The sequence below is a fragment of the Microtus pennsylvanicus genome, chromosome 17 (genome assembly GCF_037038515.1).
Source record: "Microtus pennsylvanicus isolate mMicPen1 chromosome 17, mMicPen1.hap1, whole genome shotgun sequence".
NCBI classification, from domain to species: Eukaryota; Metazoa; Chordata; class Mammalia; order Rodentia; family Cricetidae; genus Microtus; species Microtus pennsylvanicus.
The window spans coordinates 1771517-1843605 of NC_134595.1; the positions used below are offsets into that span (position 1 = coordinate 1771517).

The following is a 72089-nucleotide window of genomic DNA, read 5'->3' on the forward strand; positions in this document are numbered from 1 at the left end:
GGCCTTAGGTGAGTGTCGGGATCACAGGCCTTGGGATGAGGGGGTGAATTACAGGCCTTGGGATGAGTGAGTGAGTGGATCACAGACCTTGGGATGAGTGAGTGAGTGGATCACAGGCCTTGGGATGAGGGAGTGGATTACAGGCCTTGGGATGAGTGAGTGGATTACAGGCCTTGGGATGAGGGACTGGATCACAGGCCTTGGGATGAGTGTCGAGATCACAGACCTTGGGATGAGGGAGTGGATTACAGGCCTTGGGATGAGGGAGTGAGTAGATCACAGGCCTTGGGATGAGGAAGTGAGTAGATCACAGACCTTGGGATGAGTGTCAAGATCACAGACCTTGGGATGAGGGAGTGGATCACAGGCCTTGGGATGAGGGAGTAAGTAGATCATAGGCCTTGGGATGAGGGAGTGGATCACAGGCCTTGGGATGAGGGAGTAAGTAGATCACAGGCCTTGGGATGAGGGAGTGAGTAGATCACAGGCCTTGGGATGAGTGTTGAGATCACAGACCTTGGGATGAGGGAGTAAGTAGATCAGGCCTTGGGATGAGGGAGTGAGTAGATCAGGCCTTGGGATGAGGGACTGGATCACAGGCCTTGGGATGAGGGACTGGATCACAGGCCTTGGGAGAGTGACTGGATCACAGGTTTTAATATGAGTGGCCCCTTCTGCTTAGTTAAGACGGGCACCTTGGGAACTAGACTCTTCAAATGCCAGCACAGACACTTACTACAGGACTTGGACCAGGTCAGGTACTTTACTTCTCTGTGCCTCAATTTCCCCTATTTGTGAGATGGAAAAAATAATGGCCCCAATACCTAGGGTGATTAATAGGAACAAGTATCTTACTACATCTATAATAACATGATTACCTATAAAAATCCATGTAAAAGAATGTAAATATAATATTAGCCATATTTATAGTATGGTATATTTGCACATAGAAAGCATGTATGTAATAAAAAGCAACAAAATTTAGGTGTCCATATATAAATTATGTGTCTTATTGCTGTTGCTCGGGTCTCCTTTATCTTTTTGCGGGGACAGGGGCATTTGTAAGGATTTTTAGCATTCTGTTTTCATCTGCACCTGTTCCTGCAGATAAATTCCTGAGTGTCTGCAGATGGCTGTAACATAGAGCAGGGATTAAATTGATGTAAACCTGGTCCTATCATTTATAAAACTATAATCTACAATGAATATCATGTAAATATCATTTCTCGGCTTCCTGGAGCATTCCTCTTTCAGATGTTTGAAAACTTCAATTTCTTCAATGGCTTCATTTATTTTTCTATTCTACTCCAAAGGATTTTTTATTCCTGGAACAAATATCCCAGACAGGAATGTGTGAAAATATGTTTATTTGTCCAGTGGGTTGGATCCTGCAGTCCCCAGTAGCTATTAATCCAGGGAGATTTCTGAGTGAATGAGCTTCTGGAAACTATAGATTTTTTTTAATTTATTTATTTATTAAGGATTTCTGCCTCCTCCCCGCAACCGCCTCCCATTTCCCTCCCCCTCCCCCGATCAAGTCACCCTCCCTCATCTGCTCGAAGAGCAATCCGGGTTCCCTGACCTGTGGGAAGCCCAAGGACCGCCCACCTCTATCCAGGTCTCCTAAGGTGAGCATCCAAGCTGCCTAACTCCCCCAAAGCCAGTACGTGCAGTAGGATCAAAAACCCACTGAGACTGTTCTTGAGTTCTCAGTATTCCTCATTGTCCTCTATGTTCAGCTAGTCCGGATTTATCCCATGCTTTTTCAGAGCCAGGCCAGCTGGCCTTGGTGAGTTCCCGATAGAACATCCCCATTGTCTCAGTGTGTGGGTGCACCCCTCGTGGTCCTGAGTTCCTTGCTCGTGCTCCGTCTCCTTCTGCTCCTGATAATATTACCTAAGTAAACAAGAAATCCAAAGCTCTAGAAATGACAGAGACATCTCGCTGCCTGTACAGTCTCCCAAAGTTCCTCTGTACCGTTGGGGCATCCATCTTCAGCCTTCAGGCCCATAGTATCCAGCAGACATTTCCATGAAGCAGGCAATTTCAAAGACAGTTCAGTCACTATCTGCTTGTCCTGAAGAATGTCTCGCAGACTCTTTCATGAGTCATGAACCCCAAAAGACCGTCTCACCTTTAAGGAAGTTCAGCAGTCCTCTCTCTCTGTGGGTTCTCTGTGTCCATTTTATGCAACAGTCCAGGCAAGAGCAGTTTCTTGCCCAAATGGCTATCAAACTCCATAAGGATCCTCTTCGATGCCCATCTTCCTCTCGAAGTAGATTGGTGCCACCAGGAGCAGATATGTCTCATTGTCATGAAAAGTCCTAAGTTATTAAAATATTTTAAATGCCATATTCTGCAGTCTTTGAGAGATATGAAGAATGCTTATCTGAAATATATCTCTATATATCTAGAAAATCTAACTAACATGACTACAAACTTGACTATTATTTATGATTATCCATCAACAACCTATATTTCCTAATTATACATTACATTTTAAAAATGAACTACACAATCACAATACCGTATTCAAGATCAGAAATACATATACATATAACAAAATTGACCTTAAAATCCATACCAATGCAAATTATTCATACCTATATCATTTCCCCCTTTAATGTTTAAAAGAACATTTACAAACAATATTTTGGGAACATGGGCACAGTTTTTTCTCTCCAAACTGCTTCCTGCTGAATCGGGGCGTTGTTAATTAGGTCTTTCATGGTATAACCTGTGTTGCTAGTTTCATCTCAGTTGGCAGTTGAGCAAAGCAATTTTCTGAAGATGTTCACAACAACCTTTCAGGAGGGTGTGGTCTATCATACCAAATTGGAATAGAAGAAATCCACAGGGTCTGGTCCTCTGTGAAAACAAAAGAAGACCCTCTCCAAAGCATCATATCCTTAGACCCAAATTCTGAAATCGTAATACCCTTATATCCATTCTGGTTTAGCTTGGCAGCCCATGTAATGAAATGTCTCTCTGTACTTAGCTCCTTCACAGTCAAAAATTTTAAAGAAAGCACAATGTACATAATCCAGACTTTCTGTGAATTTTTCATTTTTACGTGGCTTATTTTTCTTTATTTCTTTTAATCTCTTAACTATCTGTACTCTGTCTGTTTAAAGACTTTACCTTTTTTTTTAACCATTAACTTTATTCTCTATATTTTTTTTCTTCTCTCTCCCAAGCCTACATACATTCATCCAACAGTGTGACTCATTTAGTGGTCTGAATCTGTTCTATTGTGCATCTGCAATTTTTCACTATCCAGGAGCACTTTTGATAGCCAGAACCTGGAAACAACCTAGATGCCCTTCAACGGAAGAATGGATGAAGAAAGTATGGAATATATACATATTAGAGTATTACTCAGCAGTAAAAAACAAGGACTTCTTGAATTTTGCATACAAATGGATGGAAATAGAAAACACTATCCTGAGTGAGGAAAGCCAGACCCAAAAAGAGGAACATGGGATGTACTCACTCATATTTGGTTTCTAGCCATAAATAAAGGACATTGAGCTTATAACGCATGTTCCTAGAGAAGCTAAATAAGAAGGTGAACCCAAAGACAAACACATAGGCATCCTCATGAATATTAACCTTCATCAGGCGATGAAAGGAGACAGAGACAGAGGAGCATGGAAACTATAGATTTTGTCTCAACCAGAATGAGGGCAGCATTTCCTCCTGTCTTCCTGGTCAACAAGAATCTGTGAGTTAAATATCCACCACATAAACGATAGTGATTCCTACCCAGCCCCGCTATCAATGGCCGTGACGCCCTCACCACACACACACACACACACACACACACACACACACACACACGTGCACACACAAATAGCTTTGAGAATAAAATTCGCTCACTCACTCATCCATCCATTCATGAGGCGCTGGGCTCTTGTCATGCAGGAGGCGCTGTGTGTGTGAAGTTGTCCTTGTAGAATCTTCAGCTGGGTGGCAAATGTGACATTGTGTCAGCCTCCACAAACCCACTTCCTTTCCAGAAAACAGAAACCAACCGAGAACATGAATTCACTGCCACACTTGAGCACCGACGGGAGGACTGCGGCTGCTCCTGCAGACATGAAGACTTACTTCTGGTGTGCCCTGGCTCTCAGTTTCCTGATCGGAGCTTTAACAGGTGAGTGGCTTCTGATTAATTGTAACTTCTTATTAAGTTATAATTCTAGTGAACATTAAGAAAAACTCTAAAGTAGAAACATGTGGTGCAAATCGGTTATTTTTTGAAGGTGCAGACAATTTCAGAAGCCCTCCAGCCCATGGCTCAAGCCTCCACATGGCGCTGTCAATGTGGAAGGCACTGAGTTTACATTGCTTCTTTTGATACTTTGTTTTAACATGAAAAAGCATGTTTCAACAGACCATTAAATTTTTAAATTACTTGCTCAAAGTTACCTGTCAGTGGGTGAAGTAGAAGACTCACTTCATTGTTTTCAGAGAGAGATAAAAGGCAAGACAACCTGCACCAGCAGAATGAGAATTAAATAGCCTCAGCCCTTGGGCTGGGGATCCTTCTATGGAAGAGAATAGAGTGGATGGACCACAGAAGAAGTTTGGCTTTCATCTTACCTGGATGCTTCTCTGTCTTAAATGCATAACTGGCCATAGGGTGTTGCCTTTCTTGTCTTTTTTTTTCTTGTTTATTTTGTTTTTGTTTGTTTGCTTGCTTTTTGAGACAACGCCAAACCAATCCTGGATGCTCTTGTAAGGTTTTTAAACACTAAATATGAGGGTCATCCTGAAATTAATCAAAAAGGGGGCGGGGGAGAGAGTGGATGACTAAAAGCATTCACTAGCCCCTGTAGACCTTAAATGGACTGGTGTCCTTATTTTTTTTTGTGGGTTGCATTCCTCAGCCTGCATGTGAGCAGATTAAATGGGGGCCATATGCGATGTAAATTATTACACATTTTTGTTGCTTTTTATTACATACACGTATATATTATTTTTCCTTTTTCTTCTTTTACTAAGGGTCCTGTTCTTGAACTTGAGATAAGTGGAGTGAAACATTATGTAGGGGAAAATGCCTTTAATAGGAGAAGAAAACGCAGAATATCCGGTGTATTAAGTCCATCCAGAAATGCATTTTCAGTGATACAAAGAAATAGACATTACTTTTCTCTCCAAAAAAAAAATGTCAAAGCTAAAACTGGGATAATTTAACTTTGGTTTTGTGCTATCTCCCTTAAGAAGAATGAGGGATGAGCAAAGAGGGCTATCCCTCATTGGTTTGCCTGGAATAAATAGCGAGAACAGCTCTGGGCCACTTGCCTTTTCCGTTCCACACCCCTCCCTTCAAACCTCCTGAAACTCTGAGCAGCATAAATGACCCAAGAACATCCATGGCGTGGAATCGAGTTGTTTACTCACCCACTCATCTGATCATCAGCATTCCTGGACGCTTGACATGCAGAAGGTGTTGTGCTGGCTATTGTCTGAACAGTAGTGAGGAAAGCCAGGTATGCCCACCCTACCGAGACTAGCTGAACACAGGTGAAAGACATCAATCAAATAATCCTTTAAACTTATGACAAGTACAGAAAAAAAAACCCCTCATTTCCAAGAGAGTGTACCAAAGAGTTGGGGCAGATAGGGAAGCTGTGTATATAGCTGGAGCCACACATTTTTTTTAGCAATGGCACTTGAGTTGAAATTAGAAATACAAATGGGAATCAGTAGGGATCAGTGTCAAGGTAGGAAAGAAAACTCTACGAAAAGTCAATGCAAAGTATCCATGGTGTTCAAAAGAAGGTTAGAGGGCTGGACCAGGGAAGACGCAACTGAGCACAGGAGGAAGAAGTTGGGGACAATGCCAGATGAGGCTGGAAAGGAGGTTAGGGGTCAGACTACAAGGACCTTGCTAAAGATTTTTCTTCCAAGAAAATTTACAGAAGTTATTGCATGGTTTGTTTGTACTGTCTCAAAGTTTTCTGTATACCAAACTTCTTTGGGCAATTACGATGGTGGTGTTACAATCAAGAGACTTGTGAGAGCAGTGGTGCTGTTACTGTAGGAGGGTAGATCCAGCCCCAGGATTGCCACAAGGTGACAAACTAAGCTGATCAATAAATTCTTCTGGAATAGTCACCTGAGATCCTAAAGAAATCAGACCAATGTTAATTATTCTTATCACATAGAAAACTGTATTATGTAGAATGCCATTTTCCAGAAACAGGTAAAAACAAACAAACAAACAAACAAAAAACCAGAGGCATGAGCAGCTTAAAGGAAATGATAAACACATAAACAATAATCATATTCAAAGTGACTCCCAGGGTACATATACCCAGGAGTTCCTATTTTCACAGCTAAAAACGTAGAGTCAAACTCAAGTAAACAAAGCACTCATGGGTCCTCTGTAATCCTTGTAATGCTTCCAGCTCTTGGCTTCCCATGTCACAGTTATGTGGGGACGCTCACCCCGGTGTGCCCAGCCCCATTGAAGCAGGAGAGAAAATACCACCCATCTCCAGGAGGCACGGTTCTGACCAACTTCGTTATTTAGTCAATGAAGTAAAAAGGCTGAGTTGTGAACCTTCCCGGCCTCCATTGGATCTCAGTCTAAAATTTAACAAAGTCTTATTCCTTTCATGATGCTGGGATAGTAGGAGGCTCTTCCTTATGGAAGAACCTCAGGAAGAAACTATACATGGAGAGCTTCCTCCCAGGCAATGGAGGTGTTGTGGGCGGCCTGCTGAATTCCAGCTTTAGAGAGAGACTGCTTTGAAGCACTGTGGAGAATGCAGCCAGTGAAAATAATTGCTAGTAGGTGATTTCTAATAAATACATGTCTTCTATGTGTCTCAGGAAGCCAGGAGGGTGACTCTCAGGCTCACTTTATCTGTGACGGTGACTGAAGTTTTAGAATTCTACCATCTTGGGAGAAACAGTCCTTTGGTGTTTTTAGCACCAGGTCCTCCCCACAGAACTTAGAGAGGTCTGGGGAGATGGACTGGCCTCTGAGCCCCTTTCTTTCAGCCCTTGTTTCTCGAATTCATGTTACATTAAAAACTGTGCACTAGCAACCTCTTCTTTGGGTAGATGAAGCTATTTTCAGCATGATAAGCCTTGAAATTATTCCTCCTAGAATGTATGCATTTACCTCTTACTTTTTTGTGTTATTGAATCTTCTCTTTTTTCTTTTATGTTTTGTCAGAGTAGTAACATTTCCTTTTAATATTCTTTGCTTCTGGTGAATTTGGAAGGTTGATGATTCTCTTTTTAAAAATAATTATTTATTTTTGTTCTATGGGATTGGGTGTTTTGCTTCACTTAGGTCTATGTACCACATTTATGCCTGATGCCCATGGAGGCCATAAGAGGGTGTCAGACTCTTCAGACTAGAGTTAGAGATGGTTGTGAGGCAGGATGAGAGTTTAACCCTGAGCCTCTGGAAGAGCAGCAAGTGTTTTTAATCACTGAGTCATCTCTCCAACCCCTGATGATGTTTCTTAATCTATCAGGTCATTACGTTCAGAGGATTACAACTGAATAATCTGTTGAATTGATGTGTTGTTGGGAATTGAACCCAGGATCTTATGCCTGCGGAGCAAGACTCCTACATCTGAGCTGCATCTCCTGTCCCATTAGAAATAAATGTAGCTATGCCCTGGCCTGACCCTCCACTTGCACATTGGCCTGAGAACCTTGAAGTGCCCTCCTTCCCTCAGTCTCCCTTTGGCTCCATCCCTGGCCCATGCATGGATTTTGCTAAACTATTGTCAAGTAGATCATTGCCATGTTCTGTCTTGACAGCGTACCTTTCCTGTCCCCCACATCCTTTCTTTACCCCTCTATCACAGAACTGCCCTTCAATGACAGCACCATGTGGGTGCTGCTGCTGTCTTGTGACCTCTGTTTTGCCAGTGCTCCAAGGCCTTCCATGAGTCCCAGCACAGGGGACGCTGTCCTTTGTCCCTATAAGGTGACTTATATCTTGCCTGTGAGGGCGGGGTGTTCTGGGCTGCAGTCTCTTTTCTCTGGAGATTTTTACCCACTTTTTGTGACCTTCTGGGTTGTGCTAAAGTGCTTTATGTTAGTTTGAGTCTTGTTTTTCTTTACCTTAAAAAAGAGAAAAATCCTTTTAAAATTTAGTACAAAATAATTTTTGAGACAAGGTCTCATGTAGCCTAGACTGGCTTTGAACATCCGATTGTCTTTCCACCACCTCCCAAGTACTGGAATTACAGGTATGTGCCTCCACTGGCCTATGTGGCTGGAGGCTGAACCCAGGACTTCCGGCATGCCAGAATCTATTAACTGACAAACTGCCTTACTTCTAGAATTTTGTGATCTTGAAAATTTTTCATTGGAATATGGAAAGTTATTCATTGTTTAATATTGGAACTCAAGAATTCCTTGCTCATGCGGCTTCTTTTTCATGTATGTTCCTGAATTTTGTATAGGAGCGGATACTTCTTTGCTATTTGTGAACTAAACTTTACTCTTTATTTTAGGTATTTTTTTCTAGTGTTTTTGATGACAGTTTCCTCTTTGTGTCCTTCACCCCATCTTTTTTTCCTAGAAATCTCTGTTCCTCTCATGTAATTTTTTTTCTCACCAAAGTGAACAGAATGAAAAATGTTTTCATTTTTATGCTTATTAACTACAGCTTCTTTAGATTTGACAGACCCTTAGACATTCTAAGTTACCAGTACCTTTTTAGTAACCCACAGGCACGCAGGGTAAAAACCAACTTTTGTCTTAGTTTTGCTCACAACACCTTCTATAATGTTCATTACTTGATGCAAAATGTTCAAATCCATATATGTGGTTAAACTGTAACAAACACCACCGTTTATGCAGAGTAGTGTTTTCCTAGTCTAAGGTCATTCAGTTTGAGACATAAAGTGAATTACCAGGCTTTCCAATTTTTAAAAATATATTTAAGAATCATTGTCATATTTTCTACATTAATGGTGACTCTGTGCTGTTATTCTTCTAACAAACTAAGTCTGTCAAGTGGTAGATTTTAGCCATTTTGAGAAATTTTATAAAAATTCAAAATTATGTTTTGAAAAGTGGTATGTAAGCATATACAGACTAAGAAATATAGATTGAAGCTGTTAGACAAACCATATTTGTTTTACTAGTTTGGTCTCTGAAGTTATCTAAAACAGGCAATGACATGCAAATTTAAAGAAAGTATCAGAAGTCGGGCTGTGGACCTCTGAGAGTGTTGCGTGGTACTGCGGTGCTCACGACTTGTTTTGCGCAAGGAAAAGTAGAGAGGAGATGGCTGTGACTAAGCGAAGTGATAGACTCGTGTGTGTGTGTGTGCTTGACTACTGAGGAGTCAGCTCTTTCTGAGTCATATTGTCATGGGTAGAGCGTGTCCCACAAGCAATTAAAGATTCTTTACAGGTGACTGCATTTGCATTTGAGAAATCAAACTTAAACAGCTAAAGTTTATGTTTTCCTTGGAGAATCCATTCATGCAACAGTAGCAACACAAACACTCCACTACACCCAAATCATTTTGTACCATCTAAGACTAAAGAAAAATTCCCATAGAAATGCTGGCTTGCACTTGTTTAATTACAATCAGAGTTTCTTGTATATATGAATCCATTTCTTCAGGTAGGTAAGTTACTAAGTAGCTGTGAGAAATTTAGACTGATATAAAAAAACAGATTTTTTTTTATGTTCAGATACACAGGGAAGCTTAATATACAATGGGTGATAAATAAATATCTAGATAAATAGAGTATTAAACACATGTAATTGATTATTTGAGAAATTATCTTAATGTTTTTGATACATAATAACCCTTCAGGCACAGAATACATACATGACACCATTGTGAGTATTGAGAATTTGTAATACCAATACATATACCTTAAGGGAAAAAATGCTAACGAGGATTTCCACTTCCAACTTAATGTTTATTTTTCCATAGCAAACCGCTTCAGATGCTATAGCTCTGTTGCTATAGAGTGAGGCTGTAGCCCTAGAGTATCAGACTGGGGAGTGGGGCATTCAAGTGAGTGAGCTCTGAAGTCACATTGTCTAGATTCAATTTATAGCTCCAATACTCACTGCTGATTTTGTTGCCTTGATCCAAACGGTATCGAATATGGTCATTCAAGCCTCATTTTCCTCAGCTGCAAAACAGAGATCAAGAAAGCTGATGTGACTTACAAGTTAGCTTTGAGAAAGAGATGGTTTATTTTATGTAATGCATTTAACAATGTAATCTGGGCAGAGTTAATACAATGGAAGCCCCTGAAAACTACTGGGGTTCAAAACTGGGTGGGCATCAATCAGTTGAGTCTTTGCCTTTGCCTTTGCACCAGGATATAAAGAGATCCCAAATTTCCAGCAAACAGGACGTCTTTCTCCTCTTGTCTTACTCTTCTTGGCCCATGCTCAAGACATTTGCCAATATCATGCTGAATCTTCATGGTCTTATTTTCATTTGTTTGGAAAGTATCATTGAGTTTCTTTTGTGTTCCAGGTCCCAGGAACAATTTAACTCTTATTCTTTTAGGCTTCAGTGATTAAATGAAGAAACAAGACAAGAATAATTAAGATCTAATAACGTATGTGCTAGAAATATTAATAAAGTGGTGTTAAGAACATAGAGTCTTTCGGCATCTCAGAAGGACCCGAAGAGAGGACTTAGAACAATTTTTAAAGAGTGAGAGTATTTCTAGTTGGGTAAAGGGCTGATTAGATGTTCCAGTTTATGGAAACAGAACAAACAATGTGAAAGAATGGTCCACAACTTCAGTGATACTGGAACAGATGGTCTATGGGATTATGGAGGCTTTTATGTCATACCAAGGAGGCTGGGCTTTTCCCTTATAAACAACAGGGGACTAATGAAGACTTTTAAGTTGGGGAATGAAACACAATTTTAGAAACAGATGGAGGAAAGACAGGAGGACAGACTGTCATAGGTGGTGAGGGCAGCCAAGGAGATGCTTCCACAGATAGGAGAAAAAACATGAATAAGGTCTGGATTGGCAATGGTAACGGAAAAGAAAGACTAAGTTCAATAGACATCTATGAGCTAGCGTCAACTGAACTTGGTGACTGTGGATGAAGAGAGTTGGGGGTAGAAAAAGACTGAGTGTCCTGGGCTGATCAGTGATTCACTAAAGAGAGAGTGAATGGGTTCAGCTTTGATATGCTACTCCTGATGAACTGACTGTATCTAGAGACAGATGCTGAAAGGCTTGGGAAACTGGTGTGGAGGGCTGAGCTGGAGATAAATATCAGTATAATATCAGTGTAAATTAACTCACATACAAATGTCCTGTGTATGAGCTTAAAGCACTGTGCATGGCAACAGAGAAATGGGAAGCTCTCTCTCTCTCTCTCTCTCTCTCTCTCTCTCTCTCTCTTTCTCTCTCTCTGTCTCTGTCTCTGTCTCTCTCTCTGTCTCTCTCTGTCTCTCTCTCTGTCTCTCTCTCTCTCTTTCTCTCTCTCTCTCTCTCTCTCTCTCTCTCTCTATATATATATATATATATATATATATATATATATATATATATCACTCTTCCCTCTGTGGAACAGAGACAGTCTCATTTAATCTCATGTGATTTTCATCCTTTGATAATTTCAAACTTGTGAGAGTGAAGTCACTAACAGAGTAGTTTATTTGCAAATTAATTATTTTGTGAATATTGATTCAAAGTTTTATAGCACCTTTGGGTCTTTTTCATTTTCACAAAGAAAATAACTTTTAACTAGAAGAAAATGAATCTTTCATTTTTCTTATTATACTTGCTTCAACAACTGAGGTTTGTTTTTTTTGCCCCCTTCAGAGTTCCTTGGAGAGTAAAAGCAGCTTTTATAGTGTGTATGAAGGTGTGTATGTATGAGAGAGAGAGAGGGGCTTTGGTTTGGTGGTTTGTCTTCATTTTTCTTCACAGCTTGCTTTTCTCTCAATGGGATGGGGTTTATTTTGTCTACATATCCCACTGTGCAATCCATTCACTCTTATTAGCTTTTGGGATGTTTTTGAATTATAGTGTGAGTGTAGGCATGATGCACAGATAAGAGGTTTTTAGCCAGGAATCTAAAAGTTTTAGCTAGTTGATTCATAAGAAATGACATTGTTTTTATTACAGATGAAAGAGTGATAGGGAACACATTTTTTAACACAATGCTAAAACTTATGAATAAAAGACCCAATGTAACCAGACTCCAGTACCAAGCATTTTAACTTTGATAAATGCCTCTCATGGCCACACTCTTGTGCTTCATGGAGCCAACTAAAGCTTATCATTGTTTGACTACAGAAAATATGTTTAATAAGCATTACCAATAATTGCAAGCTCAGGAGATCTTATCTCTCACTCTGAGGCCTGTAAGGAGGTTTGTGGTTTAAAAGGCTGAGTGAAAGAGAATAAAATCGCTTTGCTAGTCTGTGCTCCATCCTCTGGCTGTGTGGGGCTCTACATGTCTCTTTAATGCTTTTCTCTACCAGATCTAATACAACTGTTTACACAATGCTAGTCTGTGCTCCATCCTCTGGCTGTGTGGGGCCTCTACACATCTCTTTAATGCTTTTCTCTACCAGATCTAATACAACTGTTTACAGAATGCTAGTCTGTGCTCCATCTTCTGGCTGTGTGGGGCCTCTACATGTCCCTTTAATGCTTTTCTCTACCAGATCTAATACAATTGTTTACAGAATGCTAGTCTGTGCTCCATCTTCTGGCTGTGTGGGGCCTCTACATGTCTCTTTAATGCTTTTTTCACCAGATCTAATACAACTGTTTACAGAATGCTAGGTCCTAGGTGGACCATCTGATACTTAGAAATAAAATAGCTTGGATATCCCGAGAATCAATTTGAAAGTAGACTTTTCTGATCTGGCATGAATTCTTTGGGGAAGGACTTTTTCTAGATATTTTTTTTCTGTTTCCTCCTCTTCCACTCCCCTCCTCCTCTGCCCAGCTCCTTTTTGTTTATTGCTTGTTTGTTTGCTGAGATAGAATCTCACTCTGTACCCAAATCTGGGCTGGGGCTTGCTACACAGCCCCAGGATGACCTTGATCTTCAGAAATGTGCCAATGTGCCATAACACTGGCTCCAGAGATTTTAATAGCCCTAGAAAAAAAAAGAGACACAAATGCTCTTGTCTTTGGGAAAAACTGAAAATATAAAAACTCACATAAAGAAGAACTCTGATTTTACTTTTGAGAATAGTCTATTGGTAGTAATAGTTATAACTGCCAACAAATATAACAACTATTATTTAAAAAAAAATCACAACAGAAGGTAACAGATTTGAGTCTGGTGACAAGAACATACCCTATAAAATATAGTGTTCTATGTGATTCAGGAAATATAGGCCCCTTTCTCTAGAATGAATATCATCTAGATGAATCGACAGAAGATAAAAAGATATGGGTATCAAAGCAAGTGTTAAACTTAACACTTAGATTTTAAGACATCACCAAGATATAAACAAACAGATTCCCATCTGTGTTTTTAACATAGTGTTGAAATGTGTATCATTAGTGCTTGTATTAAAAATCACTAAAATGTGGTTTTTAATTGACATTTGGGGTGGATTAGCAAAATGGTTGCTCTGGGGTCCCACAGCTTACTTATCCACACACTGGACAAGTTACACTATTACATACTTCAAGGAATTTAAATACTCAGTTAGAAACCCTCTGGCCCTCAGTAATCATGAAATGACCAAGAAAAACACTAATAAGCTAAGCAAAACTTTTTGAACTTGGTAAGTATCTACAGGCAAAGAACTTTTTTCTTTCAATCATTTTCTATTTATTAGAACATTTTCTAGTTATGTGGCATGCAATATTGGGAAAAATAATCACATTTTTCGTTCCAGCTTAACTTGATGTATGCAAATATAAGATAAGAAATAAATGTGAATGCATACATCCATGTGAGTAAATTTTAATCGTAATTTACTATTTATCAGATGCTGTTGTAGATACTTGGGATGGAACTGTAAATTACAAATGAGGCTCTCTATTTAAAGCTTACATCATAGTGGGGGTAGCCAGACAATAAATACCTGTTTATTTTATACAATGGTAAGATTTTCCACTCTCAGGAAATATGTCAGAAAATGACTTAAATATGCACTTTGGATATGTTGACCGGTAGTCTTTGAAGAAACATTAGTTTGAATAATGGAGACAAAGCAGTCATTTATAGAGAAGAGGCTAGATATAAGCAGGCCAGAATGAAAGCCAAAAGTTAAGCAGCTATCTGTGCAGAATATTCTGCACCCTACACAGAAGCAGGGTGGGGAGAGGAGGGAGGAAGATGAAGGATGGAGGAGAGAGATAATTGTAATTTGTGATTAAAATTGGAGTAGAAAGATTTCATTAATCATAGGAAGAAACAGCAAAGCTTTCTTCTTGTTGATATACTTTTAGCAGTGGTCTTAAAAGACTTGGCTCTTAGCAATCACTTTCCTGCTTCCAGTGCCAGCAGCACTTTGAACTGACGCTCTTTCATGAACTCAGGAAGTTGTATGACCAGAGGAAGAAAATTTAATCTGACTGAGCCTTTGTCTGTGCCTAGTAGACTTGCTGCTTGGTATGTAAGCCCAGCAGGTCTGACTGTGTGTGTGTGTGTGTGTGTGTGTGCACATGGTGCTGGGCTATAGATCAAACTACAGGAAACCAGGAGTATGAGACAAGGGTATTGGTAGGATGCTTAGGACATAGACAAACAAGAACTTATTGGGCATTGAGGTGGTATGGGAAGAATGTGACAAACACATTTAAAACAGTAGCGGAGGTCACACTTTGGAGGAAGGTTTTTGTCTTAGTTGGTATGTGAAGAAAACATAAATGATAGAGAAATAAACAAAGGAGTAGGAGGGATACTCAAATCTTTGACTCTTTTTGTGGCAGATGAATTAGCCAAACACCAAACAGAACAGATTCTGGATGTATATGCTGTTGCTATAATGCCAGTAATCCAGACTGAGTATTAGACATGGAGATAAGAATATCCAAAGAGTTGAGGAAGGATTTTGGCTTCTTCTGCAATTGTAAGATACCAGTATGTTCACATTTTCCTTAAACTGCCTATCCATTTGTCCATTAAATGCTTTTCATTGTTACCAGGGATTTCCTTGCTGGTCTTTTTGTCCCTCTCCACTACTGTGTGTGTGTGTGTATTTGAGCCTGTGCACATGTGCATGCATCTTGAGGTTGGAGATTAATGACAGGTGCCTTGCTCTAGTGTTCTTCGTTTTAGTTTTTGAGACATGGTCTCTCACTGAACCTGAAGCTCACTGCTTTGGCTGGATTGGTTATATTTAGCTAGATTGGTTAGTCAATGAGTTCCAAGAACGTCTTCCCCTCCTGCCATCTTGCAATGCTGGGGTTATAGATGCATGCTGGCATATTCAACTTTGTTTATGTGTGCTGGGGGTTTGAACTTGTGTCCTCATTCTTTCTTACAAGGTAAACTCTTAACAAACTGAGCCATCTCCCCAGACCATACTGCTCTGCTTTTTTTTTTTCTGGTAGGATTGTACCAAATTCGGCTAGAGGGTAATAAGAATTTGTGATTTTGTATTTAGCACATCTGTTCTGTAGGTGCAAAGTGATGCTGAGGTAAATATTTAACCGCTGTGGTTGCAAACATTCACATTGCAAGTTTGCAGTTGCCAAATGCTTTTCTAGGCTGAAAAATTACTTAAACATAGGAAATGCAGAAAGAGGAGTCAGCCTTATTACCATGTCCAATAATGAAAAGGTAAGCCAGGCTATGTTTAAGAATGATCCCTGAAATGAATATTTATGAGTGCTTGATGGATGACACTCTGGAGGCCCCAGCTGATTATAGTGACACACAACTTAGTTCTGTTTGAAAGGAAAACAGAACCCTTCCTGACTGTCCCAAATGCTTTCGGTAGGTAGGAAAGATAATTTCACTCACTTTAATAGTTTCCTGACTCCTTGTAATATTCTTTTTTAAGAGACGATTAGGGAGGGACATGGTATCACCTGATAGCTAAGTTGTGTCTCCCTTGGTTGTCTGTGGTCTCTTCTGGATGTATTCTGATCCTCAACCCACAGAAAGTAAGTGTTGGAAAACCCCCCATCTCTCTTTCTTTGTGTGTATGTGTGTGTGCATGGAGTGTGTGTGTGTGTGCATTTGTAGAGGCCATATTCTAGTGTGCATGTACACAGAGTGTGTGAGTACAGGAAGGTGTGTGTGTGTGTGTGTGTGTGTGTGTGTGTGTGTTTGTAGAGGCTGGATTCTAGTGTGCATGTACACAGAGTGCACGAGTACAGGAAGGGGTGTGTGTGTGTGTGTGTGTGTGTGTGCATTTGTAGAGGCCATATTCTAGTGTGCGTGTACACAGAGTGTGTGAGTACAGGAAGGTGTGTGTGTGTGTGTGTGTGTGTGTGTGTGTGTTTGTAGAGGCTGGATTCTAGTGTGCATGTACACAGAGTGCATGAGTACAGGAAGGGGTGTGTGTGTGTGTGTGTGTGTGTGTGCATTTGTAGAGGCCATATTCTAGTGTGCGTGTACACAGAGTGTGTGAGTACAGGAAGGTGTGTGTGTGTGTGTGTGTGTTTGTAGAGGCTGGATTCTAGTGTGCGTGTACACAGAGTGCATGAGTACAGGTAGGTGTGTGTGTGTTGGGGGTGTGCATTTGTAGAGGCCAGAAGTCAACGTCTAGTGACTCCTTAATCACTTTTTACCTTAGTTTTGAGACAGGGTCTCTCAGTAGACCTGAGCTCACCTTTTTTTGGCGAGTCTTTGCCCAGCAAGTCCTTGGACCTTGCCTGTTTCCAATGCACTGGGATTACAGACGCCAGGCTTTGGGTGTCCAAACCCGAGTCTTCATGCTTATACAATAGGTAATTTGCCCTCGAAGCCATCTCCCCAGAAAGAACCATTTAAAGATATTGTTTTCTCTTCTTATTTTACACATGAGAAGAGAGAAGTCCACAGGGTTGCTGGTCATGGGGCAGAACCAGAATGCGCTCTTGAGTTCCTTGAGCAGCACTGCTCAGTACTTACATTGTTATTTTCACCACGTGCCGGCTTGTGGTTCACGAGTGGGCAAAGAATGGGAAACAGACAGACAACACTTTTTATGTTATTTGTGTCTCTAGTGGCTGCAGACAGTTTTGTCCCAGGGTCTCTTCGTGGTTTGCTTTGCTGCCACTCTAAACTCTCCGGGGAATTTTCTCTGTAGCAGTCCACTGATCTTATCTTCTGCAGCAGGTACAAAGCTCACAGACAAGCGTCCTCAAGCAGAACGCCCTCCACTTGAAGCCAATGCAGCTGCACCCATTTGCCTGTCGTCTGTTCCCACCCCTTTGCCTTTAACTCACAGTTTCCTTTGTATTAAATAAAACGAAAGCAGCATTATTTTCCTTCTGCATATGTCTGACTTCTAAACTGTAAGACAAAACATCCATACAGAGACATGGACAACTAGCAAAAAACACTTGAAGAACGATCATATAGGCTACCTCACCCCCACAATTACCACAAGCCAAGACTAAGACACTGTCAGCACACAGACACCTCTCTGCTTTCTATGTTCTTTCCTGACTCAAACTCTCTTCTCCCCTTTAGGCAAGAGCGTTAGGGTGCATTCATTCAGGAAATTTAGAATCACATCTTTTGCACACTTAAAGCAGTCACCTGTCCCCGCCCCCCAGAACACAGCAGGGGGGCAGTGGAACTAGGAGCACCTTCTGACTAGTAAGTGTCCACAAACTGCAGCTCCTGTTATAAGCACCTCTGCTCTCCAAGGTCTTCGCTTTGCAGATTCTGGGAGATAAGGCATCAAACAGAAGTTTGAACACGGGAGAACACTAATGTTCTCAGAGCAAAAGTCCCTCTAAAGTTCTGCTCGCATCCATGGTTCCAGGGTCTCGTTTTATGTTTCACCTGCATTTTCTGCACTCTCTTCAGATCAACTACTTAATCCTTTCAATACTACTTTTGTTTACTATTTCCTGTCGTTTTATTGTTGAATAAGGAATATTGACAAGATAGAAAGCTGGGACACCTGTGTGTGCATGTGTGTTTTTTTTACAGCTAAATGTCTAGTTTGAGAATGTTTCCTGGAAACATGAGAGGTATTCACTAAGGGCTAGAGATGCTAAAACAAATAAACAAACAATAAATAAAATGATTGTGATGAAGCATGAAAGGAGTTAAGGCATCAAGCATAAACAGAGAATTGGCAAATGGATCATTATGTATGATGCCAATCTTAATTTAAGTTGGAGCTCTTCTTTAAGGAAGTAATATGGCAAGACATATTTGGGCAAATGCTATGGTGCTTAGAGAAAATCAGAGTGATGAAAATAATCCTGGTGTCACCTTTGTGCTTAGTTTTAATAAATCATGAAAGATTAACACAAATTGTTCATTACATACTCATTAAAATGATCATATCAAACATGTAAAAAAATTGAATACTTATGGTAGGATATCATATAACTTTAGCAGAGCACAAAATACTATGTTTGCTATATAAAATTATACCACTAAAAAAGTCAAAGTCAAAAAATGGATATACTCCCTGTTTTAGCAAGGATGCCTGTTTTTTTTAAATTAGTTTATACTTGTTTGATATTCTTAAGAAAAAAGAGATTTTACAACTTAAATTAAAGTTACCATTTTCCAAACAATTTTAGTATAGCACTTTTCATTAAAAAATTAAGTCATTTAAAAAAAACCAAAATAAACAGAAGAAAATCTTGAACCTTTAAGTCAAAAGTTCACAATCTGCAACCAGGATAAACCCATTTAGTCCCTTCCTCTTGTGTAGCTCACAAAAGCAACTCTGGTTCCGGGAATCAGAAAACATGAAAAAGGGAGCAAAAGTTTGGGCCTCATCCGGTTTGGTTCCTAGCGAATGGATCCATAGAAGAAATATTACTATTTGAACATAACTGATTTATTTATTTTTCAGTTGGAGGATGTAAAGCTATTAATATATAACCATTCAATTTTAGACCCAGTAAATTTATATACTTAAAAAAAATTTTCATAGCATCTTTCTGCAAGTCTTTTCTTGCTCAGCTAAAAGAAGAGCATGCTTTAAGTTTTAAAGCTCACTACTTCAAAGGGACGTTTCCTGACCCTCCCGTGACTATTACAGTTCACCACCCAAGCAACGTCATTTTCCCTGATAGTACTTTGTTCCTATGGCAGACCTCTCATTTCTCTGTTTACCGTCTAGTCCCCAGTGTGGAACCTGTAAAGGCATGGAGACCCTGTGTTTGAGTCATACTATCTACACATGCTACTTGATACATAACATTCTATAGGGTATTGCATGGAAAGTCCATTCATTCATCGTGCATAGTTTTGCCTTGTCACATTCTGGTTTTGTTTTCTTGGCTATTAAATCTTTCATTTTGGTATAAATAGAGGTGACTTTATAAACAGAAATCACGTTCCCACTTAAATATAATTATTTTGGCAATATGTTCGCAAAACAGCATTCTTACTTCGTTCTCTTTCTTTTGACCCAGGAGAAATCAATGATACAGCCAATCGTAAGATGTTTTCATTTCATCATGGAGGCATACAGATTTCTTGTCAATACCCTGAGATTGTCAAACAGCTAAAAATGCAGCTGTTGAAGGGTGCAGAAGTTCTCTGTGATCTCACCAAGACCAAGGAAAAGGGAAACGTGGTCTCCATTAAGAATCAGAAGTTCTGTCCGTATCAGCTGTCCAACAACAGTGTCTCCTTTTACTTAAACAACTTGGACAGTTCTCACGGGAGCTATTACTCCTGTAGCCTGTCAATTTTTGATCCACCTCCTTTTCGAGAAAAGATCCTTAACAAAGAATATTTGCATATTTACGGTAAGACATTGGTTGCTTTTTATCGTTGGGGCTTAAGAGTTCATGCACATTTCCAAGACTTTTCTCACCAATAGACACAAACAAGTATCTTTTGTATTACATCTTTTAGATGTAGTTGGCAACAAATCATCTTGGATGAAGTATGAAAGGAATGATATGTCCTTAATATTAAGCTGATATTTATTGTCAAATAAGTGATTTAGCTATACATACTGTTGAGTTAGAGTTAGGGCCTAATCCTTCAAGCATCCAGACCATGGCTCAGTGAATATTACCTCTACTCACTTAAGGTTGAAAGCAGTTTGGAGAATGAGATGCAGTGATTTGAAAACCAGTTTTATACCATGTGTTTTCCTTCTTATTCTTGTGGAAGCTGCAGATAGCAAGTCTCCACCTATTGGTCGCATTTGTAAACTAGCATAGCCTTTCCAGTCTGAACTTTGGGGTCCTTGTTATAATGTGGAGGTGACGTTGGTTGACATCTACTGGATCCTCTGATTGAAAGGAAGAAAAGCTTTCCTTGATTAAAAACCTTCTTTCCATTTTATGAAAGCCTTCTCTATGCAGTGTTGAATGAGGACACAGTGTTTCTGGATATTTTATCAATGTATCTTTTTCCCTTCTCCAACCCAGAATCACAACTTTGTTGCCAGCTGAAGCTGTGGTTGCCCATAGGGTGTGCAGCTTTTGCTGTGGTATATATTTTTGGATGCATATTTGTCTTCTGGTTTGCAAAAAAGGTAAGTGATTTCTACTTTCCCTTATGCTCTTTCCTAGCTGGTTATAGACTCATCAATGTCTCAAAGTAACCTGAACAAAAGGGACACATTTATTTTCTCCTAATTTATACACTAATTAAACTAATGACTTGGAACAGAGATTATCTGTTTGTTTCTTAATAGCTCACATCATCCCCCAAAGGACTTGGAGGCTCACAGAGATACATTATTATTGCTGCTTTTTTCATAAGAGGATAGAAAATTTGGGCCTATCACAGATAAATGTTAGGAAGGAGGTTTAAATATAAAAAGAGGTGCCTTTGATTTTTAAAAATTATTAAATGTTGGATTAATATGGAGTGTACACTTCCTAAAAGTCAAGCCAAAGCTGGAGCAATTAGTTGTTAAGTTTCTCTTAATGGGCAAATTGAAACAATGAGGTAATTTTACTAGGTACCAATAGTAGCTAGGAGGGAAACTGCTTCTTTAGATGTTACATTGCCAGACTCCTTGTGTGTGTGTGTGTGTGTACCAGACAACCATTTGAGAAGGAGTTAGTGTATGCCCTAAAGTCCATCATCAAACTCTATTTAGGAAGGAATAATCAAGTCAAAAATGAGGATGAAAATGACGCAGAAAGCATTTTTAAAGACCTTCTCACTGTGTGTGTGTGTGTTTGTGTGTGTGTATGTGTGTGCGTGCACAGGCATAAGAATCTTTTCTCTCCTTCCACTATGTTGGTGGTGAGGATTGAACTCAGGTCATCAGGCTTGGCAACAAGAGCTTTTTTCCTCTGAGCCATCTCCTAGTTCAGAAAGCACTTTTTAGCGGAAATATTTTGCATGTTGTTCTACTGAGCCTTTTGTTACTGGCTACTTCAACAAAAACCAGAAAGCACTTGGAAAACAAGCATGAAGGTGAGAAAGATCTGAAAAATAAACCATGTTTCTAACTTTCTTTTTCAGAAATATGGATCCAGTGTGCATGACCCCAACAGTGAATACATGTTCATGGCAGCTGTCAACACAGCCAAAAAGTCTAAATTTGCAGGTATGGCTTCCTTCAGAGGTTTGGGGGAAGGAGGAGTACTCTTCATGCTAACGCTTGAAGTCATTTCTATATTTTTATTTTAAAAGAAAGGAAAACGTACCTAAGGATAATTTTAGTATCTTATGTGAAAACCTTGATTTTTCACTTTCACTGGGTTTTATCCATTATGTAGTATATTAAAAATAATGTCTGTAAATCCCTATTACAAAGAGATCATCAGGGTCAAATACGAAGTTAAGTTGGTAGAGTGCTTATCTAGCATATCTGAAGCCCTGGATTCAATCCCAATACCATGTAAAGGCACCGTGCTACCATGGCACTCCCATTACCAGGCCATGTAATCCACAGGCAGGATTACACCTGTAATTCCCGTACTCAGGAGTTGGAGGTAGGAGGATCATAAGGCCATCGTAATTTTCAGCTACATATTGAGTTTGAGCCCAGTCTGTGATATATGAGATCCTGTCTCAAATTCAGCAAGAAGAAAGAGGGAGGGATGGTAGAGAAGGGAAAGAAAAAAACAGGCCACTTGATGCATCCTTGTCTCCCAACAAATAGTACAGAAAAGGCTCATTGTGTTCAGCTCATTGGTAGAGCACTTGCCTACCACGCATGAGTTCTTTGGTTCAAATCTTAGTACAAAAGAAAAAGATCCATAGGTCAGAAAGCTTGTTGAAGGGAATTCAGCTCATGTGGAATTTTTGTTACAGGCATGACTCCATAATCTGGAACACTCTGGCATCCATGGAGGAACCACACTGACCAGTTTCCCTGATACTTGAACTGAGAAATTCTATTTTCTGGACCATGGGGCATCTGACTACAGGAATCTCCTTCGGGTTTTTGTTTGTCTGGATCAGTGACTGCCTGAGAATTGCTGAGTTATTTTAAGGCAAACACCTTCTAATAGAAGGTCCAACTCATGTGTACTCAACAAACAGACCTCACTGGGTTAATCCACACACACACAGCATCTGCTTCTAGCTACACAGAGGCCAGTAAAACAGGCACACCTACAACATTTTCACAAAAATCCACCGGTATTAATCTGCAGAACACACAAGCAGACAACGGTCAGCATCTGCCCTCATATTTTAGATTACTTTTTCTTGCTGTAGGGATCAGTATTCTTTCTAGAATCAGCCAGTAGAGGGAGATGCTTCATGACTGTAATTCTTGTGTTTCTAAGGTGTTAGTGTATATACCACACTGAACTCATGCTTTAGTACCAACACACCATTCTCTTTCAGCTTCTAGACTCCAGCTGATCACTGTTGGAGGGGTTTAGATGCCTTCTCTTGCCTTCAGTTTTTCCTTTAAAGACACGTCCACATGTCTACTTGGCAGCCTGCCGCCCCTGCAAACAGGAAGTTCAGTCTACACGTTTCTTCATTCTGCTGCTCAAAAACAGCGGTAGATATAATTTTCTCATATTCTTCCTGCCAAAGTAGTTTTTTTCCTCCAAAAACATCTTATTTTCTCAAATTCAGTTAAAATGTGTTGATATTAGTGGTAGGAAACATTGCTCAGAATCAAAAGCAAATTAATTTTGCTATTATGTTTTCTACCATTATCCACGTTTCCATGGTGCTATTAATCACAAGCATAGCTATTTTTGTAGATCATATTATAGTTGCAAGCAAGCAAAGCAATCTGTGGTTAATGGACAAACATTCTTCTGGGGTAGAGTGAATTAACTGCTTAGCCTGCCAGCTGTAGTTTCTGGAGGTGACTACCAGACTGCAGCCACGTTTCCTCTGGGTTTGACAGACTGAAACGGTTCCATGAGCCTGGAGTAGCACTCCAGACTGAGTTGGAATCCCAAGGCTGTGAGAAGTCATCAACTCTGGGACAAGCAGCTCCTTTGGACTCTAGGAGGTGTGAAGAAGCACAAAGGAGCCAAGACAGAGTTGCCTGTCCTAAATATGCAGCCTGGAAGTCAGCCCTGGCGCACTAGGATAGTCTTCTTTAGAACACGAGTTAGCTTTAAGGATTGCTCTGAGCAGGACCATTTTCTCCACATTCCTGTCAGCGTGCCTGAGGCTTCTGGAGCCGTCAATGTGTGTGTAACATTTTATTTTAACTTTAAGTAAAATAAGGCTGCTTCACAGTCTTAAATTGTAGTTGCCTACTTACAGTTTACTTCAAAAGTGAGACCTGATGTACCATTATATACTTATTACATTAAGCATGTGTAATGCTGGCTATGTACAGTACAGTACTGAAATTGTAATTTGAATCAAGTATGGTATTCTCTCTTTTCAGCTGACTCCGGCAGCGTGGCTGGCTTTGAAAGGGTATTCCCTGAGTTGGGTATACCTTCCTAGGTGTGTGTGTGTGTGGGGGGGGAGTTGCAGAGGCTAGCATTCACATTGTTCCGTGGAGGATCCCCAATCCCAACACTGAACAGTTAACCATGAATTATAAAAAAAAATACAAAATTTCTGTGAAATAGAAACTGGCTTTAAGAGGAGCCACTTGTTAAAAAATACTAGCAATAACAAGAAATAAAAGTTAAATATTTGTGTCCAGCAATGGACTATAACCTTGCTGTGTTTTCTGCGGGCAAAGAAGTGATGACCTTAGTTAGCTACCACATACAAATTAGACCTTGCTCTCCAATGACCTCATATGCTGTATAATATAGTTGCTTTCTTCATCTTGCTCTCTCCCTTTTTAAACATTGAAATATCTACAAACTCATAAGAAAACAGACATACAAAGGACAAAGAGTGCTCCGGCTTCTGAGTTACTTGCCCCATGGACTGCCGAGTCCCATGGAATGGTGCTTATTTCTTACAGAAAAGAAGGCTGTACTCTCAGATGACTCGACAGCCACCAACATCAGATTTCTATCTAGTTTTTGGTCTGCATTCAAGATCTGTCCCTTGTTTCTAGGATGCATGCAGGAACTGGAAGTTCTGCTGGACACTTCCCTTTGTGTGTGGTTGTTATGTCTCGGGAGTGTTTATTCTGGACAGTTCTTCAGTCTTTGGCCTTGGATCTTTTGCAGACCACCAGTCATTATTTTTTGAATGTCCCTTGTTTGAGTCACTCTGACGTTTCTTCATGAATAAAATCAGGTTATTCATCTTTATCAGAAGTAACAGAAGAGTGGTATTGTGTTCTTTCAATTGTGCCCTAAAGGGCAGCTCACAGCTTTGGTTTGTTATGTTATTAACCATCATTTTCATCACTTGACTGAGGTCATGTCTCTCAAGCTTCTCCATTGTAAAGTGATTCTGCCCTCCACAGTTAATAAATATGCTTTGTGAGAAAGCATTTTGAAATCCTCTGTTCTTCATTATAATTTCAGTTTATTCATGTATTCATTTGTAGCTTCATGGTGTCATGGTTTCTTATTTCGTTCAATGTGTAAAAATAAATGTTAATATTACTATTCTATTTTCTTTCATTGCTTAGAAATAGTCTTCGGTGGCTCTGGCTGGCCCTCAGATTTGCTTAGAATGACCTTTAATTTCTGATCCTTTGGCCTCTACCTCTGAGGGTTGGTATTGCTAGTGTGAGTCACAACACCTACATTTTTGGGATAATGGGGTTGAAATCAGAACTTCAAGAATGCTAGGCAAGTATTCTGTCAACTGAGTTGTATCTCAAATCCATTATTCTGTTTTGAAAATAAAGTTATTCCATCCTCAGCAGTCAGTAAAGAATACATTTGAAGTGCATTGAAAGTCAAAGTCTAGGCATCAGTTATAATCATTGTTACTGGGATTTCCATTCTCTGAGGACCAGGCAGTGGACAGTGTTGGAGATAAATATCTATCCAGATTGATAGACAAATAAAAGCCAAAGTCTAGACATCAGTTATGATCATTTATTCTGGGGTCTCCATGCTTTTAGGAACAGGCAGTGGACAGTGTGGAGATATACATCTGTCCAGATAGATAGTATAAATACAGAGACAACCAAGATGCATATGTCTATGTCTGTGTATCTACAAAGCTGTCGACACATACATACCTATATTTGTACCTGTTCAGAAATCTGTAAGTTCACATACATGCCATGGATCTCACACAACAAACACTTCATGGATCATTCTAGTTCGATATCCTTTTATTTATCTGATAGTAGGAAACCCTGTTTTTACATTTTTAATACACTAATTATAGATTAATTCCTAGCATAAAACCTACATGGCATCCTCTCCTTTTTTTCTTCTGCCCTACTCCACATTGTATCTACTTGGGCACTGACTTTCCTGACCATCTACCTAACCTTGTTACTTTCTTTGTTCAGGTTGAGCCCCAGTTCCCACCCTGAGCTTTCCCATTGCATGGATGCCCTTTTATCCTGTGTGGAGGTCTTACACTCCAGCCTGGGATTCCCCTTCCTTGCCTCACCCAATGCCACAGTGGACCCTGGGTAAAGAAGCACAGCTGCAAGCTCTAGGCTTTACATTGGCCTGCAAAGTGTGTTTGAAGGACCAAGTTTCAGTTGCCTACTTGGCTTACTAAATATCAATAGATATTCCTTCACCGACTTTCTTCTTTCCACAACTGTTAGTATTTTTTTTCACTTGTCACAGATATTTCTTACAATGGAAAGCTGTTTCAGTGTTACTAGAGGAACTCAAGTGTAAACACTAGCTTTGATCTGTTGGACTGAGCCACCCCATATTTCCTTGCTCACTTTGCAACAGCTTCCACACCGTGGGGGAACAAGCTCTTCTTTAAGACTCTCCATAGAACTTTTTAAAATTCTATAATATTTCTGTGAAGCCACTGCCAAGTCATGGCAAAGTGTGACTGGCTTCCCTTACCCCATCTCCAGCATGGTCTCAGAAGAAGGGCTCTTATGAATGGCTTCCCTTACCGTTTCCAGCATGGCCCTGGGAGAAGGGCTCTTATGAGAGTTTCAGTAACAGTGTCTTAACTTCCAGTGAACAAAATTCTACATCTTGTAATATTTTTTTTTCAAATCAGTTCACAGTCCTTACGAGGAGAGATTTTTTTTTTTTACTTTTGTGATCTAAATCCTTAACTCTCCATTAAAAAATAAAGACTTTTATCGGGTAGATAATAGAAGACAGGCTGTGCCCAGACTCTGTTGGTTAACCTTCCTTCTACAGAAAGAAGAGCTGGTGGATCTGCAATATTCCAGAAGAGTGAATGCATCAGTGTCAACATCTACTCTCCTCTTCCAGGCCTGTGCTTTAGGTAAGATGAGGAAGATGGCGACCGCACTTCCCTTCTCACCAGAAGGAAGCAGTGGTCTTTCCCTCCACGCCGTATTTATTTCTCTCTGCTTTGCTTGTTAGTGCTTCTAATTTCAGATTCTGAATCTTAACAGCTCACCCCCTTGCAATATGTTCTGTCTATGACAGTGAGACAGACTGGGATCTGTCTGCCAACCCCTGTGGACTCTTCACTTTCTTGGTCTTGCAAAATCTTCCCATTGCTGTGCCATTTTGTTCTAATCGTGACCCAGTATCAACCCTTTTCCCTTAGGGTCCACACAAGAAGCCAGAAGCTGTGGTCAGGGCAATTCACTGGAAATATGATCCCTGAGGAAAGAGATGGGCAAAAAGCATGGTTGTCTGGCCTTCTTTCTCCCAAGAAAGGGGTGCATCCATCTGTCAAAAGAGGACTACAAACAGCTTTGTGGTGCTAACAACACAGTAGCACCAACATGTAGTCTCTGACGAGTATACTCACTCCTGAAGTGTGATTTCTCCTAGTATGTCTCAGTATTCTGCTATTTTGGCTCTATAGTAATGACCCAACATGACTGCAATGTATGACTGAACAATGTTGCAATTCCTTTTCAATCATTATTGCAATGATGTGGAGTCTACTGAAAATATTTTCTTGGTGCTAAATTACTTCATCTGCAGTCCAAACTCTTATATAAATTCCTGCTGACTATGGTTTCTGTCCCGTCTGGATCCCACAGTCGTTAGGTCCCAAAGAAACACACAGAGGTGTACATTAATTATAAACTGGTTGGCCTATTAGCTCAGGCTTCTTATTAACTCTTTCTTACATCTTATATTAGCCCATAATTCTTCTCTATGTTAGCCACATGGCTTGGTACCTTTTTCAGCGAGGCATTCTCTTCTGAATCCTATCAGAGGAGCCAAAACCCTCCCATCAATTCTTTGAGACACTTGAAATTCTTATGGTATGCTTAGATATGCCAGACAAGCAATCTTCCATGAAGCTGTTCTTCATCCCTGGGAAAAAAAAGACTGGAGAGATGACTCAGAGGTTAAAAGCACTTGATGCCTTTGCAGAGACCCAGTTCCCAGGCTTTTTATTTTTTTTTAAATTTATTTATTTATTAAAGATTTTTGTCTCTTCCCCGCCACCACCTCCCATTTCCCTCCCCCTCGCCCAATTAAGTCCCCCCCCCAGCCCAAAAAGCAATCAGGGTTCCCTGTCCTGTGGGAAGTCCAAGGAACCCGAACCTCCATCCAGGTCTAGTAAGTTGAGCATCCAAACTGCCTAGGCTCCCACAAAGCCAGTGTGTGCAGTAGGATCAGAAACCCATTGCCATTGTTCTTGAGTTGTCAGTAGTCCTCATTGTCCGCTATGTTCAGAGAGTCTGGTTTTATCCCAGGCTTTTCCAGACCCAGGCCAGCTGGTCTTGGTGAGTTCCCGATAGAACATCCCCATTGTCTCAGTGTGTGGGTGCGCCCCTCGCGGTCCTGAGTTCCTTGCTCGTGCTCTCTCTCCTTCTGCTCCTGATTTGGACCTTGAGATTTCAGTCCTGTGCTCCAATATGGGTCTCTGTCTCTGTCTCCTTTCATCGCTTGCTGAAGGTTAATATTCAGGAGGATGCCTATATGTTTTTCTTTGGGTTCTTCTTATTTAGCTTCTCTAGGATCACTAATTATAGGCTCAGTGTCCTTGGTTTATGGCTAGAAACCAAATATGAGTGAGTACATCCCATGTTCCTCTTTTTGGGTCTGGCTTACCTCACTCAGGATAGTGTTTTCTATTTCCATCCATTTGCATGCAAAATTCAAGAAGTCCTTGTTTTTTATTGCTGAGTAGTACTCTAATATGTATAAATTCCATACTTTCTTCATCCATTCTTCCATTGAAGGGCATCTAGGTTGTTTCCAGGTTCTGGCTATCACAAACAATGCTGCTATGAACATCGTAGAGCATATACTTTTGTTGTATGATAAGGCCTCTCTTGGGTATATTCCCAAGATGGTATTGCTGGGTCCAGGGGTAAGTTGATCCTGAATTTCCTAAGAAACCGCCATACTGCTTTCCAAAGTGGTTGCACAAGTTTGCATTCCCACCAGCAATGGATGAGTGTACCCCTTTCTCCACAACCTCTCCAACAAAGGCTATCATTGGTGTTTTTTATTTTAGCCATTCTGACAGGTGTAAGATGGTATCTTAAAGTTGTCTTGATTTGCATTTCCTTGATTGCTAAGGAAGTTGAGCATGTCCTTAAGTGTCTTTTGGCCATTTGAAGTTCTTCTGTTGAGAATTCTCTGTTCAGCTCAATGCCCCATTTTATAATTGGGTTGATTAGCCTTTTACGGTCTAGTTTCTTGAGTTCTTTATATATTTTGGAGATCAGACCTTTGTCAGTTGCGGGGTTGGTGAAGATCTTCTCCCAGTTAGTGGGTTGCCTTTGTGTCTTAGCGACAGTGTCCTTTGCTTTACAGAAGCTTCTCAGTCTCAGGAGGTCCCATTTATTCAATGAGGTCCTTAATGTCTGTGCTGCTGGGGTTATACGTAAGAAGTGGTCTCCTGTGCCCATGTGTTGTAGAGTACTTCCCACTTTCTCTTCTATCAGGTTCAGAGTGTTCGGACTGATATTGAGGTCTTTAATCCATTTGGACTTGAGTTTTGTGCATGGTGATAGATATGAATCTATTTTCATTCTTCTACAGGTTGACATCCAGTTTTGCCAGCAAAATTTGTTGAAGATGCTCTCTTTTTTCCATTGTATACTTTTAGCTCCTTTATCGAAAATCAGGTGTTCATAGGTTTGTGGGTTAATGTCAGGGTCTTCTATTCGATTCCATTGGTCGACTTCTCTGTTTTTATGCCAATACCAAGCTGTTTTCAATACTGTAGCTCTGTAGTAGAGTTTGAAGTCAGGGATGATAATGCCTCCAGACGCTCCTTTGTTGTATAAGATTGTTTTGGCTATCCTGGGTTTTTTGTTTTTCCATATAAAGTTGATTATTGTCTTCTCCAGATCTGTGAAGAATTTTGATGGGATTTTGATGGGGATTGCATTGAATCTATAGATTGCTTTTGGTAGAATTGCCATTTTTACTATGTTGATCCTCCCAATCCAGGAGCAAGGAAGATCTTTCCATTTTCTGGTGTCCTCTTCAATTTCTTTCTTCAAAGACTTAAAGTTCTTGTCAAATAGATCTTTCACATTCTTGGTCAGAGTTACCCCAAGATATTTTATGCTATTTGTGGCTATCGTGAAAGGTGATGCTTCTCTAATTTCCCTCTCTGTTTCCTTATCCTTAGTGTATAGGAAGGCCACTGATCTTTTGGAGTTGATCTTGTATCCTGCCACATTACTAAAGGTGTTTATCAGCTGTAGGAGTTCTTTGGTAGAGTTTTGGGGGTCGCTTATGTATACTATCATATCATCTGCAAATAACGAGAGCTTAACTTCTTCTTTTCCGATACGAATCCCCTTGATCCCTTTATGTTGTCTTATTGCTATTGCTAGAATTTCAAGCACTATATTGAAGAGGTATGGAGAGAGTGGACAGCCTTGTCGTGTTCCTGATTTTAGTGGGATGGCTTTGAGTTTTTCTCTATTTAATTTAATGTTAGCTGACGGCTTGCTGTAAATAGCTTTTATTATATTTAGGTATGACCCTTGTATCCCTAATCTCTCCAAGACTTTTATCATAAAGGGGTGTTGAATTTTGTCAAATGCTTTTTCAGCATCTAATGAAATGATCATATGGTTTTTTTTCTTTCAGTTTATTTATATGGCAGATTACATTGACAGATTTGCGTATGTTGAACCAGCCCTGCATCTCTGGGATGAAGCCTACTTGATCATAATGGATAATTTTTCTAATGTGTTCTTGGATTCGGTTTGCCAGTATTTTATTGAGAATTTTTGCGTCGATATTCATGAGTGAGATAGGCCTGTAATTTTCTTTCTTGGTTGGGTCTTTGTGTGGTTTTGGTATCAGGGTAACTGTAGCTTCATAAAAGGAATTTGGCAATGACTCTTCTGTTTCTATATTGTGAAATGCATTAAGGAGTATAGGTATTAGCTCTTCTTGGAAGTTCTGGTAGAATTCTGCATTGAAACCATCTGGTCCTGGGCTTTTTTTGGAAGGTAGATTTTTGATAACGGTTTCTAGCTCTTCGTGACTAACAGGTCTATTTAGATCATTCACCTGGTCTTGGTTTAGCTTTGGTATGTGGTACTTATCTAAAAAAATGTCCATTTCTTTTGCATTTTCTAGTTTTGTGGCATACAGGCTTTTGTAATAAGATCTAATGAGTCTCTGAATTTCCTCTGTGTCTGTGGTTATGTCCCTCTTTTCATTTCTGATCTTATTTATTTGCGTGTTCTCTCTCTGTCGTTTAATTAGTTTGGATAGGGGTTTGTCGTTCTTGTTGATTTTCTCCAAGAACCAACTTTTTGTTTCATTGATTCTTTGGACTGTTTTCTGCGTTTCTATTTTGTTGATTTCCGCCCTCAGTTTGATTTTTTTCCAGTCTTCTACTCCTCCTGGGCGCGTCTGCTTCTTTTTTTTCTAAAGCTTTCAGGTGTGCTGTTAAGTCTCTGATGTATGCTTTCTCTGTTTTCTTTAAGTGGGCACTTAGTGCTATGAACTTTCTTCTTAGCACTGCTTTCATAGTGTCCCATAGGTTTGAGTATGTTGTCCCTTTATTTTCATTAAATTCAAGGAAGACTTTAATTTCTTTCTTGATTTCTTCCTTGACCCAGGTGTGGTTCAGTAGTTGACTGTTCAGTTTCCATGAGTTTGTTGGCTTTCTGGAGGTAGGATTGTTGTTGTATTCTAACTTTAATCCGTGGTGATCTGATAAGACACAGGTGGACACTGATATTTTTTTGTATCTGTGGAGGTTTCCTTTGTTTCCGAGTATGTGGTCAATTTTCGAGAAGGTTCCATGGGCTGCAGAGAAGAAGGTATATTCTTTCCTATTTGGGTGGAATGTTCTATAGATGTCTGTTAAGTCCATTTGCTTCATTACCTCCAGTAGTTCTCTTACTTCTCTATTAGGTTTCTGTCTGATTGACCTGTCCATTGCTGAGAGAGGTGTATTGAAGTCTCCTACTACTATTGTGTGTTTTGATGTCTGTCTTGAGTTTTAGTAATATTTCTTTTACATACGTGGGTGCTTTTATATTGGGGGCGTAAATATTCAGGATTGAGACGTCATCCTGACAAATTGTTCATGTTATGAGTATAAAGTGTCCATCTCGATCTCTTCTGATTGATTTTAGTTTGAAGTCAGTTTTGTTAGAAATTAATATGGCCACACCTGCTTTTTTCTTAGGACCATTTGCTTGAAACACCTTTTCCCAGCCCTTTACTCTGAGTAGATGCCTGTCTTTGTGGTTGAGATGTGTTTCTTGCAAACAGCAGAATGTTGGATCCTGTTTTCGTATCCAATCTCTTAGCCTGTGCCTTTTTATAGGTGAATTGAGACCATTAATATTAAGTGATATTAATGACCAGTGGTTGTTTACGCTGGATATTCTTATTGTTTTTGGAAGTAGAATTTGAGTGTCTCCCTTCTTTGAGTTGTGCTAGTGAAGTGTCGCTAGATGCCTGAGTTATTGTAGGCAGTGTTGGCAATGTTGGATTCCTTGGGTTGCAGTTTTCCTTCTATTACTTTCTGTAGGGCTGGATTCATGGCTACGTATTGTTTAAATTTGTTCTTATCCTGGAATGTCTTGATTTCTCCATTTATAGTGAACGAAAGCTTGGCTGGGTATAGTAGTCTGGGCTTGCATCCATGGTCTCTTAGCTTCTGCAGTACTTCTATCCAGGACCTTCTGGCTTTCATTGTTTCCATAGAGAAATCAGGTGTAAGTCTGATCGGTTTACCTTTATAAGTTACTTGGCCTTTTTCCTTTGCAGCTCTTAGTATTCTTTCTTTAACCTGTATATTTTTGTTTTGATTATTATATGGCGAGGAGATGTTTTCCTTTGATCCAGTCTGTTTGGTGTTCTGTATGCTTCTTGAATATTCAAAGGAATATCTTTCTTTATGTTGGGAAAGTTTTCTTCCATAATTTTGTTAAAAATATTTTCTGGGCCTTTGAGCTGTGACTCTTCTCCTTCTTCTATTCCTATTATTCTTAGATTTGGTCTTTTTATTGTGTCCCATAATTCCTGCATGTTTTGTGATGAGAATTTGTTGGCTTTGCAGTTTTCTTTGATCAGAGCATTTATTTTCTCTATGGTGTCCTCAGAATCTGAGATTCTTTCTTCTATTTCTTGTATTCTATTGATTATGCTTGTTTCTGTAGGCTCTGCTCGTTGACCTAGATTTTCCATATCCAGCTGGTCCTCAGTTTGTGTTTTCTTCCTTGCTTCCATTTCAGTTTTCAATCCTTGAACTGTTTCCATTACCTGTTTGATCGTTCTTTCTTGGTTTCCCAGGGTATTATGTACGTATTTACTCATTTCTTCAAATTTTTGGTTATACTTCTCATCCATTTCTATAAGGGCATTTTTCACATGTTGTTTAAGGGACTGTACTGATTTCATAAAGTCAATTTTTTCCACTTCTTCTGTGTTAGGGTGTTGGAGACCTTCTGTTGTAAGATCGTTGGGTTCTGGTGTTTTTATGTTGTTTTTCTGATTATTGGGTGAATTCTTTCCTTGGTGCCTGCCCATCTCCTCCTATCAATGCTATCTAAGGGGTCTTTTAAAACTGGTTCAGGTTTCCCTGCTGGCCAGGGGCTCCTGTTACAAAATGCCCTTGCTCTGTTTCCTGGTTCCTGCCAGGGGCCAAGATCCCTCTCACCCCTCAGAAGGGTCTTCAGGAATAGGACCCGGCTCCTCCTTTGCCAGGGACCTCCCCAACCGAAGGCCTACCTCTTTGGTTTAATTGTAGTTGGGTGATCTGTTCTCGGTGTTGCGCTCGGTCCCTGCAGCCTGCTTCTGCTGCTGGGACAGTTCCTGCCGCCAGCAGCCTGTGTCCTCTGCTGCTGCTCCGGTCCCAGTTGGTGCCCGCTGGCTGTGCTGGGCGTCCTCGGGCCGCCTTCCACCGCCCGGTGTTCCGGCCGCCTTCCGCCGCCCGGCTTTTTAGTTCTCAGCACTCACACGATGGCTCGCAGCCATTTGTAACTTCAACTCCAGGGGATGTGGCACATTACACTCCTAGGTACCAGGCCAGGCATGAGGCAGTACACATAAGTGTAGGCATACAAGCAAAACATTCATGAACAAAAATAAATGAGTCTAAACAAAAATCAAAAAACATTTCACAATTAGCATGCAAATTCTCCCCACAATGTTTTTCCTGGACGACTCTGACAGTTAACACAAGATGTTCATATAGATATTAAAACCCTGACTTCTCTTCATACCTCCATATATACTGTTTCCCAGCCACTCCTGATTTTTTTGCTAATTTCTTGTAAATTCTAAGTTTTAAAATAAATATCCTATAAAATACAAAAAATAAAGAAGAGAGGAAAAAAAGAAGGAAGGAAGGAGGGAAGGAAGGAAGGAAACATGAAGAGATGGCTCAGTGGTTAAGAGTACTGACTGTTCTTCCAGAGGACCCAAATTTGATTCTCAACATCCGTGTGATTACTTAGAGTTATAGGAGTTCCAACATCCTCTTTTGGCCTCTGTAGGTAGGCATCAGGCATATGCAAGTGGTGCACAGATATACAAGCAGATAAAATCCATATGCACACAAAATCAAATAAATAAATTAAGTCACAGATCTGTAAAAATGTTATATATATATGACATTAAACATGTTATCAGAATTTATAAATAGTTCTTCGATGTCATAAAACGCAGCCCAATTAAAAATAGAACTAAGATGTAGCAAGCACTTCAAAGACCTACATACGGCAATAATCACATGAAAAACAGTATCCCATAGCAGCCCAATGTAAATAAAACAAAAGTAGTATAGTACCAACCACACAGTAGCGTTTGTTATGGAATAATCTTTTTGTACATAGTAAAGATGTGTATTTGACAAGGTGCCTTCTGATTGGTTTAATAAAGAGTTGAATGGCCAATAGCTAGGAAGGAAGAGATAAAGTGGGATTTCCCTGCAGAGAGAAAAGAAGAGATGAATCAAAGTACAAGAAATTTCTCTCCAGAGGACACAGAAAGGAAACAAGAGTTGCAAGATAGAAGAAAGTTAAAAAAACAAACAAAAAACCATGAGGAAAAATGTAGATTAATATAAATGGGTTGATTTAAGTTATAAGAGCTATGGGATAAGCCTAAGATATAGGTCAAGCTTTCATAGTTAACAATAAGACTCAGTGTCATTTTTTTGTGAGCTGGTGGTCCAAAGAGCTGTCTACATAGTAATGTACCTCAAATCATGGTGAGGCCCTTTAGAACAACTGTACCTTTCATACATTGCTATTGGTAATCCAAAACTAGAAGACTAATATGGAATTCTCTTCTGTATCCTGTGATAATGTGCTAATAAAGAAGATGCTTTGGCATATGGCAGGGCAGAATATAGCCAGGCAGGAAATCCCAAAAGAGATAGAGGGAAGGAGTAGGCAGAGTTGAGGATACACCATGTAGCTGCCAAAGGAGACAGATGTGGTGATACACAGATTAATAGAAATGAATTAATTTAAGTTGTAAGAGCTAACAAGAAATATGCCTGAACCTATGGCCAAACAGTGTTGTAATTAATCTGTGTGATTGTTTAGATCTGGACAGCTGGGAAGCATAAGCCCAGTCTCCATTTACAGAAGGCCATTTTGGAAAACAGTCTGCAAATTTCTTATAAAGTTTAAGAGACTTTTACCATATGACCAAGGAATTTCACTCGTAAGTCTCTTTCCCCAAAGAAATGACAAATACAGGTTTAAACAAAAACCTGTATGTAAATCTTTGTAATAACACTATCCATTGTTGAGTAAAAACTAAGAACAAGCAAAATGTTCATCAGCTACTGAATGCATAAATTATGCAAAATCTATACACTAGAATACTAATTTAGTAATGTGAAGGAACTGATGCATGACAGAGCATGAATGTTTTACAAGAACACCTGGCGAAGATATTCTTTTACATAATTATAAATTATAATGCCATTATAAAACAACCCAAACTATATTGATAGAAAACAAATCATTACTCTCTTGTAATCAAGCTGATAAGAATACAAAGTTTTCTGATGTTGCTGTAGTATCTCTATCTCAATTTCCTCTATAGAAATGCATTTCTATAAAGGAAGAAGATAAAAAACTTCCTAAACTTCTATAAAAATGACCTCACAACATACCCAAATTTATTGGAACGATGAAAGCAGTGTTAAGAGGAAAGTTCATAGCACTAAATGCCTATATAAAGAAGCTGGAAAAATCCCACACTATTGAGTTAACAGAACATTTGAAACTTTAGAACATAAGAAAGCAAACTCAACCAGGAGAACTAGATGACAGGAAATAATCAAATTGAGAGCTGAAATCAATAAAATAGAATCAAAGAAAACAATAGAAAGAATCAATGAGACAAAGAGTTGGTTCTTCAAGAAAATCAATGTAATAGACAAGCCTTTATCCAAATTAACCAAAAGTCAGGGAGAGAATATGCAAATTAACAAAATCAGAAATGAAAAGGGGGACATAACAACAGACATGGAGAACATCCAGAGAATCATTAGGTCATATTTCAAAAACCTGTACTCCACAAAATTAAAAAACTTGAAGAAAATGGGCAATTATCTTTAGACAAAAAGGGGAGATATAGGGATAAGTCCAGCCCCTTAGGGGGCGTGTTCGCCTCGGGCTAATGTTTGCCTATAAATTTGGCAAGCATGCTCCCAGCCAGCCCTTCTTCTGATTTTCCTGGTCTCCACGGGAACGGTGGTTCTGTAAGTCTATTTCGACATTAAAGCTATATATATATATATATATATATATATATATATATATATTTACAACTGTCTGCATTAGTTTACGCCGTTACATTTGAATCAAATGTTTTAAACAGACATAGAAACATGCATGCATACAATAGTCAATATAATTTAACTTTGTATCAATATACAAGAATCGATACCAATATATTTGTCTAAAAGCAGTAACTCACAATTATAATTCTATTATCCCATCATTCCCTCTTTTTTTTTTTCAAAATGATCCCTGAGCTTATAAAATTCCTCCCCCAACCTCCCAACCCCTAAATGATGTCCCTAAACCCAGGGGTAAACTTTACTGGGAGAGGGGACGTCGTCCTCTAGAATTACTTCCAGCTGTCATGGGGGCGACGTTCTTTCTGGGGGATCCTGTGAAAGTAAAATGATGGTTAAATTTCAAGATCAATGTCTTTTAAAATTGCAAATAGTCTCTGAGTATTTTGTGGAGGTCTGGCCAGAATGTTGTACAAGATGTGCACCATTTCAGCTAACCAAGTTGGGATCGTCTTGTGCAGCTGGTATCCAAAACAGGTCTTGTAGTAGAGCTATCAGTATCATGACGTCATATCAACCAGGTAGAGTTGTTGTTGTGGGGCCCCATCTTCTTCCTGGAAACTTCAAATGTCACTTCAGGAAAAACTCATTGTTCATTGTGAAAAACTTAAACATTAATCATATAGACATATATAGACATACATATATATATTCAATGAAAGGCATGATAGATATATTCAATTAAAAGTATGATAGATATGAAGAAAAGCAAAGATGTTTTCTAAACTCATATTTCTTTCTGTCCCATATCATGGCTCTTGACATGAGACAGAAACTCTAGAAACTCTGGGTTTTTCTCTTACTTGGAATTGGAATTGGCTTGGAATTGGAGAGGGACTGAGCCAGAGTCCAACTTCAAAACCAGCTCTATATATTTTATAAAGAAATGTTTAATAAGACATATATATATATAAATTAATATTTACAAAATGTGTCCATCCATCAGTAATTAAATATTCAGGGTCCCTCAATTTCTTTGAAGATGAGTATTTTCCTGTGGAGATAAGAAAAGAACCCTGCCTCCAACCTATCTGTATTTCTTACCATCAGTATGTTCGCCATCCTTATGAAAGAATTGTTATTTATCTTTTCCAAGTGGCTTCTCTTCTTCAAACCGAACCTTTATTAATTTTGATGGTATCCACAATTTTCCTCACCTGTGGAGATAAGAGCAAAACCCCTTCCCCAACGTAGCAATTATCTGGATAAATAACACCAAAATTAAGTCAAGAACAGATAAGCAAATTAAATAGACCAATACCCGCTAAAGAAACAGAAACAGTCATTGAAAGTCTTCCATGAAAGACCCATGATGAGATGGTTTCAGCAAAGAATTCTACAAGAGTTTCAAAGAACTAATACCAATACTTCTCAAATCATACCACACAATAGAAACAGAAAGAACATTGGCAGATTCTTTTTATAAAGCTACAATTACCCTGACACCCAAGCCACACAATGACACAATAAAGAAAGAGAATTACAAACCAATCTCCCTCATAAACACTGATATAAAAATACTCAATAAAATATGGCAAACAGAATCCAAGAACACATCAGGAAGTCATCCAACATGAACAAGTCTGCTTCATCCCAGAGATGCAGGGATTGTTCAACATATGAAAATCTGTCAATGCAATCCACCATATAAACAAACTGAAAAAAAAAACCCACATGATCATCTCATTAGAATGAAAAAGCCTTCAACAAAATGCAACATCCCTTCATGATAAAGGTCTTGGAGAAAACAGGGATATAAGGAACATACCTAAACATTATAAAGGCAATATACACCAAGACAACAGCCAACATCAAACTAAATGGAGAGAAACTCCCAGTGATTCCACTGAAATTAGGAATAAGGCAAGGTTGTCCCCTCTCCTCATATCTATTCAATATAGTTCTTGAGCATCTAGCTAGAGCAATAAGACACCAAAGAGATCAAGGGGATATAAATTAAGAAAAGAAGTCAAACTCTCACTATTTGCTGATGATATGATAGTTTAAAAAAATGACCCAAAAATTCTACCAAGGAACTTTTACAACTCATAAACACTTTACGTAATGTAGCAAGGGTAAAATATTAACTAAAAAAAAGAGTAGCCCTTCTTTACACAGATGATAAATGGGTTGAGAAAGAAATTAGAAAAATATCACCCTTTACAATAGCCACAAATAGCACAAAATATCATGAAGTAACTCTAACCAAACAAGTAGAAGACCTGTATGACAAGAACTTTAAATCTCTCAAGAAAGAAAGTGAAGAAGACACCAGATAGTGGAAAGATCTCCCATGCTCTTGGGTAGTGTCACGTCCACCCTCGACCAGCAAGGAAAAACGCAACACCCGGAGCTCTTCTTGCAGCAGTTTTCAGGACTTTATTTACAGCAATCTATTTCCTTCTCCTTCTCCTTCTCCTTCTCCTTCTTCTTCTCCTTCTCCTTCTCCTTTTTCTCTCTCTCCTCTCTCCCGAGGCAAAACCTCTCCCAGCCCTTAAGTAGGCATGGGCTGCCAACCCCGAACTGCCAGGTGGGCACTGCCCATAGGTTCACGCATGGTCAGGCAGCTGATAACCATTGCGTGATCATAGCATAGGTCAGGCCTTAGCCATCTCAGGAATTGATTATACATCTCCATCAGGTGTGACACCACGCAGCTCGCTACAGTTCCCCCTTTTGTTTTGTAAAGCATCAGGCAAGAGTATAGGTCTGATCTCTGTTAAAAATGAAACATGTACTAGTGTTTGTCCAGGTGTCATCCACTCAGAGAACACTAGACCTGTCTGGTGCCTTTTTACAGAGGTGGGAGTTAGATACCAACCCACATGCAATCAGACTTGCTCTTACATCTCTAGCCAAACTTGGGGAGACTGTCCTGCTTCAATGGCCGTGAAGGCCTGAATGATCATAACTGCATTGCAATGCTGTGAAACCCTTATGTGACAAATGCACCATAGGCATACCAGGGAGGCAAGCACCATTAAGCTTGTTAGGGCTCCTATCCCGTCCACTCCTTCAGATGATCCATGGAGTGATCCAGGAATATAGTTCTGCCAGGCTGGTATCCATGCGTGTAGAATCTGCAGTCACCATCGCAACTCGCAGCTTTTCCAGTTGTTTTTCGAATTCACCAGACCAATTACCTAAAAGATATCTAGACAATTCTTTAAATTTTTCATATCACACACAGCCCCAGATACTTCCATTCACAGCCAAGCTGAGCCAATTGCCAGAGGACATCTATCTGAGTCATGGCCACAGCCGCGGCTGTGCTTGCAGCAGCAGCAAGGGCAGTCAGAACTGGTAGCAGAGGGGCCAGCACAGAGGAGAGGAAGGGGAGGCAATTTTGCTTTCCCCTCCCTGGCTTTCCTCTGCCTGCTCCTGTCATTAGGAGTGGCTTTGCCATGACCCCAGGAGCAGTCAGAAACTGCTGTTCCTTCAGCAGTCCCCTAAATAACATACCCCAGCTGCCATACTCCTGTGGCTCATTTATTCCTGTCAGCTGAGTGCATGGAAAACACCTTCTCCCTCATGCACCTCTTTGGCTTCCCTAGCAACCCAGCTGATCCTGCTTCTGCACTGAAGGGGTCCCGCTTAAACCGCTTTTAGGGAATTTGGGCATTGTCAATCTGTCTGGCTACTTCCTGCTGAGCGGGGACAATGCATTCTTAGCTTGCAATTTAAGGGCGGAGACTACAGGGTAGGTAGAATTAACATAGTAAAAATGACAATCTTACCAAAAGCAATCTACAGATTCAATGCCATGCCCATCAAAATCCCAGCAAAATTCTTCAGAGACCTCAAAAGAACAACACTCAACTTCATATGGAAAAGTAAAAAACCCAGGATAGCCCAACCCATCTTGTACAATAAAGAAACTTCTGGAGGCATCAGATCCCTGACTTCAAACTTTACTAAAGCTAAAGTACTGAAGAAAGTGTGGCAATGGCATCAAAACAGCAAGGATGATCAGTGAAACCAAATCGAAGGCCCAGATATTAATCCACAGACATATGAACCTGAATTTTGACAAAGAAGCAAAAAAAAATTAAATGAAAAAAGAAAGCATATTCAACAAATGCTGCTAGCATAACTGGTTATCAACATGTAGAAAAATGAAAATAGATCCATATCTATCACCATGCACAAAACTCAAGTCCAACTGGATCAAAGACCTCAAAGCCAACCACATTGATCCTCATAGAAGAGAAAGTGGGAAGTACACTTGAACACATTGGCACAGAAGATCACTTTCTAAATATAACCCCAGTAGCACAGACACTGAGAGAAACGATTAATAAGTAGAACCTCCTGAAAATGAGAAGCTTCATTAAAACAAAGGATATGGTCAACAAGACAAAACAGCAGCCTACAGAATGGGAAAAGATCTTCACCAACCCCACATCAGACAGAGGTCTGATCTCCAGAATATACAAAGAACTCAAGAAATTGCTCATCAAAAGAACAAATAATCCAATAAAAAATGGAGTACAGACAAAGAGGAATCTAAAATGAGGAATCCAAAATGCCTGAAAGACAATTAAGCAAAGGTTCATTTTTAGTCATCAGAGAAATGCAAATCAAAACAACTCTGAGATTCCATCTTACACCTGTAAGAATGGCCAAGATAAAAAACACCGATGACAACTTATGCTGGAGAGGCTGTGGGGTAAAGGGAACACTCCTGCATTGCTGGTGGGAGTGCAAGCTGGTACAGCCTGTTTGGATATCAAAATGGTGATTTCTCAGAATATTAGGAAACAACCTACCTTAGGACCCAGCAATACTACTTTTGGGTATATCCCCAAGGGATGCACCACAAGAATATGTACTTAACTATGTTTATAGAAGCATTGTTTGGCATAGCCAGAAGCTGAAAACAACCTTAATGCCCCTCCACTGAAGAATGAATGGATAAGGAAAATGTGATACATTTATACAATGGAGAACTACACTGCAGGAAAAAAAATCCAATGACATCTTGAAATTTGTGGAGAAATAGATAGATCTCGAAAATATCATATTGAGTGAGGTAACCCAGAGCCAAAAAAAAAAACCCCAAATATCACATGTAGTCACTCATAAGTGGTTTGTAGACACAAAGCAAAGAAAAACTAGACTATAATTCACAATCCCAGAGAACCTAGACAACAATAAGGACCCTAAGAGAGACATACTTGGATCTAATCTACATGGGAAATAGTAAAAGACAATATTTCCTGAGTAAATTGGGAAGTTGGGGACCATAAGAGAGGGTAGAAGGGGAGGGAGAGGAAGGGTGATGAGTGGAGAAAAATGTATAGCTCAATAAAAAAATAAAACAAGAAGTGGACAAAGTTGAGAAAACAATAATTAAGGAAAGAAAGAAATGCTTTTCTATGCACATTATCCAAAAAATCATCAAGCTGAAAATACTGGACATAGGCGAATGCATTGAAGCCCTTCAAAAACTAAGAAATGATTACTGATTATAAAGAAATATTTAATTACATGATTTTTAAAAAGAAATAATTCAATGAATGATTGTCGATCAAATGCCAAGAAGGCATACTGAATTGTCTCCTTCTTTGACTCTCTGCCTCTAGTTATTAGAATCTCTCAAAAGAGAGGCAGAGCTGCCCATGTCCCTTGCCGACTGCAGCATTCAGAAGAGTGTGCCCTGTACCTCATCTGAGCGGCACAGTAGAGCTGAACCTGTTGGCAGGGGTTGTGGTGAGCAGGCCCAAGAATAGAGAGCAGGAGAACTGTCTACTGCATTGGCCGAATTAGCTACTACAGAGCTGGAGAGCTCACCCTGGTGGTGAGGATGAGGGAACTGGTAGATTGGCCAACCCAGCTACTATCCCTGCCTAGAACCAGGGTTATGAGTCAGCCCACCCCAACATCCACCTCACCTATGACTGCTGGAGCATGTGAAGGGGTCTGTCATGCAGGCATATGCATGTGGTGCATAGACATACATGCAGGTAAAACCCATATGCATACAAACAGCTTCAGGATCTCATTTACATGGGGTAACAACAGGATATCCAATAGAAGTCTCAGTGACGGCCAAGTATTGGTGTAGCCGAAATCAGAGGCCTCGAACCAAACCAATGACTCATTGCAATGATGGTATTTGCAAGTAAAGATGTGTGGACTAAAGGCTACACTGTATGACTCACTGAGTCACACTACAGTTTAATTTGGGGGGAGGTTGCAAAGGCAGAGGGTAGATATGAAGAAACAGGGAGATGAATGGGATTGGGATGCATGATGTGAAATTCACAAAGAACCAATAAAAAGTAAAAAAAAAAAAATCTCCCAAGAAATCCAGAAGAGATAGTGATGGTGTGAAAAGCGTACCTCACTCTTCTTTTTCAAAATGGAACAAAGGATGAATGAAGAATATGGCAGGCAATGGGCTTGCTAAGCTGAAACAGGTAATATTTCCTGCAGACAAATGCTGACATCTTGGAAGATGATGTAACAGAAGAAGGAAAGACCCTTATAGGAAACAGAGATAGAACAAGGTCACAGCTAAATAGGGCATTCAGCCGGTGGAGCATTGCAGTGCTGGTGAAACACTTGTGGTCTAAGAGAGAAAGAGAGGTGACTGCTTAGAGAACAGACTGGGGTCAGTGGGGAGTATCAAAAGGGACTGACTACATTAGAGCCTTGAATAAGAAGCCTATGATAAGGACTGTCAGAAAACTGACCCTTGTAGATGACAGGACTCTGCTTACATTTAAGAGGTGGAAGCTAAAACATTAGCATAAAATACTAAAGGAATTACTGGATGAATTTCAAGGAGGCGTTGTTATTTTGCACAATAGGTGTGTAAGTAAGGCCTCACAAAGGGAAGCCTATTTTAGGAGAGCCATGTTGGAAACTTCCAAATTTAATCTAGTTCTTGGATAGATATTAGTTTGGTGAACATTTTCAGGGGATTTTTAAAGTCAGATAGGTGTAGACAAACAAAATTTGATCAGTGAGGGATTCTGTAGTTCAACTACTTACTGGTTTTAAATTTCTTGCTTAGTGTTGGCATCATTTAAAAGGAGTAAACAAAATAGTTTATTTGAAGTCAAAAGTACAAGAAGACATTCAGATCCAAAATCAAATGCCCTATGTTAAGTAAGGGAAGTAACCATGTGAGGTCTAAGCCATTGTACACCACTACTGAGACTTCTGAATAGAAGGAGCAAGATGGCATAGAGACAAATCCCTGCAAATGCATCCTACTATTGCAGAGAAACATGGACCAGAGTGAGATGCTGCTCAAAGCTTGCAGTTTCTGCACACCTAATACAGACAGTGAGTGCTGTAATGGTACAGTCTAGGAAAATGAACTGTCATTCTATTTGGAAAGAAAATATTCTAAAACCTCCATAGGAATTTAAGGGGCTGAGACTTTCTGCTGGAAGCCTAGGATTTAAGAAACAGATTCCATCACAAGTCCTAACGATCCTATTTCATGAGGTTTATCTGGGGAACAGCCATAGTCCTGCAAGTGCTTGTTCCGAAGAGGGTCTGGAAAGTAAGGGTGATACTACATTCGATATGACAGCAGGGCACCAGAAACAGAAGACAGGAAGGTGAAAAGAATAAGAGCTGTGACTGCTGCTCTAACTTTAGAAATGACAAATGTCTAGACTTTCTTTAGCGGTGACACTGTCTTCAGTATTTACAACAGAAGACATAATACACCCTTAGATTCCCCCTCAGATACAATAGATGTTATGCAAAAAAAAAAAAAAATTCCCACCTGGATGCGTGCTCACATTCATGAATATTAAGCACCGATACCAACTGTCTGGCACCCTCTGATGGCTGCAGATGATAGCTTTTTCCCTCTGGCTCCCCTTCTTCTGTCAGTAGCCATGATTCATTGCTGTGATCTTCGGCCATGTTAACGTGCATCTAGATTCAGGGCTGTGGTCACTCAGATAACCTCTCTATAAACTGGGGTTTGTGTTGGTCTAAGTTTAGGAATGGAGGGCTTTTCCATGATAATCTTGGTATGTCTTTAGTCTTCTAGTGTGAGTTTAGAGAAAGTTATATTTGTCTCAGTGAGAAAGGTCCCAGGCTCTAGCAGATATCTGTGTCTGAGCTCTGTAGCTGAGCTCACGTGGAACAAGAATTTGTGAAGGAAATAATTAAGGATACTAATTTTTTGCATCTTAAATTACTTGAACTTTAACTTGGAGGAGAATTTAATCTTTTAGACCATTTTCTTCTGGGAATTTCACAATTTGAGGGAGTTTATATATAAATTTTGAGCATCTTTGAGTTGTTCAAAACTTATTAGTGGAATATACTAACATTACCATTTAATCAACAAGATCTCTTATGTGAAATATTGAGCAGTGGTGTTGCACATAATTTGTGGTGGAGAGTGGAAGAGATATTAAATTCTCAGGTTAGATGGAGTATATATTTGGAGTTATCTAATTAGTGTATAGTCTTGGAGCAATTTTATGACCCTACCGTGAGTCAAAAGAGGAAAATCACTCTGAAAATCAGTATGGCAGTTTCTCAGAAAATTGGGAATCAACCTACCTCAAGACCCAGCAATACTACTCTTGGGCATATACCCAAAGGATATTCAATCATACTACAAGGACATTTGTTCAACTATGTTCATAGCAGCATTATTTGTAATAACCAGAACCTGGAAAAAAACCTAGATGCTCTTTAACTAAAGAATGGATAAAGAAAATGTGGTAATTTACACAATGGAGTACTACTTAACAGCAAAAAGCACGACATCTTGAAATTTGCATGCAAATGGATAGAACTAGAAAACACCACCCTGAGTAAGGTAACCTAGACCGAGAAAGATGAACATGGTATATACCCACTCATAGGTGAATACTAGTTGTAAAGCAAAGGATAAGGAGCCTATAGTCCACGACCCTAGAGAAGCTAAGCAACAAGGTGAATCCTAAGAAAAACATATATAGTTCCCCCTGGGAAGGGGAAATAGACAAGATCTGACAAAACTGGGAGCATGGGGGTGGGGGGAGTAGGGACTATGGAAGGGGAGGAAGAGGGGGAGAAGAGGGGAGGAGAACTTGAGGAAACAGGATAGTCGAGATGGAGGAAGGACAGAGATGGAGAACAAAGAAAGAGATGTTTTGATTGAGGGAGACATTATAGGGCTAGCAAGAAATCTGGTACTAAAAAAATTTCCAGAAATCTACAAGGATGACCCCCCACTAAGACCCTAAGCAATAGTGGAGCAGGTGGCCTTGCCCTGTAGTCAGATTTATGACTACCTATTGTCACCATAGAACCTTCATCCAGCAGCTGATGGAACAAAGGCAGAGACCCACGTCGGAGCACTGGGCTGAGCTCCCAAAGTCCAGCTGAAAAGTAGGAGGAGTGAGAATATGAGCAAAGAGGTCAAGACCATGATGGGTACACCCACTGAAACAGCTTACCTGAGCTAATGGGAACTCACCGACGCCAACTGGACAGGGAAGAAACTAGTTTAGGACCAAATGTTACCCTCTGAATGTGGGTAACAGTTGTATGGCTGGGGCAGACTGCGGGGCCACAGGCAGTGGCACCAGGATTTATCCCTACTGATTGTATTGGCTCTTTGGAACTCATTCTTTTTGGATGGATATCTTGTTCCACCTAAATATAGTAGGGAGGGCCTTGGACCTTCCATAAAACAACATGCCTTACCCTCTCTGAGGAGTGGATGGGGAGTGGCGAGGGGGAAGATGGAGAGAATAGGAGAAAGGGAGAAATTGGGAACTGGGATTGGTATGTAAAAGGAAAAAAACAGTTTGTTTTCTTTTTTAAAAAAATAAAAGGGGGAGGGGGAGGGAAATGGGAGGCGATGGCGGGGAAGAGACAGAAATCTTTAATAAATAAATAAATTAAAAAAATAAATAAAAAATAAAAGATCAGTACTTCAACATAATTTGGACTTGATGAAGAGAGAGCAAGAAAGAGAGAGAGAGAGGGAGGGAGGGAGAGGGTGCTGCTGGGTGGGTAGGAAGGTTGGAGTGAATCTGTGAGAACTGACTTAGGGAGTTACTATGGTCTTAAAAATTAATAAATATATAATTAAAAGGAAAGGGTCCTTGAATGTGAGAGTAACATTAAATAAATGTTTTGTGGAAGAGAGTCATACGCATTCTTGGCTGACAAAAACATCATTGTCTGTTTATTTTTACTGATGTGATAAAATACCTTGACAACAAAACACAGCTCAGGAGAGAAGGTGTGTTTTTTAACTTACAGTTTCTGGTTGTTGTTCATCATTGTGAGGAAGTCAGGAAAGGAACTTTAAAGAGCTGGTGATAACATTCACAGTCAAGAGCAGAGAGAACGGATGCATATAGGCTCACTTGCTTGTGTGCTTGTGCTCAGCTTGATTTCTCTGCTCTTACTCCATTCAGGCCCCGTTGTCTAGGGAATGGTACTACCCACAGTGGGCTGAGTTTTTTCATACCAGTTAACTTAAGATAATTATCCCACAGCAGTGTCTACAGGTCTACCCATTGTAGACAATCCCTCCCTTGAAACTGTCTTCTCAGGTGATTCTAGGTTGTGTTGAGTTGTCAATTAAAGCTGACTATGATGTGATTCATTTCTCAAAAGAATACAGAATAAATGGCGGTAAATTGTTGCCACTGAATTTAGGTGCATGCAGCTTATCCTTAAGAGTAGTTCGTTTCCTCTGTGAAACTCCCTTGGAGAAAAATAAATTTTCATTTGCAATTTGTTATTACTTGGAGATAGCTTCTGGGTTAAGAATGGGCACATGTGTTCACATCTTTCAGCTCCAGAACCCAATTGGTTCATTTTATCAATTTGATGGGACCATGTTCCAAACACAAGGATCTTTTCCTTTTTTCCTTCCTTCCTTCCTTCCTTCCTTCCTTTCTTCCTTCCTTCCTTCCTCTCTCCCTTTCTTCCCTCCTTCCCTTACTCCCTTGTTATGAGCTGGCTATGCAGCCAAAGATGACCTTAAATTCTTGATCCTTTTGCTTCAGCCTCCTAAGTGCTGGGATTGCAGGCATGCACTGTCATGATTGGTTTAGGATTTCAGTATCTATTATTTTGTCTATCTATGTGAAGTAGAAATTCAAAATGTTTTCTTTTTCTGATCCAAGCTATTTTCTTTTTAAAAATTTTACAAGTTAGACATATATTCACTACAGCTTTATAATTATAAACCTAATATTTTAATCTCTATTTTTATGTTTCTCAATAATATATATTACTTAGTTGTTGTTTCTCATACTCAGGTATGTGATAAGGATGCTACTTTGGGGGGGGGGATTCTCTTAACTCAGGATTTGATATAAAAATTACAAAGATAGTGAGAGTAGGTTAAGTTAGAGATTGATGACTAGAAAGTACATGACAAGAATGGAAAATAAGTCAGAAAATATACTTTGTGTTCAAACAATGGTCAGCAGTTTAGACTGACAATGTTTTTTAATCAAACAAGGATCACTGGAGAGCAGAAACATTTCCAGCCATGTGTTTTCTGAACAGTAAATTGGTGACAGCAAAGAGGCAGGAAGAATGATGCTACTCTTACAGAGATGTTAATAACAGAACTTGATTCTGACTTGGGGAATAGAGCCATCAAAACAATAAACGTATTCATTCTTAGAATTTCAAATTATGAGTCAGCAAACATTCAACTGTGGCCATACAAACTCCGTGGTGACAAATTAACTTTTCCATTGTGATATGAAGATTTCTATAGATAACACATGGACTCATGAGCAAGGTATGTTCCAGTAGCTTTATTTGCTGTGGTGTCTTCTCACAGGTTGTGTTTTGTTGACCCCTGATTTAAAGGTTTATGGTTCCAGTTAGCTAGTAAACCGTTGTCTTTGTGGTCTTAATTCAACCTCCTGTCCCTGTCCTGGGATGCTGGACTATGACTCTGCAAATGACATTTCTATTTTCTGGAGGTCTGATGCAGCAAGGAAGAGATACATCCTTATTCTTGCTTTGTTTCCTGTTCTTGTTAGGATTCACCAGAATGTTTTCTCACCAAGGGAGTTGGAGTTGATTCAGTTTGTTCTCACAGTTGTAGAACACAGCTGTGAGTGAGCTGCTTGAAAGACACCAACACCACTGCTAGTATTCCCTTCCTCAGATGTTCATTTCAGCATGCCGAAGAACCACCCAGGCTCCCAAGGGATCAACCCCAGCCAGCCTGTCCACACACTGGATGCTGTGTTTCCTAATAACCATAGCCCTCCACTTTGTTCCACCAGTTCTAAGAGTGCAGCTGCTTCCTGAAGTCCCTGTCTTTGTGGTACATCGATATTTCCTTGTACCTTTTTAATCCCTCATGAGCTGCTTACCCCATTCCTTGTACTAAATTCAATTTAAATAGCTGATGTAGTTTCCATTTTTTTTCTCACTAAAATCTGATCAATATAAAATTATATTTTTACTTAGAATATGGTTTTATATTTGGGATAGATAGGAAGTCAACTAAGTATAGGCTTGAAGGCTTAGTCCCTTAATATGACATATAATATATAGTATACTTTCAGAAATGAGGTACTTGAAGACCTGAAAAATTGATGACTTACAGATGTCTATCTGGCTTCAGTTTTTGGAAGAAGTTGAGGGCATGTTATTCATCTAGAATAGATGAATAGAACTGTTTATATAAGCAGAGAACTAGAAGTACACACAGAGTGAAGACAGAAATAGGAAACATTTTCATTTTCACAAAATATGGCTAAGAAGATAAAAACACAATTAGCATAATAAAAGATTGTCCTAGAGACAGGAAAGGCACATGCCAAATCCAGGAAATCAAGAAGTACTCCCAAGTTGTATAGCATCAAGGGAAATCGCTAGGGACTTACTTGAGAATTATTTCAACAGGAGATCAACAATATAACTATTTATTGCTGTTTGTTTATTTGTGGTTTTGACACTTGTCCCAAACTCACCATGTGACTGAGGATGACCCTGAATCCCTGATCCTGAAGCCTCTTTCACTCAAGTACTCAGATTATAAGTATTCACCACCATGCCTGGTAGAATTGGAAGAACTGATGAGAAAAGTGGTATTTAATGGCAAAAGACCATTTATGAGCCTAAATGAATCAAATAATTTTGGTGTGATTTTTTTATTGTTGATTTATATTTAGACCGAGGAAATTTTTAGTTAGAGAATTATTAGTTGTGAGTGGGTAATAGAATATATTTTGGTGGGTCTGGGCATGAGTCTAGGACCTCCAAGGAACTAGGTCTGAGCCAGAATCTCTGCCAGTCTGGGCATGAATCTGGGATCTCCAAGGGAATAAGCAGAAACCAGAGATCTCTGTGAGGTCAGGTGTGAGTCTAGGACCTCAGAGGGTCCTGGGCCAGGACCTCTGTTGGTCCAGGCATTGGTCTGGGACATCAAAGGGAATAGGCAGGAACCTGAAACCTCTGTGGGTCCAAGCATGAATCTGGGACCTCTGAGGGAGTAAGCCTGGGCCAAGTCCTTTGTGATTCTGGGAACACTGGAGCCGGGAAACTATGAGGCAGTAGACCAGAACCAGAGACCTTCACAGGACCAACTTCAAGCCGGGGACCTCTGCAGGAGGGGATCCAGACCAGGATTTACAGAAACAGGTCAAAGCCAGTAACCTAGGCCAAAGTAGGCCTGAGACAATGATTTCCACCTTGGGCTGAAGCAGGATTGAGGCAACAAATTCCACAGGAGTGGGAATGAATCAGCTGCCTAGGCCAGGGTGGGCCTGAGAAAGCAAGCTCCATGGGAGCAAGAACTGGGAGTCAATCCACTCCTGGGACGCTGGCAAACCAGTACAGAACCAATAACCTGGTCAAGAGCAGACCAGAGACAGCAAATTCCACCAGAACAGGTACAGGGGAGTAACTGCTGAGAGAGTGAGCCAGAGCCAGAGACCACTGAGGGTCCGGATGTGAATCTGGGACTTTCAAGGGAGTAGACCTAAGCCAGGACCCCTGTGGGTCTGAGCATGAGCCTAGGACCTCCTGGAAACTAGGCCTGAGCCAGGACCTCTGCCAGTCTGGGCATGAATCTGGGACCCCAAGGGAGTAGGCAGGAACCAGAGATCTCTGCAAGGCCAGGCATGAGTCTGTGGACCTCAGAAGGAGTAGGCCTGAAGCAAAACCTCTGTGGGTCCAGGTGTTGGTCTGGGACATGAAAGATAATAGGCAGGAACCTGGAACCTCTGTGGGTCCAAGCATGAATCTGGGACCTCTGAAAGAGAAAGCCTGGGCCAGGTCTTCTGTGGTTCTGGGTGCATTTGAACCTGGGAACTATGAGGCAGTAGACCTGAGACAGATACCTTTGCAGGACCAATTCCAGGCAAGGAACATCCACAGGAGGGGATCCAGACCAGGATTTAAAGAAACAGGTCAAAGCTGGTAACCTAGGTCAAAGTATGTCTGAGACAGCAAACTCCAAGGGAGCAGAGCAAAGCACAGGAGCTCTGAGCTATCTCCAGGACACAGAGTAACCAGCCGAGTGACTAGAATTTTGGCACTGACTGTACCATAAGGAACAACCATCTGAGCTTTGGATTCACTGGAGAATATCAGACAGCCCCAATCACCAAAATCCCAGCAAAAATTTTTCACAGACCTCATGAGAATGGTACTCAACTTCACATGAAAAAACAAAAACCCAGGATAGCCAAAACAATCCTGTACAATAAAAGAACTTCTGGAGGCATCATAATCCCTTACTTCAAACTCTACTTTAGAGCTACAGTATTGAAAACAGCCTGGTATTGGCATAAGAACAAACAGGAGGACCAATGGAACTGAATAGAAGACCTGGATATTAATCCACACAACTACGAACACCTGGTTATTGACAAATAAGCAAAAAATATCAAATGGAAAAGCAAAAGCATATTTAACAAATGGTGTTAGCGTAACTGGATATCAAGATGTAGAAGAATGAAAATAGACCCATATCTATTACCATGCACAAAACTCAAGTCCAAAAAGATAAAGACCTCAACATAAAGCCAGCCACACTGAATCTTATAGAAGAGAAAATGGAAAGTACACTTGAACACATTGTCAAAGGAAACCACTTTCTAAATATAACCCCAGTAACACAAACACTGAGAGAAACAATTAATAAATGGGACCTCCTAAAACTAAAAAGCTTCTGTAAAGCAAAGGACATGATCAACAAGACAAAACAACAACCTACAGAATGGGAAAAAATCTTCACCAACCCCACATCAGACAGAGGTCTGATCTCCAAAATATACAAGGAACTCAAGAAAGTGGTCATCAAAAGAACAAATAATCGAATAAAAAATGAAGTACAGACCTAAACAGAGAACTCACAACAGAGGCTGAAAGACACTTAAGGAAATATTCAACATCCTTAGTCATCAGAGAAATGAAAATCAAAACAACTCTGAGATTCCATCTTATACCTATAAGAATAGCCAAGATCAAAAACACTGATGACAATTTATGCTGGAGAGGTTGTGGGGTAAAGGGAACACTCTTGCATTTTTGGTGGGAATGCAGCTCCTTTGGATGTTAGTGTGGCAATTTCTCAGAAAATTAGGAAACAATCTTCCTCAAGACCCAGCAATACCACTTTTGGGTATATGTTCAAAGCATGCTCAATCGTGCCACAAGGACATGTGCTCACATATGTTCATAGCACCTTTGTTTGTCATAGACAGAACCTGGAAACAACCTAAATACCTCTCGACTAATGAATGGATAAGGAAATGTGGTACATTTACACAATGGAGTACTACACAGCAGAAAAAAATAACGACATCTTGAATTTTGCAGGAAAATTGATGGAGCTAGAAAACATTATTTTGAGTGAGGTAACCCAGACCCAGAAAGACAGTTTTCACATGTACTCACTCATAAGTGGTTTGTAGACACAAAGCAAAGAAAAACCAGCCTACAAATCACAACCCCAAGATCTTCAACAACAATGGGGACACTAAGAGAGACTTACATAGATCTAATCTACATGGGAAGTAGAAAAAGACAAGATCTCCTGAGTAAATTGGGAGCATGGGGAGCTTCAGGAAGGATTGAAGTGAGAAGGGGAGAGGCAAGGAGGGGAGCAGAGAGAAAAATGTAGATCTTAGTCAAAATCAATTAAAAAAAGAGAATGTTCTAGATAGGGGGAAACACATATGGCACCTGAATGGCAGAAGTTGGGTGAAGATATATGAGATAGAAAAATGAATATAATCAAAGGCTCTCCTTTCCAGGAACATCTCATGTCTACTGATATGACCCAATATAGAACATAACTGATGAATCATTCCAATGCAGATCTCCAAAGGGGAGATAATTAAAACCGTGGAACCCATGTCACAACCTGAACACAGACAAACCAGCGTCCTCCCTGTCTATCCATAGATATGCCCTCAATGTCATTTTCCAATGTCATTTTGAGTACTAAGCTGCTCCCTGAATCTGCCCCAAGAATGCAAAAACAAACTCCACACTACCTCTTACAGCTTGCTCATCAGGACCAGCATTTGCATCCTTGCCTTACTGTGCTCTCTAAATCAAGTCATTTTGTCACAAACTCTCCAAAATCCCAACCAGTTTCTGCCTTGTAAGATCTGCCTCCAGGTCACCCAGCTTAGTACTAGATCTAGCAATTGCCTCAATACATTCAATATATTTGGTTCTGCTTGGGGCACAAGTTCTGATGTTTTCTGATGCTGATAGTGAAAATCTTGCAGCAAAATTATTATTATTAATATTATTATTATTCATTTCAATTTGTAGGAAGCTGGTAGCATCAATGAAAGAGAAATATTGTCAAATATCTCTGATGAGGTAAGTTGAACTCATGAAAGTGGGGTCCTTAAAAATCTGCTTTGAGGTGAGCAGAGAAAAATGTAGAGCTCTATACAAATCAAAAAAATATGTGCTTTGACTTTGATGTCATTGTCTCCCTGGCTCTAAGATGGCTTCATTTCATTCTGAGCATTTTTGTATCTCTGATCTCCCTAGACTTCTCATTTGTCCTCCTACATAATCCTCTCCTGATTTTAAAAAAAAAAACAAAAAACAAAGCAAAACTCAACAAGAGGAGCTGGTAGAAAGTGTGTCTCCTCCTTGTTCAAGATATACTGGAATGGGTTTAAAAGCATATGGGTAAAAACAATAGTTTTCATGTCAAATAATCCTGAGAACACCACTAGAATAGTTGCAGGGGAGATGGACTGTAGTATGTTGAGATGCAATTTTGTTCCTGAGAAGAAATACCATGTTTATGGTATTTCACCAATCCTAAGGTTTTCAGAGATGATTGCTTCCTGTGTATTACTAGTAGTTATCACTAGCTTGTTTTCTTCTTTGCATGTGAAAGTGTGTGTGTGTGTGTGTGTGTGTGTGTGTGTGTGTTGTGTCCATGGTGTATATACTCCTTAGTATGGGGGTATATCTGTGTATTGGGTGGGTCTACAGGTACCTATGCACTTGTATTTGGGGGAGGCCAGAGGTCAATGAAGGATGTCTTTTCTCAGTCACTTTCCACCTTTAATTTTTGAGTCAGGATCTCTTTGTAAACCTGAAGCAAGTTAATTTGTCTAGATTGGATGGCCAATGAGCTACAGGGTTCTACCCATCTCTGCTCTTTCTCCTCTTCCCCATTGCTGAGGTTGTAGGCATGTGTGGGGTCTGAGGATCTGAACTCCTGTCCTCATGCTTGCACAGCAAGTGCATCTCCCTAACCTGTAGAATGTGTTTCTTCTCCCACCCCTTCGGTTTTTTAAGACAGGGTTTCTCTAAGAGTCCTGGATATCCTGGAACTCCCTTAGTAGACCAAACTGGCAATGAATTCATTGAGATCAGCCTGCCCCTGCCTCCCATGTGCTGAGATAAAAGGTGTGCGCCACCACCATCCGGCCATTAGAATGTATTTCTTATTTACTGAAATTTAAACCAATTTCTTTCTTTCTTAAATGAAAACAACTCACATTAATTACCATTGAATGGCCATTAGAACAAGGCCACCAACTCTCTATTGATGTCATGTTTCATTCTTGAAGACGGCCAGCAAACCCTACTGCTGCTTTTAGATCAAGTGGTCCTGGTGTTTTCTTTTCTATTATTTCCAGAAAACTGTTTCAATTTCTCTTATTTAAATGCATTGTTGTTAAAGGCAGGAGGGGTAAGGCTCTAATTATGTCAACTGCATCCCCACGAAAGATCCTTAACTCAAATTTACCAGATTCTGACTTGTTAAACTTTTGAAGTTTGGGCGTATTTGAAGTTTTGTGGGTTTTTGCCTCCTTTTATTATCTTCACGATCAAGAGTGAATGGTGTGTAGAGGTATTGACTATCACAAGGTCAAGCACCCAACCTAGCTGAGCCTCTTCCTTCCAAGCTTGAACTGAGAGTAGGGGCTACTTCACAGTCATTTGTACTCAGAGGCCCAGCACAGGTGGGGCACCAGAGATGAGAGTTCAATGCCTAGATGCCTATAGTCTAGAAACTCTGCCGCCGCCACCACCCCGCCACAAAGAACAAAATAGAAATTCTTGCTAAGCACTTTTTTTGATAGTATAATTTGTTTTTCTGAAGAGGAGCTGTAGATTAAATTAACACATGAATCTTTCTCTTTTTTTAAAATAAAAGACAAATCTGAATTTTAAATTTGTACTTCCTTTTAAGAAAAAAGATTAGAATTTTTTTGTTTTTGTTTTTTCTTGCTTGAAAGGAAGTTTACAGTTTGTTTATACAATGTTCACTAAAAGTCTGCCTAAAATTAGTCCATTTTCTGTTGTTATAATTGTCAGAAGCTCATTGGCTGTTGCACTCTGTGTTCATTTCTTTCTCCACAACTATCACCAGTTTTGAGTCCTCCAGTTTCTTTGTTACCACCTTCATGTCTTCAAATTTTTCTCTGTGCTCCGGGATAGGGAGAGAGAGAGAGAAAGAAAGAGAGAGAGGAAAGCGAATCTAACTTGAAGTCTGGGCTTGTAAAAGACCAGGCCACTTTATCTGCCCCAAGTGTACCCATGTTCTTTAAGTCCAAACACTTAAGTGATCATCTGGCTAGGTATTTCATATTGGTCCACAATTCCATATATAGAGCAAGCTAGCTTCAAGCTATGGTCTTCCTGCCTCAGCCTCTCTAGGCTTGGGATTATAACCTTAACTGTCACAACATCTGGCACCCCATACAGCTTGGCTTCTTCCTCCCATGTTCGCCAGAAGTGCCTCAGACTTGAGCTGTTTGTCATTGTTCTTATTTCTCAAAACACATTACCTTTTGTCTGTGTGGTCACCTTCCCATACACATCTCAATGTCAGACAAATTTTAATGCCTTAATTTCTTCTGAAAAGATTTCTTACTCATCCCCGCATTCGTGGCTGTAGTCCCTACGGGCAAAGAAAGACATGAAAAAAAATGTGGAAAGTTTTTTTAATATAAGTATTCTGTTTATATCCAGATACAGAAAGGAACTTCTGATTTTTTTTTAATGGCTTGGTTCTGACAAACTATGGAAAAGAGTAATTCAGTAGATTCAGCAGGTGGAGGCTTGATTTCAGAGTGTAAACTCAGGAGAACTCAGCAAAGCTATTTCATTCTTATCCTGCTGTGTCCTTATGACTTGTGGGAGCAACATTCCTTTTTTTCCAGGACAGGAGTGGTGTGGGAAGTCTTTCAGTATATGTGTTGCTTTTATTAGTTAATAACGAAATTGCTTTCAGCCAATGGCTTAACAGAATATAGCTAAGCGCTCTCTCTCTCTTTCTCTCTCTCTCTCTCTCTCGCTCTCTGACTTTTCATGACAGTTAGACACGTCTGTTTCTGGCAGCACCAAGCTACTTCAAGAGGATGATGGACATCGAAGAGACTCCTTATGGAGTTGTTTAGCCATTTGTGCAAGAAACTGCTCTTGCCTGGACTGCTTGATGTTATGTTGTATGAACTGGACATGCAGGACCAGAAGAAAAATGGCTATTGGACTTGCCAAAAGAAGGTGAGACAGTCCTTCAGGGTTCCTGCTTCAAGAAAGGGTCTGTCAGACATTCTGGAGGATGCAGAAGAAAGTGACTGACAAACTGCCAATATAGACAAACTGTCTTTGAAATTTCCTGCTTCATGGAAAAGTCTGCCAGATACTATGGGCCTGAGGGCTGAAGATGGATGCCCCAATGATACAGAAGAACTTTGGGTGACTGCCCAGGCAGCAAGATGTCTCTGCCAATTCTAGAGTTTTGGAATTTGCTTACAATATACTTCCTGTTTACTTAGGTAATATTATATCCTTCTGGAATTTTTGATGGAGTTGAAAAGTAGATGGTTATAATTATATTTTCCTTAGTTATGATAAAAGATAAAGTAGATATAAATATTACATCTATAATTCTTGTTTGATAACTGTTTTGTCATATGTAATTTTACTATGTTAAAGTTAAAACCTTCCTTTTTATTTAGACAGAAAAGGGCGATGATGGGGGAAGTCCTTCTGTACATATGATGCTTTTATTGGTTAATGAATAAAGAAGCTGCTTTGGCCTGTGATAGGGCAGAGCAGAGCTAGTCAGGGGAGACTAAACTGAATGCTGGGAGAAAGAAGGAGGAGTCAGTGAGATGCCATGGAGCCACTGGAGCAGAGAGATATGGAACTTTGCTCAGTAAGCCACAGCCACATAGTGATACACAGATTAAAGAAATGGGTTAATTTAGGATATGAGTTAGTGAGAAATACACTTAAGCTATTTACCAAACAGTATTGTAATTATTACATATTTCTGTGTTATTATTATAGAAGTCTGGGTGGCTGGGAAACATTCACTTAGCCTCCGCCAACACAGAAGGGCATCTTTTAAATGAGGGTCTTACGATCTGTTTCACAGTGAAGAAGTCTGGAAAATCCCAGACCTCACTGTGAAATACTTTGCTAAATTTCTTCTGTTGCTACAATATTACTGTAACTCTATCATTTAAACTTTATGGCTTAATTCTCAGGAGCTGGTTTCTAATGTTTCTTTATATTTGCCAGAAGATAAAATGGGATAAGGATGCTGCTTACTTCTCTACTTGTACTTCAGAGTGTATTGTTATTGTCATTATAGTTACTGGTGTTATTACACTATCTTGTTATATAGTACATGCTGATCTCAAACTCAAGATTGCCCTGCCTCAGCCTCCTAAGGGCTGGCTCTGGGATATTGTTGTGGACCACTATGTTTGTATGGCTTTGGCTCTTGATTTTGTTCAGGGGGGTGAGAAGACCATCCTCTGTGTGCAAACGTATCATAATTACATTTGCAACAATTCTCTGAGTCTTTTAAAAAATATTTCCTTGGTATTACTTTTGAGACCCTCACACACCAAATTTACACAATTTACTTCTCTATTTTCTAGGAAAGTCCTAAAAATTCACAGGAGTGTGAAAAACACCTAAATCAGAGGATATGCACTTTCATTCACCCACACATGTACATAATCATACGCACACACCTCCATCTCTCCTCTCTGTCATCACGCTCACATGCACATGATCATACGCACACACCTCCATCTCTCCTCTCTGTCATCACGCACACATGCACATGATCATACGCACACACCTCCATCTCTACTCTCTGTCATCACGCACACATGCACATGATCATACGCACACACCTCCATCTCTCCTCTCTGTCATCACGCACACATGCACATGATCATACGCACACACCTCCATCTCTACTCTCTGTCATCACGCACACATGCACATGATCATACGCACACACCTCCATCTCTCCTCTCTGTCATCACGCACACATGCACATGATAATACGCACACACCTCCATCTCTCCTCTCTGTCATCACGCACACATGCACATGATCATACGCACACACCTCCATCTCTACTCTTTTCTGTCATGCACACATGCACATGATCATACGCACACACCTCCATCTCTACTCTCTGTCATCACGCACACATGCACATGATCATACGCACACACCTCCATCTCTCCTCTCTGTCATCACGCACACATGCACATGATCATACGCACACACCTCCATCTCTACTCTCTGTCATCACGCACACATGCACATGATCATACGCACACACCTCCATCTCTACTCTCTGTCATCACGCACACATGCACATGATCATACGCACACACCTCCATCTCTACTCTCTGTCATCACGCACACATGCACATGATCATACACACACACCTCCATCTCTACTCTTTTCTGTCATGCACACATGCACATGATCATACGCATATACTGTTTGTCATCATACTTAGGAAAGGAATAATCCATTCAGGTTTCACTTCAGATTTTACGTTCCCATTTTTCCAGTTTTAGTATATATGTGTTATGATATTTATACTTTCTTCCCTTAGAAGAATGCTCAGGCAGGAACCACTTAGAAACCACGATGAGCACTGTTTATTGCAACAATCTTACATGTAGAATATGTCCACTTAATAATTACCTAATTCTTAGCTCCACTCAAAAGGAATATACAAATCACCGCTCTCAAAAATATCAGCTCAAGAAAAATATTTTTTAAAATGTCAAAGATGGCAGCAGAAATGCTTCCTGTATTTAAATATTGGCAAATATAAATGAGCAATCTAAAAATCAGAAACATTTGGACGAAATTCTTTATAAAATATGGCAGGGATTTGGAAAGATTATTTCTATGTAGTTGCTCTCTTTTGTAGTTTGTAGTCATTTGAGTTGGGTCATAGTGAGTGAAAACAGTGGAATCCAAAGCAACACTGTTTTCCTCTAAGTGAGCTCCATACATTTGGTCCAATAAGGCAGCATTTAAACTTCTAAGTCTGGTAGAGCCAAGGCTGCTTGGGTTTGGGACAGGGAACAGCGTGAGAGTTCCTGAGCTGTGTAACTGAGTGGGTTACCACAACCACATTTTCAGAACAAGGTGTTACAGTGCCCAGCATTAGCTTATTCAGGTGCAAGTCAGCAGTGTCGTGTGGAAAGAGAAACCACGTGAGACCTGAAAGGAAGGGGAGGTGAACAATTATGGTATCACTGGCAAAGAAGTTTCCTCAAGCCCCAGAGTCTAGAGCAGAACATTTGAGATAAACAGGGGTACGGTAAACGGCATGAAGATGTGCACACAGAGTCCAAATTCCACCCAGGGAGGAGGGGCCACATATATGCTGTGATCCTGACTTGGAGTCTAAAGATTTTCTTGGTCCAACTTCTGAAACGACAATTTCTAATAAACAGCTGCCACATACAGGACGGAGAGCATGCAAGGCTCATTTAATCTGTAGTTGAAGACTTGTCCGTCTTAAAAATCCACAGCTTTCTCCCTGCTTTCCTTTCCTCTATCAGCCCCTTCTATTTTGAGCACTTAAAATTTTTTTCCACTGGTTCCTTTTCCCATTCCTCTTCCCTTTTCAGGTTTAATACATGATGCCTATCTCTAAGCACTTAGATATTGCCTTAAAAATTTTCTCTACTTCTAAAGTATTCAGTATGGGGCGGAGGTGTAAACTGAGTCTGATAGGCATATATCCATTCATTTGATCATTTATCCAATAATTCTCTTCAGTGCTTAGTAAGTAAGACATTATTTGAGAAACTGCAGCTACAGCAATCATTAAGATATAACTTCTTGTTTTCAAGGACAACAGTAAACAAATGCCTAAAAGCCCAGAGGCTTGAGTGAGTAACTATGAAAATTTAGCAAATGGTTCTTCTCATAGTATGCATGCATTCTAAATAAATGTAATTAATAGACATCTTTATTCTGGAGGTCATGTTTGAGATTAGCCTTGAAGAATGAGTAGGAGTTCAGGCAGCAAGAAATAAGAAATAGAGAAAAGAGGAAGATCGCATGAACAAAAGCACAGGAGACAAAAGGCTTAAAGTCTTCTGATGATGGTAGCTTTTTGTGGGGGCATAGTATACCTGGAAAGGAACTGGAGAGGAACTAAAGGCCAATGAACTTCCAGCCTAGGCTTAGGAGATTGGATCTTATTTTGTAGTCAGAAAAAAAAAACCTTTTGGTTTTTAAGTAGTTCAAATGTCATGTCTGACTCTTTGATGGCAGAATGGAAAATAGGTGGAAGGTAGGAAAAAAAAAACTTCAGAGTCAATGATCGCAAGGACCTGAGCTAAAATAACAGTGGGAGCCGTGAAATGATTTAACCAATCTGCTTAGCACTTAAGACACAGAGCAAAACCACTCCCAAAGCGTTTGGGTATAGAGGAGACAAAGATAGCTTGCCAAACAAACATGCAGGTAGTGCGGTCTGTGCGTGGAGACACTGACTGCACAGGCTGACACAGAGAATTCTGGCGCTAAGCTCTGGGATAAGGGTAACTCAAGTGCGAATTTGGGCAGCTACTTAGTGCTTTAGAAATAAGATTCTCACCTTGATAGCTTGTTTCAGGTGAGAGGTTGTCTAGGTGACATTTAAGTTCCACCAGTCTTATGAGTCACGTACAAGTAAATACTCTTTTCTCTTCCCCAAGCCAGTTTCCCCTTCTGACTGGAGTGTTATTTCCTGGAAGGTGGGGCAGTCATATTTATCTTGATCCTAGTTACCTGACATGGGAGCCGGAGGAGGGCCGGCATGCGGCTGCACATGTCATGACAATACTCTCCCCCATTCTCTCTCCTTCCTGAGACTAAAACAGAATTCCGTGACCCTCCACTTACACAACACCCCACTCAACCTTGTACTTGCCTATCAGAAGAGGAATTCCCCCTCTAACCCTCTAAGTTTCTTTCACCCGGATGCCTTTCCTACCCCCAGAGAGCTCCTCAGTCCTCTGTATTTCACCTTAAGTTAACACCTCTTGCACGGCCCCCATTCTAAATCTATCCCACGTGCTGCTATGTGTTAAGCTTCAACAACTTCATGGTTCCTGAAGCTCACAGGCCTACAGGGAAAAGGTTTACCCTCAGTGCTCATCATAACCTGGTTGCCATGCAGGCTGACATTAGGCTTCCTAGAGCCTGTCACACATGGCCGTCATTCGTATACGTTCCTGCCAATGTTCCCCATCTTCTCACTTCTTCCTTTCCTCCCCATTTCTTGTTAGTTTATTTCTTTTTGACAAGATCTTATGTACCCTAGGCTGGTCTTGAACTTGCAATATAGCAATATAGCCAAACTTGTGATCTTCCCGCTTTAGTCACCGTACCTAGCTATTGTTATTTCTCTGTCTAGAATTCCTTCTCCTCCTCCTCCTCCTCCTCCTCCTCCTCCTCCTCCTCCTCCTCCTCCTCCTCCTCCTCCTCCTCCTCCATTACCACCTCCTCCTCCTTCTCCTCTTCCTTTTCCTCCTCTCTCTGTCTCTCTCTCTTTCCCTCCCTCCCTCTCTTTCTGTCTCTCTCTCTCTAAGGACAATTTGTCAAAACCCAACTTCTCTATGTAGCTCCTGGGAGTCTTTCTAGACTGTATTCTAGTCCACACTAGTCTATCCTCACCTGACAGATAATGACCTCATGTAAATTATTAGGATATTTCTTATCACATGCTTATATCTTGCCATCTAAGTACTGTATAAGTTCTTTGAGGGTACAGAAAGTGGTTTAGATATTTTTGTATTGGTCATTGTCTAATGACAGCTATAAAAACAAAAGTTAATATTGGCAGAGCATTTACATTTCAGAGACACTCCAACAAACTCTTTGTTATCTCTCCTATATATGATCCCCAACTTACGATAGCTCGATTTTTCTATTAACTCTATGGTAGTTTGAAAATAGAAACCATAGTTCAGATTTTGACTATCAGTATTTTCCCAGGCTAGTGACTGATCACTATGATACTCTCTCATGAGGTGGGGCAAAGCAATAAGCTACAGTTCCCTGTATTCTTGTATGATGGGGCTGTGCAGCGAGCATACTGTGTGGCTGTGTGAGTAGACTCAGTAGGCCGGGTCTATTCAATCCGTTTTCAACTTACAATGGGAGCATTAGAATGTGACTCAAAACCACCCTAAATACTAGGCTTCTACTGACTCCTTTCTTCACATAAAAAAAAAATAAACTCAGGGATTAAAAAACCTGCATGAGGCCATCTATCACATCACAGACTCTAGTTAGTCTTTTATGGTCCTAGGACCCCAAAAGTTGAGCCATTAATTGTTACAGGAGGTGTATGGTGTTGGTTTTCCTGTCAATTTATGACCCAAAAGAAGGTTCGGTAAAGGCAGAGATGGTTTGAGGTAAGCTCTGGAAGAACTGTGAGAATCTGTCGGAAGAGTAACAGAACAGGCATCAGGAAGGAAGAGATGCTTCTGAAGTGGCAAGATAGAAGACACTCTGGGCCAAGGACCTATGGAAAAGGGGAGTTGGGACAAATGTTATTACATAAGCTTATGTGTGCTGAAGATCTTTGCAGAGCATGGAACATTTTCAGCTAGATTTGGAGGAGTAAGCATGTTCTTTATAATTAAGACAATATTTTGGGATGAGAAATCTGTGATGGTAATAGGATTCAGTTACAAGTAGTGGGTTGTACATGATAGTCTAATGTGTTTAGGGCCTAAGAGGAAGTTCAGGCTACATTCTGTTTGCTCCTGGGAACCATAAAGTGAGAACAATAAACTTTTATTTCTTATTCAAAATACTCCCTAGGGGCCTAACCCCTGGGTGTCAGAGAGGAGCAATGATAAGGGTCTGAGAAGATGGCTAGCTTTAGAACTTGTGAAAGATCTTCTGGATGCTGAGGATCTGGTCTGTCCTGATTCAGTGTCTATTAACCGAGGCTGCACCTTGGCAAAAGCCAACATTCTGAGGAATCTGAGTGCCCACAAGGTCTCAGCTCTATACATGGAGGAAACAATGGTGGGACCATGGGCTCTGGTCAGTTCCCTGGGAGGCACCTTTGGAGGATGGCAGTTAAACTTAATTGGTAATAGGACTATGGTAACTCCAGTGTTTGCCACTCTGCCCTTCATCTCCTTCCATTGACATTGGGGCCTAAGAAGGCAGCTTGGTGAGATTAGGTAACTGTGCAAGTTCCCAGAGCAGAATGACATTCCATAGCTCGTCTTTTAAGTCTGATTCGTGCGTATGTGGTTTTTTCTTCCCCAAGACATCTCCTTCCCTCTGTGTTCTAACTCTCGCTCTACTACTAACTGGCTGTGTGGCTTTGGTAGGTCTTGTAACAAGATGCTGATGAAAGTTGTTTCCATTACTGTGAGTCTCTCTCTGATGATGCTAACTAATAAAGGAATAGATATAAATACAAATTGTGGGAGGAAATCATATGACCAACATCAGCCTGGGTACTCAAACTAGATTTGGCCCATTAAGGTAAGACAGTAGCCCCACCCCCCAAAAATCAATATACAGAATTTCTAAGAAGACCAAATTCTCATGAATTCCAACTACTATATATTCTTGAGTTTGTAAGACAGGTGAGCAACGCAGCAAGAACTGGAGAGGAGCTTTTCGGATTGATACACTTTCAATTTGTTCTTTCTTCCCATGTGATCGGGGCAAGGTTGTGGTGGTCAGTCCTTTTGCCTTTGACTTATATATGAGTAGGAAATTCCTAAGCCAAATGATGACTAAGCTCAAGCAGAAGACAGTAGAAGACAATGCTGTGTCTCCTAAGAAATGTCACAATACTGGTTGTCCTTCCATGGGACCTGTAGAACTTATGTGAAGATAACAGCACAAGAACTATTAAAGACCTCACCAGACAGGGCATCTGTTGCTACAGCACCTGCCTTTCATACAGGAGAATCAGCTTTCTCAAAAGGTAACTGAGAAAGGAATGAAGTACCGGAGCATGCAATGATGTCGATGAACTTTGAAAACTGTGACAATGGTGTGTTCTGTTGAAAAGACCTAGCATTTAGTAACTATGTCGACACAGATGACATTATTGCTCATATGTCTAAAAATGAGACTTTGTAACAGGACTTCTCCCACAACACCTAGTCCATGGCAAATTCAATGACTGTTAGTATCCCTCTAGTGAGAAGAGTGCTGCTTCCCTTTTTATTAAAATGTGTGATGAGTTAGACACCCATTCACACCTGCCAAAGTTCCCTCATATTCTTTCCTCTAACTGAAATGGTGGTGTTATTAAAAGAAATCAGAGGACTTGGTTAAAGACCATGTTTTCCTTCTCCAGAAATTCACTAAAAACATATTTTACCTTCTTGTCCTTCAGTGGCCTTGGTTCAGAGATGGACTGAGGACAAAGGGGAGCCCTGGCTCTTGTCATGAGGTTAAAGACTTCATCTGTTTGCTTCATTGGCAAGTTTATGATGTTTTCCTTTAGAAGATTTTCTGTTAGAGGCCACATGGTACCTGACTGAGTCAACCTGCAGAGTCTTAGTCATTCAGAAACTTCCCACTCAGCCAGTTAATTGTGTGTGCAGTCTCCTCCTTTCTCCTCAGCAAAATCAAAGGCCCCTGCAGATTTTCTTGTAGCTCCCTGATTTTCTGTTTAGAGGAAGACATCTACAAAAGAGGTGACCCCCAAAATGTGATAATAAAGACCTGCTTCTTAGTGTTCAATTTTGTAATCTTCTGACCATACATCTAAGTCTGAGACAAACATCATGTTAAGTGTCTTTGGGAAAGAGAGTTGCATTCATAACTTTTTATACAAGTGCCAGACAAGTTGAATAAAACTATGTGACACTTAAATGCCTTAAGGGCAAAGTATAAATTTACTGTGTATATACTGTAGGTGACACAATACTACTGGTGGCATCATCTTGTATTCAACTCTCCCAGAATGTTGGTTCTAGTGGGTGTGGTTGTTTGAGGTCTTAGATGTGATTTGAAAGTAAACAAAGACTTGGAGAATCCTGGGAAGCATTCGAGACCCCTGGACGTGACTGGACAACTTCAGCCCTGCTCTACATGGCCAAGACTATGAGAGAGAGAGAGAGATCCTGTCTTTCACTTTCTATAGCAGCCTTCATCCCTTCCTTTGATGTCAGTTGAGATCTGCTCTGTTGAACCTGTGATTTCTTGGCATCTTCCTGCTACTCAGCTTGTTTCTTCCCACGTGTCTAGCCTTTCTAGACTAAAGATGTAAGATAGGGATATACGAGAAATACATATCTTTGTTTTTCTCCTACCTACATCCTTCCTCTGTCTCCTCTTTACTGATGGGGCTGTGATTTGCAACCCCCAAAAGTGTCTGTCTCCAGTACTTAGTAGCCAAAGAAACCACATAGAAATGGTTATTTCAAAAGAATGTTAGAGTCATTTCACTTTTAGCAAAGTATCCTGAGCAGAGTCTTAAGGGAGGGAATAGTTTTGGATGCTATCCAGGACCAGAGATGGTTATGTAGCAAAGTTCACTTTACTTGAGATTTTAATTTTCTCAATATTATTGCTTTTTCATTAAATTTGGTTCTTTCTTTGTATTCCCAATGATAATGATCCTATTTAAAATCTTAATATAGGGCTTAAATTGGTCCATTAATCCCCATCTCCTCCTCCTGACTTTGGTCTTGAATTCTTTCTGTTGAGTGAGGTGATGTTAAGATTCCTGAATTAAGGATTTTCATTATCAGTCTTCTTGCTTGTTCATGAACTGATGGTGGCCCTGAGCTACTCTTCAATCCTGAAAACTTGAGTGAATCTACATCATCCCAACATTCTACATTGACCTTCAAAGTTCATCAAAATAGGGTCCAACCATCTCCCTAGACTTACTTAAATTTTAAATAGTTTTTTTTCCCCAGAAAAGTTGTTTTAGCCACTAAACCTCTTCTCTCAGCATTCCCAGCTCAGCCCCAAAGAATTCTGGCACCGCAAGGTGAATGACATTTAGAATCTCTAGGAACATACTCATAGCAACTTTATATCATTAAAAATCTTCACTTCTACTCATTCTGTTCATCTCTTCATTTATTTAATATCATTCTTTTTATATACATCTTTAGAACAACCTTTATGTTTCCACATTAAACCCAATAGACAACATGAAAAACTAGTTGCAGTTCCCAACCCAACGATGCTTCTAATCATGTAAACAAGCATATAAATAAAAAGCATAAAAACAAGTAAATAAACAAAATTGTTTAGCCAAGAGTCACAGGTAGAGAGGCACATAATGGGAGACTCCCAAAGAAAAGAAAGTTGGTGAGGAAAAATTTTTATAGAGGACATGATAATATTTGAACTGACTCTTGGGGCTTGAGGTAGAATATATCTGAGGGGCATGGAATGGTAGTAGGTGGGGTGAGTTTGAGCTATAAGAGATGATGCTGCTAAAACGAAGAAGAAGAAGAAGAAGAAGAAGAAGAAGAAGAAGAAGAAGAAGAAGAAGAAGAAGAAGAAGAAGAAGAAGAAGAAGAAGAAGAAGAAAGCCATTCAAAGCCAGAGAGAGAGAGAGAGGTATGAAGCTGGTGAGGTACTCAGCTATCAGATCTCAATAGTTCTTTTCATATGTTATGCTAAGGACTTTGTACTTTGCCTCAGAAGCAAGGGGGGTTGAAAGATCTAATAACGGTGTCTAGGCACCCGTGTGAAAGACATCACTCTCTACAGAAAACATCATGAGTAGGAAGCATATTTGTAGGAAAGGAGAGTTCTTTTGTTTATCTTTAAGTTTCAAGCATGCTTGGTACTTCAGGAGGTGTTAGTAGATGGTTAGTTGAAGAGAAAGATGGGCTCCAGATGCTGCACTTAGAGCAAGCAGTCTAAAGTTCACTGAGGAACTGGTAGGAGTGATTTCAATTTGACATAAAAAAAATTATAGAGTGGGAAGGGAATATGACATCAGAGAGAAAACTGGGAAGCGGTGATCAAAGCTGTGAAGGGGGACAAAAGTCACAGGAGGAAAAAAGTTCAAGGAAGAGAGAGGAGAGAGAGAGAGAAAATGATGAAGGGAGGGAAACCATTTAGGGGGCATCAGAAGGGAGGGGCAGGGGTGAATTTGGTGTAGAAGTGTGGTCATATATAAGATATATATACATATATAAGATAAGTATACATGCATGAAATCATCAAAGAATAAATTAAAATCAGTCTTTGAGTTATGTTGTTTATAGTGGGCTTTTTTGTTGTTTTTTGTTTGAGGCACAGTCTTAGAATGTAGCATTGGCTGGACTGGGAATTCACAAATGTATATACCAGGTTGACTTTGAACTCCTAGACATCAGTCTGCTGCTGCCTCCAGACTGTTAAAATCAAAGGCTTCATTATTAGTGACAAAAGCCAATGGAATGGGGATTTCAGAGGACTTGCGAGAACCTGTAGATGGAGGATGAGTTGAGTTGTTCTATCTCTGAGTCTTGCAGCCAAAGAGAGTGGCAAAATATGGGATGTGAATACAGGAACCCACTTAACTTTGAAGGAAAGGGAAGTCAGAGTAGATTTGTGCAAGGTTGTGCCCTGGGGCAGGGATGGTGAGTAGACTATTGTATAGCACAATGTGGTTTGTTTGGTTTCCTCTAGAGTCAATAAGGATGCTGCTGAGCTGGAGGTAACATCTTTGGAATTGGAGCTGCATTGAGGGTGTATGTGCAGCACTTGCCCTTCTACTGTGAGTGAAGACGTAAGAGACATCTGAGAATCTGTTTGCTAAGGCAAAGCTGAACTAGATTTTCTCCGAGGCCTCTTTCAGCTCTGAAATGTTATGATTCCGTGATTAATTTTTTAAATAAATTAATAGGACAAACAGTATTTCAAGAGGAATGCTTAATTTGTTTATGAGAACAAACTTTTTAAGTACCCTTAAGAATCATAAAATATACACTCACACAGAAATAATTGATACATCAATTATGAATCTTTCTTAGCTGTTCATTTATGCAGATTTCCTTAGAACTCTCCTTGATCATGTTCTGTTTACCAAGTTCAAGTTCTTGTTTGTATTTCAAAGCCCAAACTATATATCTTTCAACATGTTTCAGCCCGGCCGATTGCAGAGTATCGCTAAATTATTAAAGTTTTCTATTACGTGCAAAATGAGTTCTTGATGAATTGGTTCATCTCTGGAGAAATGCCCATCTTCTCCTTAATTTAGGACGTAGCTGTCAGAATTGCAAACTTCATCAAAAATGGCCACATATAACTCAGACACGTCTCAGAAACATTTCCTCTCAACTGGCATGGTCTTTGAGGACAAACCACACTCTGAAATGTTTGTGTAACAGGAAAATGTGGTGTCAAGATGATCAAAACAGATAGGAAATAATATATTTTCACAAAATTTGCATACATTATTAAAAATAATAGCAAATACACCTACAAAATGGGGACATGGCATTTAAGAGAAAGACACTGATGAAAATGCAAGCTGACCAAGTACATGTGGAAGCCCAGACCTGATGTTAGCAATAATGCAGTTGGCCCTTTTATGTTTAGGACACCATCAACAATCTCCCTAAGACAGCGAAAGCAGATGAGACTTCTGTTATTCTTCTTAAGTGGTTACCTGACATTTGGATGAAATGTGTGAGGTAATCACCCTGAACTTCAGTTTGCTTTAGAGGGGACTATAAGGAAGAGTCTTGGCAGAAATAAAATGACACAATGCAAACTGAATTTTCTTTCTTTTTGAAATTTTATTTATTTATTTTTTTACACATCAATTCCAGTTCCTCCTCCCTCCTCTGAATTTTCAAAGGAATTTTTGAAGATTTGTTTTTAACTCTCTCTCTGACACACACACACAGAGACAGAGAAAGAGAAGAGAGAGAGAGAGAGAGAGAGAGAGAGAGAGAGAGAGAGAGAGGGAGGGAGAGAGAGAGAGAGAGAGAGAGCGCACTTGAGTGCTGGTGTTTGTGGAGGTAAGAGTCAACTGATTTCCCTAGGCTAGAGTTGCAGGCCATTATAAGCTTCCTTATGAACTGGGATTTGAACTCAGGTCCTCTGAAAGAGTAGTAGATGGTTGTAAGTGTTGAGTCATCTCTCCACCCGTACAGGAATAGTAATAGGCTACTTAGCCATGTGTAGGCAAGATCCAAGAACAACACCAGGTGACAGGACAACTTCTGAGGTTAGCAGAAACATGGATCATGTGAACACATTCTCTATAGTGTTATTTGGTATAGTATGACCTTAGGAGACCACGCAATTGACCTGTGATAACACGGGAGGGAAAGAGATGGAGACTTTATGCTCTATGTCTCCTGATTTTGTTTCCCATTGAAACTCAACAGGCACTCAATTTGATTTCCTGCCATCTAGATCTCTTAGATGAATTTGCTTCATTTTGTTCTAAAGTTTTCAAATGTTCTGTTAATTTACTATTGTGGGATTTTTTTCAGCTCCTTTATGTAGGCATTTAGTGCTATGAATTTTCCTCTTAACACTGCTTTCATTGTGTCCCATAAATTTGGGTATATTGTGTGGTCATTTTCATTGAATTTTAGGAAGTATTTAATTTCTCCCTTTATTTCTTCCTTGACCCACTGATGATTCAGGTGAGCATTGTTTAACTTCCACGTGTTTTTTAACTTCCACTGGTTTTCTGGAATTAGTATTGCTGTTGACTTCTAGTTTTAAAGCATGGTAATCTGATAGGATATATGCGGTTATTCCATTTTTTTATTTGTTGAGGTTTGTTTTGCTTCCAAGTATGTGTCAGTTTTAGAGAAGGTTCCATAAGGTGCTGAGAAAAAGGTATATTCTTTTATGTTTGGATGGAATATTCTATAGATGTCTGTTAAGTCCATTTAAGTCATAACATCTGTTAGTTTTCTTATTTCTCTGTTAATTTTTTGTCCACACATCAGACAGAGGTCTGATCTCCAAAATATACAAAGAACTCAAGAAATTTGTCATCAAAAGAACAAATAATCCAATAAAAAATGGAGTACAGACCTAAACAGAGAACTCTCAACAGACCTAAACAGAGAACCTAGACAACAATGCAAACCCTAAGAGAGACATACATAGATCTAATCTGCATGGGAAGTAGAAAAAGACAAGATCTCCTGAGTAAATAGGGACCATGATGACCTTGGGAGAGGGCTGAAGGGGAGGGGAGAAGCAGGGAGGGGAGCAGAAAAAAATGTACAGCTCAATAAAAATAAAAAAAGGGAAACCCAACTGGTACTAGAGGTCACAAGAGTCAGCTGAAGTGCTCTGTATGAAGTCACTCTCTATGGCAAGAATCAGGATGTAGGAGGAAGGAGTTCATGATGAATACATCCATCTTGCAGGACAGTAAAGTAATTAACATTACAGATCACTGGAAAGATGCAGTAGGAATGAAGACAGGGTTCGCACTGCTGACACATGAATGTTTGCCTCACTACATATCAGCAGGTACTATCGTTTCTGTTATGAGAGACTTCCAGTTGTACCATTTGTCATGCGTTTCGTCTTCTTTGTCAGGAGACAACTATGCTAGAACTGGTATCACTCAGCTGGACTGACAAGATTCTATACTATGACCTCGAAGCTAAAGATAATCCAAGAAGGAGATGGTATGTTGATTTTTTATTACTGCTGTAAAAAAATCACTACTTATTAAAGATACTTCTATCCTTCTAGAGAGTATCTGATGCTCTTTGTTGCTGTGATAGAACACCAAAGGTTATTTACAGAAGACAGTATGTTTGGGCCAACTTCCAAAAAGATAAGAGTCCATCAAGAAGGGAAGCAGCTGTCATGGCCTCAATAGGGCAGCTGGAATAGCAAGCTGAGAATTCACATTTTGAACTCTAAACAGAAAAGGGAAAAGGGTGAGGCCTTAATCTGCCAAAGCCCACACTTATGACCTCGTCCAGCAAGGCCGTGCTCCCCAAACAGTTCTACATGCTGGGAATCAACTCAGACGATGGCAAACATTTATTATTCAAAACACTATACAAAATTCTTGGGATCAGGAGTTCAAGGTTTATTTCATTGGCTTATGATCAAGGTATTTTCCTATGACCTCAGCAGAGAGTCTATATCCTTACTTTTTTCACCTTGGAGGGGTCCAAAATTTCATTTCCCCATCTTCACAGTTTATCACTCCAATCTTTGCTTCCATTGTCACATAGTCTATTACTGATTTATTATTATTATTATTATTATTATTATTATTTACAGTGTTTATATTTAGGGATCACTTTGATAAATCAAGTTAATCTATGTATAACAAGGTCCTCATCGTAATCACGTCTACAAAAATTCTTTTTACATTATAACTAAGAGGGATTACAATATACACATGAAGTGGTGCTACCATTATTTAGATTACTGTAGAGAGGAAGCAAGTGGAGTTCACTTGTTAAATAGTTAAGTGGCTGCTACTATAGACTCCTACTTACAAAATTCATGTCATCATTTTATTCTGGGTCTTAGTCAGAGTGAAGGCCTGGCACAAAGGTTTATATACAGATAATTTCTTTGGGATGCAGACTCTAAAGCATGAGGGAAAGACTTTAAAAAAGAAGAGGAGGGAAAGTCAATTCAAAGATACATT

The 72089-nt window shown here is 39.9% G+C and overlaps 1 protein-coding gene across 1 annotated transcript; it reads left to right on the top strand.

Annotated features, from left to right (window-relative positions):
• Positions 1-4058: 4058 nt before the first annotated feature.
• Positions 4059-24108, top strand: Icos (inducible T cell costimulator). The gene is made up of 5 exons (XM_075951851.1): positions 4059-4156; positions 19503-19841; positions 20475-20581; positions 21526-21610; positions 22321-24108. Exons 1-5 carry the CDS (start codon positions 4099-4101, stop codon positions 22332-22334), a joined length of 603 nt encoding a protein of 200 aa, XP_075807966.1. The 5' UTR covers positions 4059-4098; the 3' UTR covers positions 22335-24108.
• Positions 24109-72089: the final 47981 nt, after the last annotated feature.

Excerpts from the sequence above, each read along its gene's own strand:
- Icos (XM_075951851.1), top strand. The coding sequence starts at position 4,099 with ATGAAGACTTACTTCTGGTGTGCCCTGGCTCTCAGTTTCCTGATCGGA. Across the intron at positions 4,157-19,502 it reads CCTGATCGGAGCTTTAACAG|GAGAAATCAATGATACAGCC; the intron begins GTGAGTGGCTTC and ends CTTTTGACCCAG. Across the intron at positions 20,582-21,525 it reads TCTTCTGGTTTGCAAAAAAG|AAATATGGATCCAGTGTGCA; the intron begins GTAAGTGATTTC and ends TTTCTTTTTCAG.